Here is a 72,089-nt window from a genome sequence, read left to right as displayed (position 1 = left end):
ATAGAGCGAACGAGAAGGCGCTAGGAGCAAAGGAAAGTGGTTTTTCTAACAAACTCATATAATCAGTTGCCCGACCTACTCCAATTTGATTTTTTTCACATAGTTAGACATAATATAGTACTAAGAGATGTTTCTGACCCAAAATATTACGAAATATGATTGTTTACATTAAAATGCAAAAGTTGTTGAAAAAGTATGATAAGGTGAAAAAAGTGACATTTTATGTCTAGAAAGTGACTTTTCATCAAAAGTGCAATAACAAAACTTGTTCCCATTCATCCAGTGTCTCCATGCACACTTGTCCTCTTTATCCGCTCAAAACGCTATACCGCGAACGAGAAGGCGCTAGGAGCAAAGGAAAGTGGTTTTTCTAACAAACTCATATAATCAGTTGCCCAACCTACTCCAATTTGATTCTTTTCACATATTTAGACATAATATAGTACTATGAAAGGTTTCTGACCCAAAATATTACGAAATATGATTGTTTACATTAAAATGTAAAAGTTGATGAAAAAGTATGATAAGGTGAAAAAAGTGACATTTTATGTCTAGAAAGTCAGTTATCATCAAAAGTGCAATAACAAAACTTGTTCCCATTCATCCAGTGTCCCCATACACACTTGTGCTCTTTATCCGCTCAAAACGCTATACAGCGAACGAGAAGGGGCTAGGAGCAAAGGAAAGTGGTTTTTCTAACAAACTCATATAATCAGTTGCCCGACCTACTCCAATTTGATTCTTTTCACATATTTAGACATAATATAGTACTATGAAATGTTTCTGACACAAAATATTACGAAATATGATTGTTTACCTTAAAATGTAAAAGTTGATGAAAAAGTATGATAAGGTGAAAAAAGTGACATTTTATGTCTAGAAAGTCAGTTTTCATCAAAAGTGCAATAACAAAACTAATTCCCATTCATCCCGTGTCCCCATACACACTTGTGCTCTTTATCCGCTCAAAACGCTATAGAGCGAACGAGAAGGCGCTAGGAGCAAAGGAAAGTGGTTTTTCTAACAAACTCATATAATCAGTTGCCCGACCTACTCCAATTTGATTCTTTTCACATATTTAGACATAATATAGTACTATGAAATGTTTCTGACCCAAAATATTACGAAATATGATTGTTTACCTTAAAATGCAAAAGTTGATGAAAAAGTATGATAAGGTGAAAAAAGTGACATTTTATGTCTAGAAAGTCAGTTTTCATCAAAAGTACAATAACAAAAGTAGTTCGCATTCATCCTGTGTCTCCTTACACACTTGTGCTCTTTATCCGCTCAAAACGCTATAGAGCGAACGAGAAGGCGCTAGGAGCAAAGGAAAGTGGTTTTTCTAACAAACTCATATAATCAGTTGCCCGACCTACTCCAATTTGATTTTTTTCACATATTTAGACATAATATAGTACTATGAAAGGTTTCTGACCCAAAATATTACGAAATATGATTGTTTACATTAAAATGTAAAAGTTGATGAAAAAGTATGATAAGGTGAAAAAAGTGACATTTTATGTCTAGAAAGTCAGTTTTCATCAAAAGTGCAATAACAAAACTAATTCCCATTCATCCCGTGTCCCCATACACACTTGTGCTCTTTATCCGCTCAAAACGCTATAGAGCGAACGAGAAGGCGCTAGGAGCAAAGGAAAGTGGTTTTTCTAACAAACTCATATAATCAGTTGCCCGACCTACTCCAATTTGATTCTTTTCACATAGTTAGACATAATATAGTACTAAGAGATGTTTCTGACCCAAAATATTACGAAATATGATTGTTTACATTAAAATGTAAAAGTTGGTGAAAAAGTTTAAGGTGAAAAAAGTGACATTTTATGTCTAGAAAGTCAGTTTTCATCAAAAGTACAATAACAAAACTAATTCCCATTCATTCCGTGTCCCCATACACACTTGTGCTCTTTATCCGCTCAAAACGCTATACAGCGAACGAGAAGGCGCTAGGAGCAAAGGAAAGTGGTTTTTCTAACAAACTCATATAATCAGTTGCCCGACCTACTCCAATTTGATTCTTTTCACATATTTAGACATAATATAGTACTATGAAATGTTTCTGACCCAAAATATTACGAAATATGATTGTTTACATTAAAATGTAAAAGTTGGTGAAAAAGTATAAGGTGAAAAAAGTGACATTTTATGTCTAGAAAGTCAGTTTTCATCAAAAGTGCAATAACAAAACTAATTCCCATTCATCCCGTGTCCCCATACACACTTGTGCTCTTTATCCGCTCAAAACGCTATACAGCGAACGAGAAGGCGCTAGGAGCAAAGGAAAGTGGTTTTTCTAACAAACTTATATAATCAGTTGCCCGACCTACTCCAATTTGATTCTTTTCACATATTTAGACATAATATAGTACTATGAAATGTTTCTGACCCAAAATATGATTGTTTACCTTAAAATGCAAAAGTTGATGAAAAAGTATGATAAGGTGAAAAAAGTGACATTTTATGTCTAGAAAGTCAGTTTTCATCAAAAGTGCAATAACAAAAGTAGTTCGCATTCATCCTGTGTCCCCAAACACACTTGTGCTCTTTATCCGCTCAAAACGCTATACAGAGAACGAGAAGGCGCTAGGAGCAAAGGAAAGTGGTTTTTCTAACAAACTCATATAATCAGTTGCCCGACCTACTCCAATTTGATTCTTTTCACATATTTAGACATAATATAGTACTAAGAGATGTTTCTGACCCAAAATATTACGAAATATGATTGTTTACCTTAAAATGCAAAAGTTGATGACAAAGTATGATAAGGTGAAAAAAGTGACATTTTATGTCTAGAAAGTCAGTTTTCATCAAAAGTGCAATAACAAAACTTGTTCCCATTCATCCCGTGTCCCCAAACACACTTGTGCTCTTTATCCGCTCAAAACGCTATACAGCGAACGAGAAGGCGCTAGGAGCAAAGGAAATTGGTTTTTCTAACAAACTCATATAATCAGTTGCCCGACCTACTCCAATTTGATTCTTTTCACATATTTAGACATAATATAGTACTAAGAAATGTTTCTGACCCAAAATATTATGAAATATGATTGTTTACCTTAAAATGCAAAAGTTGATGAAAAAGTATGATAAGGTGAAAAAAGTGACATTTTATGTCTAGAAAGTCAGTTTTCGTCAAAAGTGCAATAACAAAACTTGTTCCCATTCATCCTGTGTCTCCATGCACACTTGTGCTCTTTATCCGCTCAAAACGCTATACAGCGAACGAGAAGGCGCTAGGAGCAAAGGAAAATGGTTTTGCTAACAAACTCATATAATCAAGTGCCCGACCTACTCCAATTTGATTTTTTTCACATAGTTAGACATAATATAGTACTATGAAATGTTTCTGACCTAAAATATTACAAAATAATCCAAAAGCCTATGTGAAAATCCTATTGGGTTTTTGTCGTGGGAACCTGTGTGATGATAACTTCCTGGTTCCGGTACAGAATGACGTCGTCCCTGCACCTCTCTATTGGTTCATTTGGCTGCGTCTCTCCTCCTGTAAACACTGTTATTGCCTTTACTGCATACGCCTGAATTGTTTTCATTTAGTTGCTTCTTGTTATATTTGATGCATATTTTCATTTGGTTGATGGCATTTTTACTTATCCTATATTTTGGGTAGAATTGTATTCATATTTTGCTTCTACGAGATGATGCACTTTAAGGATCAGTCTAATTTGATGCAAAGATTTGTACATTAGCAGGAGTGTAGCACAACATGGAGGTGAAAGCAGTGGTCAGTTTATTTAAATGTGAAAGTACAATAAAAATATGTTGTCCCTAAAATCAATTAATAATTGTGATAAATATTCGAGATCTCAATATTGATCAAAATAATCGGGATTATCATTTTGGCCATAATCGTACAGCCCTACCTGCAAGTTCACCTGAACTTTTTTTCTAGCAGTTTACATTTGCATAGACAACCAGTTCAGTCATGTTGCAGTGGATATAGATGTATATAGATTTTCTGATTACTTTGACTTCTTGTTGTTTGCTAGACATCCCGGTTAAGAAAGAGAGGCTGGGGAAGAATCCTGATGTCGACACCAGCTTTCTTCCAAAATGGGAAAGTTAAACGTAAACGTTTTTGACTTTTGACGCACTTCCCTAGGCTAGACTGTATGGATGGGAAGAAACCTGCAACAATGAAAATACCATCACCTGCACCAGTGAACTGTTAAAATAAATAAATAAATAAATAATAAGAATAACCAAATCTGTTTGTTTAGAAGAAAAGTAGAATGTGTTTTTCAAAGTACAACCTCTATGATGTATCATGGGCTGTGTTCAGTTTGTCAGCCAAGTTACCACAGTGACCTGACAGCCTTGTCAGTTGTCCTGCAAAATAGCATTCTAGCCTTCGCTAGCATTCTGCTAAGTGAATAAGCTTGACCAGGACTTTGAGGGAGGCAATTTGATTCACATGGCAAGACAGCGCAGGCCTTTTCCTGTACCACATCCACACTAAGATTTGACAATCTCCACATTTTTATTGCTTTATTCCTTTTTATAGAATGTTATTTTTTTTATTGTATAGTATTTGCTGTGAATTCCCATTATTCAGCATTGGGTTAAAATCAGAAATATGTTAATGTATCAGTATATTAATCTATGGTGCGCTTATAATTCTGAATCTTAGCAAGGATGCTTGGACCCTGCAGATTGCCACTTGCGGCTATATTGTTTGGTGTTTAAACGAGTTGTGTTTTTTTTTGTGTCTTTTTTGTGTCCAGGAGGAGAAAAATCGCCTGAGGGAGGAGCTTAGACAGGAATGGGAGCGGAAGCAGGAGAAAATCAAGAGTAAGTGATATGAAAATAACAATTATTGTATGTATCTGAACATGAATGAGGCTGCTGTAATATGTAGGCTATTACGCTTATTTGTACTTGTAAAGGAATCTTAATTATTGGTATTATTTACTTTTTTGTTTCACAGGAATCTCTATTTTGTGTTTTAATAAATTAAGATAGTTAAGTGTGTTTAAGCTAAGCAGTCGAATGCCATAAAGTCCATTATTACATCACCAGATAGGGAAAAGAATAATGCAAACAATGGTAGGAAAAAAGAAAATAGAATTTTCTTTGAATAACTGTGCCTTAACATTAACCACGTTTCCATCAAAGTTTTTGGGGGTTTTTTTTTTGGTTATGAAAGCTTTAGTGCATTAAAATGTTTGCCAATATAGCTGATGGAAATGCAAATTATCAATAAAATTTCACAAAGGTCGACATAATCTTTTTTTCATTTAACTTTAGCACATAAACTCTACGTCGATACTTTAAAAGGTAGGGGGGGGGATTGTTAGGAAAATAGTTTCTGTTGAGAAAAAATGGCATTCGTTCAAAAAGTGTCACATGACCGAATTTATTCATCAGTCGGGGGAAGAATAGGGATGTTTGTGCCATCCAGCACACTGCAAACCTGTGACACAAGATACTCCACGGAATTACAGTATGCGATTTCATTGGCCTCCACCACATGCAGCAGCCTGATACAACGCCGCATTCATTTTTCTTTAATATCTGTACACACAGCATATACACATTGATGGAAAGTTTCCCCCAGTACACTATACCCAGCGCAGGTCGGTGGTAGTTTAATGCCCAAGACCAGCCCTATTTTTGTGGTGGAAGAACTTTGATAAATGAAGTGGCAGTTCAGTTCTCACTATCCCGTTATATTTATTACAAAAATGCTTCAACTAGAACATGAAGCTACATAACCAATTACATACTGAGTGTTCTTTTCTGCTACTAAAAAGTCCAACTGTAACATTATGAAAAAATTGTTTTTTCCTGTCACAGATATGTAATATTGTATAATTTTCCTTAATAAATAAATGAGCAAGTTATAATATTTTTCTCATTTGTTTAATTGGGTTCTATTTGTCTACTTTTAGGACTTTTAGAATCTGATGATTTTAGGTCATATTTATGCAGATATATAGAAAATTCTAAAGGGTTCACTAAATTTCAAGCACCATTGTAGATTAGGCCCTCCATCAAAACTCAAAACAAGCACAGAAACAAGAGAGAGACTGGAGAGGGAAGCCACAGTGACTCAATAGTCATGCTGAAGAAGTTGGCTGAGTGAAGGTACACAAGACAACCATTTCAGAGCCCTGCATAACAGTGGGTTGTACTGGAGGCTGTATAGAAAGAAATCGTTGTTGAAGAGCCATGTGAAAGACAGGATTTCTGAGTTTAGTACGGCATTTCTTAGGTTTTTTTTTTTGTGATTTTTGTGGCCAAAAATGCTTGATTTTACTGTGCCCCCCGCCTACCCCCCCGCCCCCGGAATTTACGATGCAACCTGAGGCGTTTTTTTGTGGGGGTTTTTTGGCAGACAGTAGCTTGACTTGGTGAAATTGCAATTGCATGACATTTTTTGCAGTGATGTTTGTTAATATATGAGACTTTTTCTCATGTTCTGATGGGTGTAGATCAAAGAGGACTTTGAATGAATGTGTGTTTTGATGACGTCACATGATGTGTTGGCCCAAATCTGTAGAAAATCTTTAGTAATTTTGGAAAATTGCAATCTCCTCTGAATTTTTTTTTGTTGTTGTTGATTTTGCATTAATGTGATTCTGCAATCACAAAATCCTGGAGAGACTGATAAGCTATTTTTTTTTTATTTTTTTGGTGTGATGAGACCAAAATCAAGATATTTTTTGAGACAGGTTTCAGTGCACTGTGTATAAAGCAAACCTAATGCAGGCCGTACCGCAATTATCACCATCTTTTACAGTGAAATGTGGTGGCAACAAGATGCTTTGGGGATTCATTTCATCCTCAGAAACTGGGGTTCTTGTCAAAATTGAAGGGAGAACGAATGGAGTAAAATACAGGAGGATATTACAAGAGAACATGCTTCCATCTTTAAAAAAATTAAAGCTTAGGGAAAAATTTACCTTACAGCAGAATAGTGTTCCCAAACACAAGGTCAAAGCAGAATCCCATTGAGAATCTGACAATGTTTAAACATTGCAGTCAACAAACAACATCCAACCAACCGGAACAATCTGGAGCAAATCTGTCAGGATGAATAGGCAAAAATCTCTCCCAAACAGTGTGGTGGTAGGAACTTACCCCAACAGACTTAATGCAGTTATTGCAGCAAACACTGGGTCTACCAAATGCTATTCTGAAGGCTTTGAATACTTATGCAAGCAACATCTGATCAGTTGACAAATAATGAATTTTGACTATGAAAATCTACATTAAGAACATATTGGTTTGCAGTAAAAATGATGTATGTGTAATGTGTCAGCTCTTTCTCCTTTCTCATAACAAGTGGCAATGCACACAGATGTCATTAATGTTATGTCCATCAACAGTGAAGTATCTTGCCACTGGTAAGGAGATATCCTTCATTTTGTTGCTGTGAAGGTGCTTGAAAAAAATAATCAGCCAGTCTCCTCCAGTTCTTCAATGTATAGCTGAATACATTCCTTACAGAAAAGATGATAAATGTGAACTGTGGTGATGCACAAGGAGTGATGGGTAATAAACAACATCCTTTAGGTTCTGTGATTTTAATGGCTGTATTAATGAATTTGCATGTGGGACATCTTGTATGATTTCATGCAAGAGTATGTCAGGGTTACCCTGTTGCCTTTCCAAGGGAACTTCAACGTTGCATTTAGCATAACAGTATGGGAGGAGCGCCTTGTGCGCGTGACCGGTATCTGAAGCTTGTGTAAAATCATGCCTCTACTTATAGGTCTGCCATGATCAGGTGACGTTGCAATTAAGCGCGTCGCATGATATATATATATGGCACCTGTGAACCACGCCACCAGCCTCTATTATCTGAAGATGCAATTCACAGGCCTGCCCTGGTTTGACAGAGCTATGCAACGTCTCGTTCCCTTCTCAGGGAAAAGGGTTACATGCGTAACTCCGACGTTCCCTTTCAAAGGGAACTACGACGTTGCATTTAGCGTAACAGTATGGGAACGGGAATACCCACTCCGTCATACCGAGGGTACGGCCTGTTCAAAAAGACCCAAGCCCGAGGTTCACTGCAAGACACTCGAGCCCAGGGTGGAATGAATATCCAGACTGTAATAACGAATGAATGTGTGTGGTGTAGACCATCCTGCAGGAATAAACACATCCTTCAAGGATACCCCTTGGACAAAGCCTTCAAGGAGGTGACCGCCCTAGTGGAATGAGCTCTTATGCCCAGAGGTGTGGCGAGACCGCGCGCCTCGTAAGCCATAGAGATTGCTTTGACACAGCATCACCTTTACTGTCGCCGCCAAAGCAGACCAGCAGCTGCTCCGCCTTATGCCACTGGCCGGAGCAGCGGTGGACGCAAGTACAGAGAGCCCTTACTGGACACAGCAGGTTCATCGTCTCTTGTTCCAGTGTGAGGAATGGAGGAGGGCAGAAAGCCTGCAACACCACAGGGTGGTGCAGAAAGCCTGCAACACCACTTGTGGATGGAGCCTCCAACCCCCGGGCCTCAGCACCTGCCTCGATAGAATGTCTGCTCCTACATTCCGGCTGCCCAGAATGTACATTGCACTCACTGACAAGAACTTTCCCTCTGCCCAGAGAAGGATTAGTTGCGACCTGCCTGAACAGGGGGCATGAACGTAACCCTCCCTGGTAGTTGATATGAGACCACTGGTGTGTTGTCTGACACAACTAGCACATGGTGACCTCTCAACAGAGGAAGAAAGAATTTCAGTGCTAGGAATATGGCCCGAATCTCTAGGCAATTTAAATGCCACTCCAGATGAGGGCCGCTCCAAAGACCGTGAGTTGGACAGCCATTTAAGACTGCACCCCAGCCCATGAGGGACGTGTCTGTCATTACAGTCTGCGGTAAGGAGACGCCCCTTGTGTGACCCGAGGCTAGAAACTGCGAGCACCTCCCAATACTCAGGGCACATAGGCATCTTTACGTGACACTGAATACTCTCAGAGGTTTCATCCTTGGATGAAACCCCCGACTTTCCAGCCACCACTGAAACGGTCTCATGTGCAATAGGCCCAACGGTATAACGTTGGCTGCTGCTGCCATAAGGCACAACAGTCTCTGGTAGAGACTGGAGGGGATGCCCAGCCTAGCTTTATCTTGCTCAAAGTTTATAGGATCGATCCCTCGCATGTTGGGGATAGAAACGCCCTCATCATAGTAGAATCCCATATAACCCCTAGAAAAGTTGTCCTCTGCAGTGGAGAAAGTTTACTTTTCTTGAGGTTCAACCTGAGCCTCAAGCTCCTGATGTGGGCAAGAACAACATCTCGATGTTGAACCGCCTGTTCCCTGGATCGTGCTAGTCGTCCGGGTACTTTAGTACACGGATGCCCTGGAGTCACAAGGGAGCCAGAGCAGCATCCATGCACTTTGTGAAGGTGCGAGTGGATAATTCCAGCCAGAAGGGAAGAACCCAAAATTGGATTGTGTTGTCTCCAAATGCAAACCTCACGAAATTCCTGTGGTTGGGCGATATTCCTATGTGGAAATATGCATCTTTCAGATCTATCATCACAAACCAGTCCTCGAACTGAATTTGTGGCACGATAAGTTTGAGCATCACCATCTTGAACCTGTATGTCCGAAGAGTATGGTTCAGATGACGCAGATCTAAAATTGGCCGCATACTCCCATCTTTTTTTGTGGACCAGGAAATAACGGCTGTAAAAACCTTCTTCGGGCTCTGGTCTGTGCTGACTACTGTGGTGAGCACACCTCTGAACCGGGGGGTCGAGCTATAAACTGGACCTGGTAACCCTTTTCTAAGGTAGACAGAGCCCATGGAGACACATTTGGCAGTAGTTTCCACGCTGCCCGATGGTCTTTTAGTGACGTTAAGTATTCCACATTCTATTGGAGGGAAAGTATCAGATTTTCGTTGCCCTGTGACAGCTCGCTGACCAGAGAACACTGAAAACTTGGGACCGCCTTGGCTAGGGGAGGCCCTACAGTAGCACTGGGGGATTACTGCCCTAAGGACCTCATGTCCCCTGATACATCCCTCCACAGCCCCTCAGGACCACTCTTCTTTGCCTGCTTGGCCTTTATGACCATTCTCAGATCAGGCCTAGTAGCAGACCGCGACTCTGGCTGCCCGTTTCCCCTGGCTGTCTGCGGGTCATCACCAACGTCATTGGACAGATGTAGTTAAAGACTACCATTTTATCAGTAGTAAACTTTAAATCCGGTTCCGGTGCAAGAGATAGTTTTCTATATATTGTAACCTTATTTTTGACAGGTCTAGGTCAAAGGTAAAAAAAGATACACATTATAACTCTCAGGTCAAGTTCAAGACCATTATCAATCAATCATATTTTATTTAATTTTTTGGTCATAGAATTTTTATTGGAAATTTGCATTTTACACATTATAACACCACAGCCAACAAAACAACCATAGCCAAAACCAAAAGAAAGGGGGGGGAGACAATAACAAACATTCAAAGAAAAACACACACACAAAAAAAGGTAAGATGATTAGTGTTTACCCTCTACCTCTCCTCAATCTACCTCTCTTAAATTTTTAGAGATGTACATATTATTGGATTATCCGTGTGTTGTGAAAGGGCTATAGGAAGGGAGGAGAACACCATAGCAGGGAGGGAGGTTGAAATACAAGACTTTGTTTCTAAGTGGCACCATGGAAGAGAGGGGGCCTGCACCCAGAGCACCAGTTTATAAATATTAGCCGGCCAATAATAATGCATGAAATTGGGCAATGAGAGGCCAACATTTAGTCGACTCTTTTGAAGTGAAAAGTTGGAGACCCTGGGAGTAACAGAGTGTGTGTGTGTGTGTGTGTGTGTGTGTGTGTGTATATATATATATATTTATATAATGTATACATTATATAAATATAATGTATGTATAGTGTGTATATATATATACACACACACACACACACACACACACACACACACACACATATATAAATATAAATTGTATACTGATAATTGTAGTCCTAAATCATTAATTTAAAAAAACTTTCACTGCACCATTCTCACTGTAAGCAACTTTCACTGTTACTCACTACTCACTTATTTTTTTCTTCCAGCACCACAGCTTCTATGACTTCATTGTAAAGCTAGAGGCAAAAGTGGTAAGCATGCTTCTGATATTTTTAACACCCAAGTATGTCTGACTATTTGAGTCATTCTGCCCATTTAAAACCAGTATTTCAATGGATATAAATTTGTCTTCAGGGCTTATGTGTTTGTATAGAGAGAGAGGGAGTGAGAGTGTGTGTGTGCACAGTGGTGCTTCAAAGTTTGTGAACCCTTTAGAATTTTCTATATATCTGCATAAATATGACCTAAAACAACAGATTTTCACACATTTTGGTCTCATCTGTCCACTAATCATAGGGTTGGCGGTTCGATTCTCGGCCCACATGACTCCACATGCCGAAGTGTCCTTGGGCAAGACACTGAACCGCAAGTTGCTCCCGATGGCAAGTTAGCGCTTGCGTGTGAGTGTGTGTGGGTGAATGAGACACAGTGTAAAGCGCTTTGGAACCGCTAAGGTTTAAAAAAGTGCTACATAAGTGCAGACGACTTACCATTTCTCCAATATCCTTCTGACTTGTCCATGTGATCTTTAGCAAACTGCAGACAGGCAGGCAGCAGTGTTCTTTTTGGAGAGCAGTGGCTTTCTCCTTGCAACCCTGCCATTCACACCATTGCTGTTCAGTGTTCACCTGATGGTGAACTCATGAACATTAACGTTAGCCAATGTGAGAGAGGCCTTTAGTTGCTTACAAGTTACCCTGGGTTCCTTTGTGACCTCACAGACTATTACACCTAGGGCTGCATGATTATGGCCAAAATGATTATCATGATTATTTTGATCAATATTTAGATCACGATTATTCATTAATTTTAGGGCCAACATATTTTGATTGCACTTTCACATTTAAATAAACAGACCACTGCATTCACCTTCATGTCGTGCTACATTCCTGCTAATGTACAAATCTTTGCATTACATTAGACTGGTCCTTAAAGTGCATCATCTTGTAGAAGCAATATATAAATAAAATTGTATCCAACATATAGGATAAGTAAAAATAAAAAGGCCATCAACCAAATGAAAATATGCATCAAATATCACAATATGCAACCAAATGAAAACAATTCAGGCGAATGCAGAAAAGTCAATAACCGTGTTTACAGGAGGAGAGACGCAGCCAAATGAACCAATAGAGAGGTGCAGGGACGACGTCATTTTGTACCGGAACCGGGAAGTTATCATCACACAGGTTCCCACGACAAAAACCCAATAGGATTTTCACATAGGCTTTTGGATTATTTTGTAATATTTTAGGTCAGAAACATTTCATAGTACTATATTATGTCTGACTATGTGAAAAAAATCATATTGGAGTAGGTCGGGCAATTGATTATATGAGTTTGTTAGAAAAACCACTTTCCTTTGCTCCTAGCGCCTTCTGAAGAGCTGTATAGCGTTTTGTGCGTATAAAGAGCACCAGTGTGCATGGACACACAGGATGAATGGGAACAAGTTTTGTTATGGTACTTTTGATGAAAAGTGACTTTCTACACTTCAATTGTCACTTTTTCCATATAATTACAATTTATTCGCAACTCATAGATTTGAAGGAAAACAATCATATTTCAATTCAATTCAATTTTATTTGTATAGCGCTTTTTACAATAAACATTGTCTCAAAGCAGCTTTACAGAAATATCAACATGGTATACAGATATTAAAGGTGTGAATTTATCCCAACTGAGCAAGCCACTGAGTGGCGACGGTGGCAAGGAAAAACTCCCTAAGATGTTTTAAGAGGAAGAAACCTTGAGAGGAACCCGACTCAGAAGGGAACCCGTCCTCATCTGGGTAACAACAGATATTGTGAAAAAGTTCATTATGGACTTATATGAAGTCTGTATGGCGTTAAGAGCAGCCGTAGTCCCAGCAGTCTGGAATTAAAGAAGATTTGAGCTCCATCCAGAGGCAGAGAGGATCTGGATCTCTAGTATCTCCATAAATTCGTGTGGGGCTTGGCGAAAGGAGAGAGGGAGAAAAAAGATAATTATGACTGCGAAGTAGTAGAACAGAATCTAGTCAGGGTAGGCTTGAGTAAACAAATATGTTTTAAGCTTAGACTTAAACACTGAGACTGTGTCTGAGTCCCGAACACTAATAGGAAGACTGTTCCATAACTGTGGGGCTCTATAAGAGAAAGCTCTTCCCCCTGCTGTAGCCTTCACTATTCGAGGTACCGTCAGATAGCCTGCATCTTTTGACCTAAGTAGGCGTGGCGGATCATATAAAACCAAAAGGTCGCTTAGATATTGTGGCGCGAGACCATTTAGTGCTTTATAGGTTAATAAAAGTATTTTATAATTAATGCGAGATTTTACTGGGAGCCAATGCAGTATTGATAATATCGGTGTGATATGGTCATATCTTCTAGTTCTAGTTAGGACTCTAGCAGCTGCATTCTGGACTAATTGGAGCTTATTTATATTCCTACTGGAACATCCAGACAGTATGGCATTACAGTAATCTAATCTAGAGGTGACAAATGCATGAACTAGTATTTCCACATCATGTAGGGGTCAGCCTGTCAGTGCTCAGAACATACGCTGCACACTGCATCAAATTGGTCTGCATGGCTGTCGTCCCAGAAGGGAGCGTCTTCTAAAGACTGCAGTTTGCTGAAGACAAGCAGACTAAGGACATGGATTATGAGCCCAAGATAAACTTTTTTGGTTCAGATGGTGTCAAGCGTGTTTCGCAGCAACCAAGTGAGGAGTACAAAGACAAGTGTGTCTTGCCTACAGTCAAGTATGGTGGTGGGAGTGTCATGGTCGGGGGCTGCATGAGTGCTGCCGGCACTGGGGAGCTACAGTTCATTGAGGGAACCATGTATGTCACATGTACTGTGACATACTGAAGCAAAGCATGATCAGTATTCCTCCTATGTGTCCATAAACTCTGGTGCTCTTCAGATGTTGGAAAGTCCAGCATGATAATGATCCCAAACACACCTCCAAGACGACCACTGCCTTGCTAAAGAAGCTGAGGGTGAAGGTGATGGACTGGCCAAGCATTTCTTCAGACCTAAACCCTATTGAGCATCTGTGGGGCATCCTCAAATGAAAGGTGGAGGAGCACAAGGTCTCTAACATCCACCAGCTCTGTGATGTCGTCATGGAGGAGTGGAAGAGGACTCCAGTGGCAACCTGTGAAGCTCTGGTGAACCCCATGCCCAAGAGGGTTAAGGCAGTGCTGGAAAATAATGGTGGCCACAAAAATATTGACACTTTGGGCCCAATTTGGACATTTTCACTTAGGGGTGTACTCACATTTGTTGCCAGCGGTTTAGACATTAATGGCTGTATGTTGAGTTATTTTGAGGGGACAGCAAATTTACACTGTTACACAAGCTGTACACTCACTACTTTACATTGTCGCAAAGTGTAATTTCTTCAGTGTTGTCACATGAAAAGTTATAATCAAATATTTACAAAAATGTGAGGGGTGCACTCACATTTGTGAGATACTGTATAGTCATAAACATGTAAAACACATCACAGTATCATATTAAGTCATAACAAGTAAGACATGTCATATATAGTCATAAACAAGTCAGACATCTCATATGGAGTCATAAACATGTGAATCACATCATAGTATCATATTAAGTCATAAATCTCATATTGAGACATAAACGTGTGAAACATATCAAGTCATAAACATGTCAAACATCTCATATTGCATCATAAACGTATCATATTAAGTCATATATGTGTATCATATATTAATCTCATATTGAGTCAAAAACATGTGAAACACATCATAGTACCCTATTAAGTCATAAACAAGTCAAACATTATGACAATTTGATTCTATGATGTGTTTCACATTTTTATGACTCAATTTGAGATGTTTGACTTGTTTAAGACTTAATATGACACTATGTTGTGTTGTACATGTTTATGACTCAATTTGAGATGTTTGACTTGTTCATGACTTAATAGGATACTATGATGTGTTTCACATGTTTATGACTCAATATGAGATGTTCAACTTGTTTATGTCTTAATATGATACTATGATGTGTTTCATATTTTTATGACTCAATATGAGATGTTTGACTTGTTTATGATTGTGATTATGATTAAGATTATGACTGATTTGTTTATGAAGTTTTTAATGTAAACAATCACATTTCATATCATTTTAGGTCAGAAACATGTCATGGTATTTTATTATGTTATAAGTATCTGAAAACTATCATATTGGAGGACGTCACACAATTTGATTATATGAGTTTGTTAGAAAAACCACTTTCCTTCCATTCCAGCCGCTTGAAAATAGCTGCATAGCGTTTTCAGCATCTGAAGAGCACCACTGTGTATTGACACATAGTACGAAAGTGAACAAGTTTTGTTAGGGCACATTTGAATGAAAAGTGACTTTCTACACTTCAATTGTCACTTTTATTCACCTTATCATACTTTATTTTCAAGTTATAGATTTTAATGTAAACTGTTTAGTTTATGACTCAATATGAGATGTTTAACAAGTTTTTGACTTAATAGGAATGTTTCACTTGTTTATTTTAGTTGATTTAATATGATGCCTAAACACGTCTGTGACTTAATATGATATGTTTAACATTTTTATGACTTAATATGAAACTTTGATATGTTTATGATTTAATATGATTCCTAGACATGTTTATGACTTGTTTCACTTGTTTATGAATTAATATGATGCTATGATATGTTATGATTCAATTTGAAATGTATCACTTGGTTAAGACTTAATATGATGTGTTTAACAAGTTTATGACTTAACATGATACTTTGATATGTTTCACATGGTTATGACTCAATATGAGATGATTCACTTGTTTATGACTTAATATGATACTATGATGTGTTTCACATGCTTATGACTCAATATGAGATGATTCACTTGTTTATGACTTAACATGATACTTTGATATGTTTCACATGCTTATGACTCAATATGACATGATTCACTTGTTTATGACTTAATATGATACTATGATGTGTTTCACATGTTTATGATTTAATATGATTTCTAGACATGTCTATGAGAATATGAATGTTTCACATGTTTATGACACTATATGATGTGTTTCACATGTTTATGACTCAATATGATATGTTTAACAAGTTTTGACTTATGATTCCTAGACATGTTTAACTTAATATGATGTTTTTAACTTGTTTATGATTTAATGTTTCCTAAATATGTCTCTGCATTAATATTAATATTTGATGAGTCATAAACATGTGACACATATCATAGTATCATATTAAGTCATAAACTTGTTAATCATATCACATTGAGTCATAAACAAGTGAAACATCTCATATTGAGTCATGAACATGTGAAACATATCATAGTATCAAATTAATTCATAAACAAGTGAAACATCTCATGCAGAGTCATAAATGTGAAAAATATCATTATTAAATTAAAAATGTGAAACATTCATATTAAGTCATAATCAAGTTGATTGATCCGATTGGCATCCTTCTGTCTTCGGGAGACGATGGTGTAGCATCCGTTTTGGGTGAATTTATTTGCTCCTTCTCGAGTGGCTGTACAAGCCAACCCGTCAGTGGCAGTCCTGGTTGCAGTTGCCACAGACAAATTGAGTCGCACGCTGTGGCTGAAATTGCCAAGCCTTTCCCTGTCTCTCTTGTCAGCAAGGTGCTTAAACCTGTCCTTCTCCGCTTTCTGAGTGCCCCATCTAACGGCAAAACGCCTGGCTGTACGGTCTTCAGTGCTGGATTCTAATGAACTAGGGTTGATGCCGCATAATCTCATGTCCTTCTTGCAGACATCTTTGAATCGCAGTTGGGGGCGTCCAGTTAGCCGTGAACTCTCAGCCAGCTCACCATACAGAAGATCTTTGGGAATGCGACCTGGATCCATTCTTTTTCCAGTTTCATTTTTATTGAACATTTCTGCTGAACATTTCTGCTGATCATTTCTGTTGAACATTTCTGCTGAACTAAACATTTCTACTGAACATTTCTGCTGAACATTTCTGCTGAACGGGCGCACGGTGGCTTAGTTAGCACATTCGCCTCACACCTCCAGGGTCCGGGGTTCGATTCCCGCTGGGGCCATGTTGTGCAGAATTTGCATGTTCTCCCCGTGCTGCGGGGGTTTCCTACGGGTACTCCGGTTTCCTCCCCCAGTCCAAAGACATGCATGGTAGGCCGATTGGCATGTCTAAAGTGTCCGTAGTGTATGAATGGGTGTGTGAGTGTGTATGTGATTGTGCCCTGCGATGGATTGGCACCCTGTCCAGGGTGTACCCCGCCTTGTGCCCCATGCGCCCTGGGATTGGCTCCAGGTTCCCCGTGACCCTGTAGAAGGAGTAAGCGGTAGAAGATGGATGGATGGATTTCTGCTGAACATTTCTGCTGAACTAAACATTTCTGCTGAACTGAACATTTCTGCTGGACATATCTGCTGGACATTTCCGCTGAACTAAACATGTCTGCTGAACATCACCTTTTCTCTTCTCTCCTCCCCTCCCTTTCCCAAATATTCCATTGAGAAGAAAAAAGAAAACAAATTGAGCAACACACAGCAGTAAACATTCACAGGTTTTTTTATTCTTATACTAACAAAGGAAAACAAAATTAAAAGTACCCCCCCCCCCATTTATAAAAAAAAAAAAAAAACTTGTCCGTACAACCCTTCATCGTATACCTTATTTTCTCGAGTTTTAGAAAAAACATCACGTCCTTTAGCCATTGAGAGATAGATGGGTATTTAGCAGACTTCCAATGCAACAGTAGGGAATGTCTTGCTATAAGGGATTTGAAAGCAATAACATCCTTTTGTATGGAGCTCAATGGATCTGACTCATCAGTGATCCATTCTTCTAACGTGGCCAAGCCAATGGAAATGCTTCTCACAGAGGATGGCAAACATGCTGCTCGTGTTGGCGCGTTCCAGAACTTCTGTATTGGGTACCCTGTCCTGCCACTGTACATGGAGGATGCATCGCAGGCACCTCAGGTGAAAGCTGTTGAGCTTCCTCTCATGCCTAGTGTAGGTTGTCCAAGTCTCACTACCGTAGAGGAGTGGGCTTAAAAATCAGGCCTGTTAAACACGCAGCTTGGTTTTCACAGTAAGGTTGAAGTTTTGCCACACCCTGTGACTTAGATTGGCTATAACTCCTGCAGTCTTGGTAATCCTACGATTTACCTCTGCATCAGTGGAGAATGAACAGGATTTGGTCGACCCGAGGTAGGTGAAGCTCTCCACAACCTCCAGGTTGCATCCATCTATGGCAATGCTGGGAGGATGGTCTGTGCCCTGAGCCATGACATTGGTCTTCTTGAGGCTAATGGTCAGCCCAAACTCCTTGCAGGCGTGGGAGAGGCGACTGACAAGCTACTGCAAACCTTCCTCCGAAAAGCATCTCACATAGGAGTAACTCAACGACTTTGGTCTTGGCACGAAGGCAGAAGATGTTGAAAAGCTTGCTGTCAGACCTGGTGTGGATGTAGACTCCCTCACTGCAGTCTCTGAAGGCATATTGGAGAAGCATGGAAAAGAAGATACCAAAAAGTGTCGGTGCAAGGACACAACATTGTTTCACTCCGCTGCTAACTGGAAAAGCGTCAGATGCTGCACGGTTGAAGCAGACTGTGCTATGCATGTCCTCGTGGAATTTGGTGATGACTGCCTTGAGAGTTCCTTGTCAATGACTGAAGTCTGGCATGCATCGTTGATATGCTGCAGATCAGCAGTGAGACCAGGACACATGGTCCTGACGTTCTAGCTTGCGAAGCGAAGAGCTGGAGTCTTCTTGTTTTTTCCTTGCTTGCCTGGTGCAGAATTTATGGCCTACTTGTCGAGATGATTCTCTAAGCTCCATGCACCCAAGTGAAGCAGGCAAGCCATGGAGGGACAGCACCTTATTGGCTGGGGGCTGCCTAGCTTGAGGCGGGCGGTAGCTGTCCAGTGAGATGCGATAATCTCTCCCATTGACAGAAGCAAGCCCCTGGTGCCCATTTCCTTCGCCAATCGAATGAGCTTAAAACCGGTGACTGCCACTACCTGTGTTGTGTCGGCGCCTTATAGTGTCGCTGGAGTGTGCTCTCCATTGGAGCAACAAAATCCTGGGCAGGGTGATATGGAGGATCAGCTGTTTCCCATGCAGCAGAGCTCTGAGGTCGCCATGTTGACCTCGGGCTGGATCTCTGCACAGGCTTTCCGGTGTAGTCATTTGTGCTCCCGCCAGCTACTCTTGAAGCATTCCTTTGAACAGAAGAACGCTTCCTGGAGACCCAGTTTCTTGCAGGTAGGGCATTGTAGTTGAATCTCTCTTCCGCAGCCCACAGATGTGCATCTCGGTGTCCTCTCCACCAGGAACCTAAGGCGAAGCTGCGGATTCGAGCGTGTTCACCGACTTGGGAGTTGCGGAATCTAGCATGTCCACCCACTTGTAGCAAAGGTGGAAGGGTGGGTCAGGCTGGGGCTTTCCATTGACCCACCACCCCAGTAGCTCCAGACCACAAAGATGTCCTGGCCGGTAGAATTCCTCGACAAAAAGTTCCGCGAACTGGCTGACGTCATGGAGAGCGGGCGAACCCAATACTCAGTAGTTGCTCCGTCCAGTCCCTGGCCGGACCACAAAAACGTGACACCAATAACCCAATCCACTGGCTCTTAGTAGGCTTGGGATACGTCAGGCTGCAGAAATAAACTTGGCAGCTGCAGAGGAATTCCAGCGGGTAGCTCCCCAATCCCGCTGTTGCCGGTGGGAGTTTGGCGGCGAACCTTTTATGGGAACTGCACGGACAGGAAACGAGTGTCTCCCAATAAGGTGCCCTCCTGCTACTTCCATGGTCAGGAGCAGTATTCTGTTACGAAACAGGACTCAAACAGGAAGTAAACGCAGGAGTCTTTATTCACACATAAGTCACTGTACGAGGGGGCAGGAAACAAGGTCTAAACATAAACTTACAGCTGAAACAAGAAACCTGAACTTAAACATTTGTCCTTTAACTAGAAATGAGGCATGCAACTATCATCTAACCATGACATGAAAAGCTCTTGTAACTAGGACATGAAACTCTCATTTAACAAAGACATGAAACTATCATTTAACAAAGACATGAAACTATCGTTTACCAATGACATGAAACACTCGTTTAACTATGGCATAAACACTTGTTTAACTCTAGCATAAAACTCTCGTTTAACTAAGGCATGAAACACTCATTTAACTATGGCAGGAAACACTCGTTTATCTCTAGCATGAAACACTCGTTTAACTATGGCATAAACACTCGTTTAACTCTAGCATGAAACACTCGTTTAACTATGGCATAAACACTCGTTTAACTCTAGCATGAAACACTCATTTAACTCTGGCATGAAACACTCGTTTAACTCTGGCATGACACACTCGTTTATGACTCGTTTATCTCATACTGATAAGGTTGAAAATATTAGACGTGAAATACAGGCCATTAAATTAAAACCGGACAGTACTGTAACAAACCCATTACATGACAATGTAGCAATATCAGATCAATGTTTAGAGTGTTTTGCTCCGCTTAGAGAGACCGAACTAGCTACATTAATCTCTTCAGCCAATTCATCAACTTGCATACTAGATCCCGTACCTACATGTTTGTTTAAACAGATTGGTCCAGTAGTAATTGAGCCACTTCTAAATATAATCAATTCTTCCCTAAGCAGTGGCTATGTACCTAAATCACTTAAATTAGCAGTTATTAAACCCTTGATTAAAAAACCTGATCTTGACCCGTCTCAATTGTCCAACTATAGACCAATATCAAATCTCCCCTTCATCTCTAAGATTTTAGAAAAGGTTGTAGCAAAGCAGTTATGCTCGTACTTAGATAGGAATAACATTCATGAAATATATCAGTCAGGATTTAGACCTCATCATAGCACAGAGACAGCGTTAGTTAAAGTAGTAAATGACCTTCTACTGACTTATGATCAGGGTTGTGTCTCGCTGCTTGTGTTACTCGACCTTAGTGCAGCTTTTGATACTATAGATCACACTATTCTCCTTGATAGATTAGAAAATGTTGTTGGTATTAAGGGAACAGTCCTCTCCTGGCTCAGGTCTTATCTCACCGATCATTATCAGTTCGTTGATGTAAATGGTGAATTCTCCATGCGTACTGAGGTTACTTTTGGAGTTCCACAGGGTTCTGTTTTAGGCCCACTGCTCTTTACTTTATAGACCTTGGAGTGATTATTGACTCCAGCCTATCATTTGATGCTCATGTAGATAATATTACTAGGATAGCCTTCTTTCATCTCAGAAATATTTCTAAAATAAGAAACATATTGTCACTACATGATGCGGAAATACTAGTTCATGCATTTGTCACCTCTAGATTAGATTATTGTAATGCCATACTGTCTGGATGTTCCAGTAGGAATATAAATAAGCTCCAATTAGTCCAGAATGCAGCTGCTAGAGTCCTAACTAGAACTAGAAGATACGACCATATCACACCGATATTATCAATACTGCATTGGCTCCCAGTAAAATCTCGCATTAATTATAAAATACTCTTATTAACCTATAAAGCACTAAATGGTCTCGCGCCACAATATCTAAGCGACCTTTTGGTTTTATATGATCCGCCACGCCTACTTAGATCAAAAGACGCAGGCTATCTGACGGTACCTCGAATAGTGAAGGCTACAGCAGGGGGAAGAGCTTTCTCTTATAGGGCCCCACAGTTATGGAACAGTCTTCCTATTAGTGTTCGGGACTCAGACACAGTCTCAGTGTTTAAGTCTAAGCTTAAAACGTATTTGTTTACTCAAGCCTACCCTGACTAGATTCTGTTCTACTTTCTCCCTCTCTCCTTTCGCCGAGCCCCACACGAATTTATGGAGATACTAGAGATCCAGATCCTTTCTGCCTCTGGATGGAGCTCAAATCTTCTTTAATTCCAGACTGCTGGGACTACGGCTGTTCCTAACGCCATACAGACTTCATATAAATCCATAATGAACTTTTTCACAATATCTGTTGTTACCCAGATGAGGATGGGTTCCCTTCTGAGTCGGGTTCCTCTCAAGGTTTCTTCCTCTTAAAACATCTTAGGGAGTTTTTCCTTGCCACCGTCGCCACTCAGTGGCTTGCTCAGTTGGGATAAATTCACACCTTTAATATCTGTATACCGTGTTGATATTTCTGTAAAGCTGCTTTGAGACAATGTCTATTGTAAAAAGCGCTATACAAATAAAATTGAATTGAATTGAATTGAATAAACATGTGAAGCATACAGTGAGGGAAAAAAGTATTTGATCCCCTGCTGATTTTGTACGTTTGCCCACTGACAAAGAAATGATCATTCTATAATTTTAATGGTAGATTTATTTGAACAGTGAGAGACAGAATAACAAGAAAATCCAGAAAAATGCATGTCAAAATTGTTATAAATTGATTTGCATTTTAATGAGGGAAATAAGTATTTGACCCCTCTGCAAAACATGACTTGGTACTTGGTGGCAAAACCCTTGTTGGCTATCACAGAGGTCAGACGTTTCTTGTAGTTGGCCACCAGGTTTGCACACATCTCAGGAGGGATTTTGTCCCACTCCTCTTTGCAGATCTTCTCCAAGTCATTAAGGTTTCGAGGCTGACGTTTGGCAACTCGAACCTTCAGCTCCCTCCACAGATTTTCTATAGGATTAAGGTCTGGAGACTGGCTAGGCCACTCCAGGACCTTAATGTGCTTCTTCTTGAGCCACTCCTTTGTTGCCTTGGCCGTGTGTTTTGGGTCATTGTCATGCTGGAATACCCATCCACGACCCATTTTCAATGCCCTGGCTGAGGGAAGGAGGTTTTCACCCAAGATTTGAGGGTACATGGCCCCGTCCACCATCCCTTTGATGCGGTGAAGTTGTCCTGTCCCCTTAGCAGAAAAACACCCCCAAAGCATAATGTTTCCACCTCCATGTTTGACGGTGGGGATGATGTTCTTGGGGTCATAGGCAGCATTCCTCCTCCTCCAAACACGGCGAGTTGAGTTGATGGCAAAGAGCTCCATTTTGGTCTCAACTGACCACAACACTTTCACCCAGTTGTCCTCTGAATCATTCAGATGTTCACTGGCAAACTTCAGATGGGCATGTATATGTGCTTTCTTGAGCAGGGGGACCTTGTGGGGGCTGCAGGATTTCTGTCCTTCACGGTGTAGTGTGTTACCAATTGTTTTCTTGGTGACTATGGTCCCAGCTGCCTTGAGATCATTGACAAGATCCTCCCGTGTAGTTCTGGGCTGATTCCTCACTGTTCTCATGATCATTGCAACTCCACGAGGTGAGATCTTGCATGGAGCCCCAGGCCGAGGGAGATTGACAGTTCTTTTGTGTTTCTTCCATTTGCGAATAATCGCAGCAACTGTTGTCACCTTCTCACCAAGCTACTTGGCAATGGTCTTGTAGCCCATTCCAGACTTGTGTAGGTCTACAATCTTGTCCCTGACATCCTTGGAGAGTTCTTTGGTCTTGGCCATGGTGGAGAGTTTGGAATCTGATTGATTGATTGCTTCTGTGGACAGGTGTCTTTTATACAGGTAACAAGCTGAGATTAGGAGAACTCCCTTTAAGAGTGTGCTCCTAATCTCAGCTTGTTACCTGTATAAAAGACACCTGGGAGCCAGAAATCTTTCTGATTGAGAGGGGGTCAAATACATATTTCCCTCATTAAAATGCAAATCAATTTATAACATTTTTGACATGCGTTTCTCTGGATTTTTTTTTGTTGTTATTCTGTCTCTCACTGTTCAAATAAACCTACCATTAAAATTATAGACTGATCATTTCTTTGTCAGTGGGCAAACATACAAAATCAGCAGGGGATCAAATACTTCTTTCCCTCACTGTAGATTATGCTTTTTAACCAATATTGATTATTCGATTATGCTTAAGTAATAATTCAAAATGTTGGTAATTCACCATTAACATATCCAAATGTTAGTTACACATACTGAATACACTTTATTAACATATCCAAATGTTAGTTACACATATTGAATACACTTCATTAACATATCTAAATGTAGTTACACATATTGATTACGCTTCATAAATATTTTCGATAACATATGCTGATTGTCACAGCTGGACACTTTTTTATGATTTTTTTATTATTTTTTTTTGCTCTACAACTAAGACCTTATTCCTTCCCTTTCCTCTTTTACTACTTTTTATTTTACTTTTTGACCCACTGTCTTTTTGTTCCTGAATGTTTGGTTAGAACTTTCTGGAACATGGAGCTAATGCTAATTTAATATGTTCTGTCAGAAAACCCACACAGCTTGCAGCATGCTGTGGTAACGTTATTAGATTATATTGTCCACTTGCCATGAAAACAGACCCGTTGTTCAGCTCAACACACTATTTTTTTGGTCTCATTGAGTGATCCTGAAGGGATTGAATAATGTTTAAATGCACCTGTATTTTACAAACAGCTATAAAGAGGGCAGGAGGAAAGCCAAAGAGGGAAGGACTTGGTCAGACCTCCAGTCAGTGTCTGGGCAAAGACCACCAAGGTGTAAAACATACAGATATTTGTTCAGCACATTACTGTTCCTTGATGCTTTGAGGTTGTATTTAAAGTTGCATTTTTCATGAAACATTGTAGAATTTGGCAATATAGTCAATATTTTATAAGTGTACATTTAGTTTTTATCAATTAATTTGTTATTAGGAGGAGTGTCCATTGTCTTACCTTGCCTTGGAGAACTGCTTTTCAATACCATTTAGAATTTTACTGCGTGTTCAATACTATTTTTTCCCGTGTCATTCCACTTTATTAAACATAACTTTATTTATGGACTGTAATGTTGTGAATTCTTTATATTTCCAGATTTCTTGAGTTAATACTGATGTCTGGGGAAAATTTCATGTGAATAACCTCATTGGAAATATGAAAAAAAAAAAGCGTTCAATACTTATTTCCCCCACTGTATTTATATAGATTCATTACTTCCAAGACCTGCACAATTAATCGAATATCAATCACGATTATGATTTTGACTGTCCATGATTAAATGAACATGACTGACTGCAATATTGACATTTAAAGTTCGTCCTCTGCTCATAGAAAACTCCGCTGCAGATCAAATCAAGTGCTTCCTACACTTACAGCCAATCACCATAGAACGGCGCAGGGATGTCATTTTGTAATGCCAAAACCCGAAAACAGAGTTAGCATTTTAGCCCTCGAGCTGCCAGCTTCGCTTCGAGCTCCAGCACTTTGCGCAAGGGGAAATCATGACACTAACATGATGCTAAATGGCACTACAGAGGTTGTCGGGGACATTAAACGTCATGACGCCGAACGGGAAAAAAAACTTTGCAGATAAACTCAGACCACTCTATAGTGCGACCATTTCACTTGCATTTGTGACTGAAAAGTACTTTGTGCAACTGTGAAAATATATTTATTCGCAATGGTGTGAGTGACCTGTTCAGAGTTGTGTAATACAATCAGAATAAAAACTACAAAATGCGTCTACACCACGCAACAGTTGCTTTCACACTTTTCAGCTCCTCAGTCAACCGAACACGTGTGAAAATAATGCAGAGAAGTCATTATGATGACGAGTATCTCTGCATCATCTGCTTCAACTTCCCGATATCACAAACCGCCATCTTTCATTGATCCCACAAAATGACCTGCACCTGCGACTGTGATCTGCTCGTGTAGACACAACGGCTTTGGGTGGACTAAATTAATAATAATGCTAACGCTACAAGATGGGTTAAATTTAAACTTCTTTATTAAATAATTCCTCACCAATCATAATCAAGTGTAGCAACTGTTGAGTCTGTAAATACACAGGACACTGCTGCTCTTCCTTCACTAACTCTAATTCACTTCAATTAAACTGACAGTTGCCAGACATCACTAGAAAAGTCTACTCCAGTTTCCATGTTTTGATTTAATCCTCCCAAAACACAATATTATCAGCAGACATGGCAACACTGTACTGGGGGATCCGATCTAAAACTGATAAACAAAAATAAAACTACTAAAATGTAAAGACAGAAAATGTGCTTAGTTATAAATAAGTCATTTAATATATATTAAAAAAATATTATAATAACTTCATTAAATACAAATAAAATGAGAAATGAAATAATATTTAATTACTATGGGTTGCATTTAATATCAATTTGACATTAAGCTTAGTTCGCTATTTCCTTAGAAAGCTATTAGCCGTTTTCCTAATATGGATCATTTTTGTGTTAATCTACTTTTAATTAGGACTCTTTATTGTTTAAGATATTTAAAAATAAATATTTTATAATTGTTTATTTAACCAACAGTATTTCTCATTGCTATTATTTTAACTCAATTAACAGTGACCATGAGCAGAGAGCTTACATTTAACTGTTTATGATAGACCTCCTGATTAAAGCTTAAACTAAAAAAAGATTGGTTTCTGGATCGGTATCGGCTGTAAAAATCCTGATCGGAGCATCAGTAATGAACACCATTAAACTAAAGCGCTTTGCATCTGACGGGTAAATGAACTCACCCAATCACATCCTATATGAGATTATTCAGATATATACACAATATACACAGAGCGGGTCGAGAACTGACTCCAGCCCAGAACCATGACCGTGGAAAATGTCTAATAGTGTAGCTTTAAATATATTTAAGAGGAGCAGACGTCAAAGACTGAACATTGAGGCTTATTGTATTTGTTTACAAGGTGGAACAGGTTAATGGTTGTTTTTTTTGCATACAGCCTGTAAAATTAACTGAAAATATTAGATTTAGTTTATCAGAAGGTAAATTAATTTGTCATGGCTCACACTATGTTCCTAAATTCTGTCATAATTGACAAGCTCAAGTTTTCTCATGCCTACTTGTGTGTTATATTGTGGCATGAGAAAACTTAATAAATGTGAAAGTGCAATAAAAATATGTTGTCACTAAAATCAATTAATAATCGTGATAAATAATCGAGATCTCAATATTGATCAAAAATAATCGGCCATAATTGTGAAACCCTATTAGTTCCTAACAAAAACACTTGTAATTTTATATTTAAAAATGTTTGCATGACCATTTAAAATGACTCAACCAAAATTTTAACATGAAAAAAAGGAGATATAGCAGTGAAATATCAGTGAACACTTGGTGTGATATGACATTTTTGACTGAAAATAAAAATCACCTGAAGTTTATTAAGGTGCTCCAATAAGCTGCAAACTTTTCCTGGTACTGCCTTTGAAATCAGGTCCTGAAGAAAACATTCTCTTTGAGACGGACCCCAGCCAAGAAACCAGCTAACCACACAGCGCTGTTCCTGGAGAGTCACGTATGACAAAGGCACTGGACCATCACTCTGATTGATGGAAGAGTTATCCAAATGTTCTCCCACTTTTAGGCATAGCATATCTTGTGAAGCAGTAGGGTAGGATGTAATGGAGGATAGGAGGCATTGAGGCCAACCTTGGCCCTCAGCTACTGGTATAGCTGATCTGGGGGTTGACTCGAGACATACATGATTCTTCATCGAAGGCGACTGTGGTAGGCTTGCTTCTTGCAAGGCATGATGAAACCAGGCCATTTTCTAAGATAAAACAAAAGTACACCATTTAAAAACTGATCCATCAAGTATTTGATCAATTAATGTAAATGTAAATCAGTAGTCAGTCCAATTATTGACCCTATTCAGACCTAGTATTAACATCCTAATTAGGTAATCTGGACAGTGACAGTGGCAAGTAAATATCGCTTCAGGGTTAAATGTGTCTTTGTGATCTGATCACTCTTGCACAGGTGGTCCTGAACATATTATATTTGTAGTGTGAACCTTAAGGCCAAGTAGCATCGTCAAATTTGAACTGCCCTGTTTTTGATTGATTGTTCTGTCCTTAGCCTGATGTTTTGCATTCATTAATATGAATAAGATGTGCACTATCAAATGTGAAATCTCTCATATATACCTCTTACCATTCTCAACATGAACTCCAGAGTTGGATCTACCGGGGTGGCATGGGGGTAAACTTCCACCCTAATAAGCCTTGCCATCCCAGATTTTTGGTATCCGAATTTATAATATGACTAAGTATACGATAGATAATGCTGACATTATGTAAGACTTTATTTAGGTAAAACTATCTCAAAGCCGGAAATGAGAGTGTCATGTAACCCTTGAGTTCAAAATTGCTGGAATGTCTGACAAGTTGACATGATTTTTACTTGAAGCTTCAGAGGCAAAGGCAATGGCAATTAAGGAAGGTATAATTTATTGTTAAAAAAAACTAAATGATACAATTGATAGTTGTTTTTATAACTTTTGAGGTCTGAGGTAGCTAGGAACTAGACTAAGTTTGTGGAAGGTAGGGGTAAATCAACTAGCTAGTGAGTGTAGCAATCCATATTTTGTTGTGAGAAATTTAGCTAACATTCTATGAAGATGTAATACGTTGATTTGTGTGAGTGATGTAATATGCCGATTTGTTTTTGCTTAGGCAGTGAAGCAAGTGGAGAATATGTTTATCAAGCTAACTCAAATATAGTGTGGCAACAGGGACAGTGGCAACAGGAACAGGTTGAGCATCAGCTGTAGATGTAGATACAGATGTTTCTTTGTGCTTTCAGTGACTGCAGTAATGAAAGAGATTTTTGATTTTCAGGGTTCTACAAAGAGCTAGATATAACTTGAAGTGGCCTTTAGAAAGCCATAGCTAGCAAATTCGTAGCAAGATAGGTAGGCAAGTTTGAACAAGCAAAGAAAAAGCAGTTCTCCAAGGCTAGGTAAGGCAAGGAACCAGCTGAAATCCGTAAGTAATTATACCCCCTATCTGTGTAAATTAATATCAGCTGAGTTAGTAAATTGATGGTCTATAAAAAGGCTTTCCATTACTAAGGTGTCACAGAAGAAACATCTCATGATGGGTAAAAGCAAAGAGCTCTCTAAAGACCTTCAGAACCTTATTGTTGCGAAACATATTGATACAGATGTATTTCAAAACTTCTGAATCTTCCAGTAAGCACCATTTACTGTTAGGCCATGTACCAGTAAGGCCATCCGCAACATTACTTTTTATAAATGTCCATTTTATAAAAACATTGCCTCCTTGAACAATAATATTTTAAAGTATTTTATTTGTAATGTCTTCAAAATCACCTGATCTGTATTAGGTGATTTTGAAGACATTACAAATAAAATACTTTAAAAGTCAACAGTTAAATAAATGGATCTTTATTGTGAGCATAGTATATATCATTGTGAACTGATTTCAGTGGGTATGATCATCTACCAAACTGAAATATCCATTTTTAAAGAGAATCAAAATAGCCTCCTAGCACAATGATATTGACAGATCCAATGAATTTAAATTGGAATTACTTTAAAATACTACAGTAAAATGAACTGATCTTTTTGTGAGTAGGTGCCAGTGAAAATATCTGCTTGGGTTTGATCATCTACCAATTTGATATGTCCATTTTATAATGGATTACAACGTGTCTAATTTCTCAATTAATTGGCAGATCTTGTGTCTTTCAATAGCAATTACTTTACAATTCTAAAGTAAAATGTATTGATATTTGTGAGCATAGAACTGCTTTAAGGCAGTCTGTCTACCAATTTGAAACATCAATTTTATAATGGGTTAAAAAGTGCCTCCTGGCACAATTCTACTGACAGATCCACTTATTTTTAAGTTACTTTCAAATTCTACTGTAAAATTAATTGAGATATACCGAGAACTGAGTGACATGACATTGAAAACACTCTCTGGTTTTTCAGCGCTAGTGAATAAGTGTAATGTGCAGACGAACAGTTTGCATCCTTTCCTCAGCCCTACTGAGACATGACTGGACCGCCTGACATACTATCAAAGCCCAATCTTTTCACTGAGTGAGTAAACCGAAACACTGGGGCAGTCGCAAAACACTGCCCTTGTAAAAAAAAAAAAAAAAAAAAAAAAAAAAAAAAATGGGTTGCACTTGCAAAAAGGTTGAGGACCGCTGCTCTAAAACCGCCACTGGCAGTAAACCAATTACTTATGGGAAACACGGACCTGTCAACACTGCTGTGTGAATTATCTACCCCGTTACACAGCAATACACGGTGTTATGTTATCACAAGATATGGCATTGATGTTAATCACATCAGAGAATTAAGAACAAAGGAATGCAGATAAAGCAGGATGGTGCGAAGGCACTTAGGTGATACAGTCTAAAGGTGCTTCACACGCATTTCCGCCCTCAGCAGTCGTTTTTACATGTAATCTTATGGTAAGCGGAATGCAGCTGCTTTAAAAAAAATAATAATAATAAATGAAACACGTACAGCAAAGGATACATAACAATAAACAAGTACCTTTTGTTTCTCTGTCAGGGAGGTGATCTTTTTGTAACTTTCATAACCCCTTCAAAAAAGAGACCATTTTTCACGTCCAAAACATTTAACTGGGTTGTTCACACGATTGGTCACATTATGATGTTAGGTTTCGTTGTTTCTTTAGAATTTGTCTCCAATAAAAGAGCAAAAAAACACAGCCTAGCTCTACGTCATATAAACTTAAAGCAGACGCTTCTTCTTCTACTACTACTACTTCGTTGTTGTCAGACCCGCTTAACATTGCCACCTACTGAACTGGAGTGGAACGACCCTGACCAAGTTTATGGCTACCTAATCCGCGTTCCAACGAATACGCGCTAATGCATGCATTCACACCTTGCATTAACATGGGTTCTTGGTGATCCGATTCAAGTGTACAGGGCTACGTACTGGTGTGAACGAGGTCAGATTCGTTTCGAAGACGCACTGTTGCAAAAACCAACAAACAAAAAAACAACCTTCAAGAATACTGCAGGATTTTCATTTTTCTTCAGGATGTTTGCTGGTATCAAAAGGAGTGATGAAATCCTGCAGGACACATTGACAAACGCTGCAGAATATTCCTATATGGATTTAAATGGAGCCTTCAGTACAATAGTGCAGGAATGTCCAGTACACTTGCTGCACAAGGGAAAAATCCTGAAGGACTGCTGCACACCTCCTGCAGAAATATAATAATGTTCTAATTAGTACTTAATCTATCCTGAAGGACATGTTCTTAATTCCTGTAAATAAAAAATAAATAAAAAAATGCAGGTTATGTAGTCGACAAAATTCATTTAAATATGTTAGCTCTGCTTTAAATGTGAAAAACATGCTGTATAAACATTCTTTCTGAAGTCTTTTAGTGGATATATAGGCATGATCATTTTAGGGTGAAACACATGTTTTCGTCATGAACAACTGAGTGTTTTAATGAATAAATTGAGTAAATTATTCAATTAGTCTTTCAGTGAGTCAATTTACAGAAAGGACCAGTAAATTAATCTTTTTCGAGAAAAGATTGATTAACTGAGATGACTTCACTCTTTGGCACTGTAGTCGCACGGGTATTCGAATGCACAAATTCAACTGTCACCAACCGTCATGTCTGTAGAGGTCTAGTCCAACTTTTATTAAATCATTTCTATAATCTTTATGGTGTGCTAAATTTCTGTCCTCTTAGCTTGCATACTATCAAACATGGTTAATTTTATTATTTACACGCAGCACTTAGTGTAACATTAGCTCACTTGCTACCAAACACAGCTAATTTTAACCTACACACAGTGATTGGCGTAACCTTGTATGCTCGCTTACTAGCAAACACAGCTCATTTAAAAAAATGTTTTTTATTCTTTTTTTTTTTTTAGGTGTGAATTTCAACGGCTTGGACACTTCACAGATTGCATTAGCTGACATAATTTCAATAAATAAAATAATTCATTTGTGAAAATACTTTGCTTTTGTTGTGAAGTTATTTCCCCCGTATGTTCCTGCAGGACACAAAACTGGCCATGCCCTGCAGAATTTCAAATCTAACTTGCACAATAGTCCTGCAGGAAGTAATTCCTGTGTGTGTTTTAAATAAACCTGCAGGATATAGTTCCTGGAGGATATAATTCCTGCATATAATATTTCCTTCATAGAATTTCACACCTAAAAAAAAAAACCCTAACTCTGAATATGAATAAAAGAATCATCTCAGTTCATCTCAATGAAATGAATATGCTTTGAGTGATCAGATCACAATGTCCTTACAAAAAAACCCTACTCGGAGATGGTCTGGGACGCATATGGCTGCATCACATTTGTAATGTGAATGTGTCTCGATGTGTCCCGGACAACATAAAACATGTAAGATATGCAAGAAAGTGTCATCAAAAAGCGCAAATGATTACATAAAATCATTGCGAGACTGTATGTTTTTATAAGTTTCATTAGCAGACTATACAATGAAAATTTTTTAAACATTCCATAAATGCAGATAAAATAGGATTTGTGGTACGCCTCTGCGTCAAAATAAGTGCAGTGGAAGGCTGATGTAATAAATGTGCGTCACGCTCTTTCTCATGTGGAAACAATGTATGAAATTGGAATGCAAGTTGTCATTGGAGACGCATTTCAATGCTATTTGTGAATGGCTATGCATCTCGGTTGTCCAGTGATCCAGTCACTGGAGACGAATATTTATACCATTTGTGAAGCTCATACACCATATATGTAAAAGGATATTAACTCTGTTAGGAACAGCATCAAGTACCACTTCAAATTACCAATTCTGCAGGGCATGGTGAGTGTTTGTGTCCTGCAGGATACATACAGGGGAAATAACCACAATAAAAGCAAAGTATTTTCACAAATTAATTATTTTATTAATTGAACTTATGTTGCATAATGACTGATGCAATCTGTAAACTTTCCTACCCTGAGTAAAATTCATACCTAAAAAAATAAAGTAAAAAAGGTAAGAAATTTTTAGTAAATTACTAAAATAGCCATGTTTGTGAGTAAGTGATCTAATGTTGCTAACTGCTGCATATAAATAATTAAATTATCTGTGTTTGTTAGCAAGCGAGCTAACGTTACACTGACATATTTTTATACCTTAAAACTTTGTTTTACCATGGTCATTTTTATACAATTACTAACAACATTAACACATTGACATTTTTATTGATAATTGACCATGTCTATTTTTCTATTAAAATTCCTGAAATAAATACACATAGGTATACACAACATTCATAAAGACAAGAGAATAAGTGATTTTTTGAAATACAAAACTGGCACCTGAAATCCTATCATAATAATATAGAAGTGATTTTTAAAAAATAACCTGTATGTAAAACAACAAATATATAAATATTTTCATTACATTTAAATCTGCCCTCTCCGAACCTGGTCCATCAGAGCTCCCCAAAACAAATTCATTATCTTTTGTTTACACAAATACCCAGCAATATACTGGAAGAGGCCACTGAAACTGTGAAATTAGCTTCTAACTATGGATGGACAATTCCAGCCCTGAGGGCCTGCAGAGTTTAGCTCTATCCCTAATCAAACACACCTAAACAATCTAACCAGTGTAGTTTTGGTTGGTAATAAATGCAAACTTAATGCAGTTATATTTTCACATATAAATAAGAGAAGCCATTTTGCACTCTGATTTCTTTTAACACTGGTGATGTCATGAATAACAGAAAGGGAACAGACATAAGGCAGTTTTTAGTGGCAAGAAAAGACAAGCAAGATGAGGACTAGTTCAGTAAGTACATACTAGTTTTTTAAGGCATTCAGGGCACATTGGTCACATAAACATGAACAGCATTGTATGAATTATAGCATTTAAAGTGTTGTGTTGATATGCTGTTTAAAGTATATAACAGAGTGGTTCACTGAAGCACACATCTGCATTACACGAACCAGTTAATCTGGGCAAATTGAAAAAAGCTGGCCCCCTGAGAGTCAGTGTATAATTCACACACTGCCTGACTCATCAGTACTTTGTTGACAGGAGACAAACCCGAATGAGGTTGTCAGTAGAGCCAGAACAGCGCCGCAGAAGTGAAGAAAGAGGGATGGGGGAATAGGAAGGGGAGGGCTTTGGGTTAGTTTGTGAAAGTTAAGACACATCGAGCGACCACGTCAACAGCGGAGAGAAAATGGCTGCAGAGACGAGCACCACTGCGCAGGAATGAGAAGACGGTCACAAAGTTTCGGGAAGACTTAAATTAGAACAAAGAAAACTAGTGGTTCACTGACATCGTCTTTCATTTCGCCTCCTAATATTTGAAAGATATTACCTGTAGCCCTGAGCCGCAAATTCATTCAGTGGTTATATTTAAAGTAAGATTTGCGTGTTCTCTAGTTTTGTTTAACTTTCATTTAAATAATATTTCTGATCAGCGCTCTCGTGGGGATTTGTTTTTCGCGAGGTGATGTTTTTTTAACGGTTAGGGGGGGGGAGAGAAAACCAAAGTTTCTGGATTTGTTTTAAAGATATGCTTCGAAGAATGGCGACACTGGACCTGATGATTTTATTTGCGCTCTGGCTGTGCGTTCAAGGTGGGGCGCCACAGGGAGATTTAAGTCCGGAGGTAAGCAGGCCAGTAAGAGTGTGTAGGTAAATACAGCATGCAAATACTGATACAGAGATATCACATCAATTTGTTTGCATGAAAATATTGTATTATTTCGCTGCTCTCAACACACACACACACACACACACACACACACACACACACACACACTCAGCTGCTCTGTAATTCTGTTATCGAAGCTTACAAAATTGCGGAACTGCTGGAAAACGACTCGAGCGTTGTGTCCGAAGAATGGACAAGATACATGCTACTACACAATACTCTGACTGGGACAGACCAGCTCAAATGACTTCTTCTTGCTGTATGTAGGTCTAATTGACATTATGTCAGGTGATCAGGAGCACGAGAAGGGAATTTCAAAAGAGTCAAAATTTCTTATTTGTTTCTTTCTGATTAACACTGCATGAAAAGAATAAGAACAGTGTATGAGTTTATGCTCTTTGGCGAACGATTGGCGCCTGGTGTCGGCCCTCTGGGCCGGCAGGGGGCGCCCGGGGGGCCTCAACAATTTGGTGTGAAAAATAAACTCTCTCTCATACACACACACACACGCGCACACACACACACACGCACACACACGCACACACACACGCGCGCGCGCACACACACACACACACACACACACACAATCAATTCCTAATGTAATGTAAAGACCAACCTTGTTCCTGGAGATCTACCTTCCTGACATCTTTGGCTCCAACCATAATCATGCCCACCTGACCATCTAATAATTTCCATAAGAAGTTCTTGATCAACTAAAACAGATGTGTTAGTTGATCAAGAACTTCTTAAGGAAATTATTAGATGGTCAGGTGGGCATGATTATGGTTGGAGCCAAAGACGTCAGGAAGGTAGATCTCCAGGAACAAGGTTGGTGACCATCTCTCTAGAGCAGTAGTCACCAGCCTTTTTAAGCCCAAGATCCCTGACCTTGACCTTGATGCAAAATCTACCTATCGAAGAATTGATAGAAAAGACTCCAACTTGAGGCATTTTATTTAGTATTTTAATTGTATTTGAATTACATTAAATGTCTTTGTTTTAAAATTGATGCAACCAAGAAAACAATGTAACAACACTGTAACACTTGCAGTGTTGCAGATCATGATGAAGATTCACATGAAGTGTCATTGTAAACAGTAAAAGGCTTATTCGCTGAAGCTTCTGAAGGTACTACCATTAGCATTTTATAAATGAACTATAAAAAAGAACATTCTAACAACATTCTCAATTAAGCTAAGTGCAGTTGTACCGTGGGGGAAATATGTATTGGATCCGTCAACATTTTTTTTTTCAGTTTGATTGATTGGGCCATTCTAATACCGTGATTTATTTTCTCTGAAACCAATTGAGAGTTTCCTTTGCTGTATGCTTTGGATCGTTGTCCTGCTGGAAGCTCCACCAATGTCTCATCTTCATCATCCTGTTGGATGGCAGCAGATTCTTCTCAAGAATCTCCCGGTAAAGGGCCCCATTCATCATTCCTTCAATTATATGAAGTCTACCAGTACCATGTGATGAAAAACAGCCCCACACCATGATGCTTCACCTCCAAACTTCACTGTTGCTGTAGTGTTTTTAGGGTGATGTACAGTGCCATTTCTTCTCCAAACATGGTGTGTAGTACAACAGCCAAAAAGTTAAATTTTGCGCTCATCTGATCAGACTACACTCTCCCAGTATTTCATAGACTTGTCCAAATGAGTTGTAATAAACTTTAAACAAGCTTCGACCACATTGTTCATCATGAAATATGGATGAAAATGAAACCAAACATGCCCTGAGTAATACTGTTCTTAAACACAGTTTAGATGATCAGGTTAAGTTGTATCTCTGAAACACATTCGAGATCATTTTAACCTTAATCAAATTACTGCCCAATTTATAAATCTTCTACACACTTTCTCGCGACTCAACCACCAGACATCAGCATGAAGTAGTAGGTCTCCGTCAAGCTTATCCAATAATGCCTTGAATAAGCGCTTTTGCTCGTATTGAGTTTATCATTTTGACCACCAGTGTCATTAAGTGAGAAAAGTCCATGAGTTTCCCAGCCACGAAGTCAGGAAAATCAGGATCATTACGGCACAGTACTATAAAACCAGAGCACAGATTCCTGTAGCAGTACACCACGGAGTGTGGTTTTTATGTCGGCTTTGTTTTTGAAATCTGTGAAAATAGTCTCGGCAGTATTGGCCATTGCTTCCTTGAATAAGTCACCATCTGTAAAAGGCTTTTTGTTTTTAGCCAAAAAGTAACTTACATGAAATGATGCTTTGATGCAGCTTTAATTTGAGCGGCAGATTTTGTAAAAAGTGATTGCTCCGATTTCAGCTCGTCAACTTTCCTAGCATGGATTGTACTCTTTGGTGGATAGCTGTCTTTAAATTTCAGGTGGTTGGTGTTGTGGTGCTGCTCCAGATTTCCACTTTTACATAGTGCTTGTTCTTGGTGGCACAACATACATACACACTTATCTTTCACCAAGCTAAAAAGAAACTTCCCATTCTTGATGGAAATTGTATGTGTTCACGCCTTCTTTCGTGGAGCCTTCACCATTCTATCTTAACCGTTACATCGTGGGCTATCATCACCATGGAGAGCCGTATAGTGACGTTTGTGACAGTTAACTAACCGGTGCCCTTTTCTTAACTCATTGGTTATTTTAATGAAAATAAATACATCAGTTGGATCAAGAAAAACAGAGAGAGAAGCTTACAAAATTGAACTTTAATCAGGCATGATAGTCAGTATGTTTACATGGACAACAATAATCGAATATTAATCTGATTAAGACAATACTCTAATTAATAAACTACCACATAAAAAGCAATTTTTGATTACCTTAATCCAACTAAAGTCATACTCGAAGTAAACACAAATCGAATTAAGAAGTGGAGTATTCCTGTTTTAGTCGCATTATCGACGTGCATTATAGACATGTAAACACCTTAATCACACTATTGTCCCACACACTAACGTCGTGTTGGAGTTTTCACCGCATTCTGTGACAGGACACACACACACACGGCAGTGCTCAACCGTTTGACGGCAAACAGAGCATGGCTGCGTCCCAAACCGCGTACTTACCTACTAGGAGAAATACATGTTTCTCAGCTACTATATAGTAGGTAATATATATAGTAGTACATGGTTGCGGCTACCGACGCAGCCTACGGCTTCAAGCAGTCATCTGTTCGCACGTACAGCATGACAAATAATTAACCGCACTTGAAGCTTTCATAAAATTAAAATTGAAACACCCAAAACTGTGTACGGTACCATAACGAAGATGAACTGTATGTTGATACGTGAAATTCTGGAGGGAACGTCGGACGGCGTGGCGTGGTGATGTAATGACGTGTGCCGTTACTTGAACTATGTTATAACGTAAAACGGGAACATGAAAGGAATATTTTAAAAGTGACTCATGTAAACACCTTAATCACAATATTGTCTAATTCAGAATAAGGTCAATCATTAGATTACTGCTGTCCATGTAAACGCAGTCAATGATAAAGACCTACCAGTCGATCAGAATCAATGAGTTGGTGATGTCTGTTCTAGAGTTTACACAGAATGGTACACAAAACAGCATCAGTGAGTGAGCATCCGTTCTGTTGGAGGAAATGCCTTGTTGATAAGAGAAGTCAGAGGAAAATGGCCCGATTGGTTTGAGCTGGCAGGAAGGGTATAGTAATTAATATAACACTATTTACAAATGTGTTGAGCAGAAAAGCATCTCAGCATGCACAAAACATCGAACCTTGAGATGGGTGGGCTACAACAGCAAAAGACCACATTGTGTTCCTCAGAAAAGGAATCTAAGGGTACACTGGGCACAGGCTCAGAAACTGGACAGTTTTGGTCTTTTTCCGGACTGCAACTGACCAGTTTCAATGATTCTGTGCCCACAAAAGGTTCAGAATCTTAGGACTCTAGCATGGCTCAACTGGACCCACCATCCCTCAAGGTACATGGAAGAAATGCATCAAAATTATTTTCTGTCCTGGCATCTAGGTGGTGGAATGAACTGACTTCTTGTGTTTTCTTTTTATGCTATTGAACTAGAGGCTAGCCCTTCTGTAAACTATAAATGACTGGGGTAGCGCTCAACATGGCAGCTACAGACCCCCTCTGAAAGTACTTGAAGAGCAAGGACAATTCTATTGTTTTTGGTATACACTAAAGACATTTGGGTTTGAGGTCAAAACATAACAGTGAGACGATAGATCAGAGTTTCAGTTTTCAATTCCTATGGTTTACATCTATACAGTATGTGTTAAAATATTTAGAACATGGCACCTTTTGCTTGAACCCACCCATTTTTCAACAGATAAAAATTTTTGGAACTGTGATTGACTGGTGTTTCTTTTTGCCCAGGTGTGCCCTGTTAGATTGATTGTTTAAACAATGAATAGTGGTGAAAGTATAGTTCCAATACTTTTGAAGGGGTGTCTAAATCTTCCTTTTTCACTTTGTCTAATGTCATTCCCCAGGGATTGGTTCTTGGCCCCATTCTCTTCATTATTTACCTGTTGCCCCTTGGTCAGATCATTCACTGCCATTGTCTTCATTTTTACTGTTACACCGATGATAACTCAGATTTATGCACCCACCTCCACACTGACACCTCTACCCTACTATCCTGTATTCTTGATATCAAACATTGGATGCATCCTAACTTTCTAAATCCCAGTAATATAAAACTAAAACTATAGCTATAACTATATTTCTTAGTGAATTTGCAGACTTTGTCTCAAACCTGGTTGTGTCTGTAGATAAAGCATTAATCTTCGGAGACTTTAATATTCATTTTGATAACCTGGAAGACCCTCTAAGATTAGCGGTTGTGTCTATTTTAGATGCAGTAGGGATTAATCAGAACGTAATCGGGCCTACTCATAATGGTGGTCACACTCTTGACCTCATACTAACATACGGACTAAGTATAGAAAATATTATAATTTTTCCGCAGTCTGAAGTTGTCTCAGACCATTATCTTATCTCGTTCATAATACGTATTGATCATAATATTTCCACCTCGCCTCGCTACCCCGTAAAACGTACCTACACATCAGCTACTGCACCGAGCTTCATAAATAACCTCGCAGAAACATATATTAGATTTGGATCACCGTCAGATCCCATAGAACTCGATCAGGCGACTGAAAGCTCGGAGTCAACACTCCACTACACGCTAGATAGAGTGGCTCCACTCAAAAGGAAAATAATTAGACAATAAAAATTAGCACCCTGGTATAACGATCAAACGCGAACCTTAAAACAGACAACTCGACAATTAGAACGTAAATGGCGTCAAACCAAACTGGTGATTTTTCAAACAGCATGGAAGGAGAGCCTACTGAAATATAGGAAATCTCTTGGCGATGCTAGAAAAATCTATTTCTCCACCTTAATAGGAGACAACAAAAACAATTCTAGATTCCTTTTCAACACAGTAGCAAAATTAACTAGGAATAAAACCACTACAGAGAGAAACACTCAATCATTACATACCAGTGAAGATTTCATGAAATTTTTAATTGATAAGGTTGAAAATATTAGACGTGAAATACGGGCCATTAAATTAAAACCGGACAGTACTGTAACAAACCCATTACATGACAATGTAGCAATATCAGATCAATGTTTAGAGTGTTTTGCTCTGCTTAGAGAGACCGAACTAGCTACATTAATCTCTTCAGCCAATTCATCAACTTGCATACTAGATCCCGTACCTACGTGTTTGTTTAAACAGATTTGTCCAGGAGTACTTGAACCACTTTTAAATATAATCAATTCTTCCATAAGCACTGGCTATGTACCTAAATCACTTAAATTAGCAGTTATTAAACCCTTGATTAAAAAACCTGATCTTGACCCGTCTCAACTGTCCAGATATAGACCAATATCAAATCTCCCCTTCATCTCTAAGATGTTAGAAAAGGTTGTAGCAAAGCAGTTATGCTCGTACTTAGATAGGAATAACATTCATGAAATGTATCAGTCAGGATTTAGACCTCATCATAGCACAGAGACAGCGTTAGTTAAAGTAGTAAATGACCTTCTACTGACCTACGATCAGGGTTGTGTCTCACTGCTTGTGTTACTCGACTTTAGTGCAGCTTTTGATACTATAGATCACACTGTTCTTCTTGATAGATTAGAAAATGTTGTTGGCATTAAGGGAACAGTCCTCTCCTGGCTCAGGTCTTATCTGACCGATCGTTATCAGTTCGTAGATGTAAATGGTGATTTCTCCATGCGTACTGAAGTTACTTTTGGAGTTCCACAGGGTTCTGTTTTAGGCCCACTGCTCTTTACTTTATATATGCTACCCCTAGGTCAAATTATTCGTAAACATGTAATTAGCTTCCACTGTTATGCTGATGATACACAGTTGTATGTTTCAGCGAAGCCAGAGGACAGACAGAAGCTTAGTAAAGTTGAGGATTGTGTAAAGGACATTAGACATTGGATGTTAATTAATTTCCTCTTACTTAATTCTGATAAGACAGAAGAACTTGTACTAGGACCACGTGTAGCTAGAAGAAATCTTTCTGATCACATGGTTACTCTGGATGGTCTTTCTGTTTCATCATGTACAGCAGTTAAAAACCTTGGAGTGATTATTGACTCCAGCCTATCATTTGATGCTCATGTAGATAATATTACTAGGATAGCCTTCTTTCATTTCAGAAATATTTCTAAAATAAGAAACATATTGTCACTACATGATGCAGAAATTCAAGTTCATGCATTCGTCACCTCTAGATTAGATTACTGTAATGCCTTACTGTCTGGATGTTCCAGTAGGAATATAAATAAGCTCAAGTTAGTCCAGAATGCAGCTGCTAGAGTCCTAACTAGAACTAGAAGATACGACCATATCACACCGATATTATCAATACTGCATTGGCTCCCAGTAAAATCTCGCATTAATTATAAAATACTCTTATTAACCTATAAAGCACTAAACGGTCTCGCACCACAATATCTAAGCGACCTTTTGGTTTTATATGATCCGCCACGCCTACTTAGGTCAAAAGATGCAGGCTATCTGACGGTACCTCGAATAGTGAAGGCTACAGCAGGGGGAAGAGCTTTCTCTTATAGAGCCCCACAGTTATGGAACAGTCTTCCTATTAGTGTTCGGGACTCAGACACAGTCTCAGTGTTTAAGTCTAGGCTTAAAACGTATTTGTTTACTCAAGCCTACCCTGACTAGATTCTGTTCTACTACTTCGCAGTCATAATAATCTTTTTTCTCCCTCTCTCCTTTCGCCGAGCGCCACACGAATTTATGGAGATACTAGAGATCCAGATCCTTTCTGCCTCTGGATGGAGCACAAATCTTCTTTAATTCCAGACTGCTGGGACTACGGCTGCTCCTAACGCCATACAGACTTCATATAAATCCATAATGAACTTTTTCACACTATCTGTTGTTACCCAGATGAGGACGGGTTCCCTTCTGAGTCGGGTTCCTCTCTAGGTTTCTTCCTCTTAAAACATCTTAGGGAGTTTTTCCTTGCCACCGTCGCCACTCAGTGACTTGCTCAGTTGGGATAAATTCACACCTTTAATATCTGTATACCGTGTTGATATTTCTGTAAAGCTGCTTTGAGACAATGTCTATTGTAAAAAGCGCTATACAAATAAAATTGAATTGAATTGAATAGCCCCAAAATCCCCCCAAATAAAACAAAATCCGAGTAATGCTGAAGTTCTTCACAATTTGCTGTGTTTTTTATGCGTTTTTCGCAGAAAAGTACTTGAATTTGGCAAAATTGCAATTGCACGAAATTATTTTGCGCAGTCTTTCACCATGATGTTTGTTAGTAAATGAGACCTCTTAGCTGTACACATGTGCGATGCACATGAATCGATGACTGCTTTGGCTGAATGCCTGTTGTGATGATGCCCAAATGGCCCAAACCTGCGGTAATTTTTAAAAATTGTAAGCTCCTCCGAATATTGTGGAGTTTCCTTGATTTTGCATTAATTTCTGCGAACGCAAATTCCTGGAGGTACTACCTACCAAACTACCTGTTTCACTGCACATGCAGTTTAAAATCCTTCTACTTGCATATAAATCCCTTCATGACTTAGCTCTGTCCTTTTTAGCTGAGCTTCTTTACCTGTACTCCCCTGCCTGCACTCTCAGGTTTCCTGGTACTGGATTTTATCATCCAAAATTCAGACCAGTCACTGTTTGGGGCAGATGTTTTAGTGTCATGGCCCCAAACTCTGGAACACTACCTCAGTTTCTTCAGCTTTGTTCTCCACCTTCAAGGCCTAGCTTCAAACCTTTCTCTTTTCTCAACACTATCCATCTTTTTACTCCAGTTGATGTGGGTGTATTTCCACCTTCTCTCATTGCACTGTGTATTTTGTCTGTATTCTGGTTGTACAGAGACACTGAGTATGAGAAAGGTGCTATATCAATTAAAATGCTTATTATTTATTATTATTATTTTACTTAGTTTGAGTGCTCAAGAAAATTAAATACTAGTCCTAATTTACACTGTTTAAAAAGAGTGACTACATTCAACCAATTAATCAGTAATATACTTAAATTTGATAGGGGCGAATATTTTCTGGAGGCTGTGTAATTATTGATTACTAGTAGCAAGCTCAACAGTGGACAATGTCACTGTCTTGATGGAAGCCATTGGTAGGTGTGCTTAGCCACAGGCCTGATAGTCAGTGCTATGGGCTGAACTGATTACAAATACAATTGACCAGATGATGTACACTAAATTAACACAAATCCAAAAAACAGGCAGAGTATTTCTTTTTTTATAATTTTTTTTTTTTAGAAAACTTCTCAGCTTTAGGGACTGGGATCCCATTGGGTGAAACAAAAGTTGTGTGTGTGTGAGGTTTTTACTTTAATGTTGCGCTTTAAAAAAAACAGCTCACGGAAGCTCATGGGGAGGGTTCCAACCTAACTAGGTAACCTGTGGATGGTCTCGCTTGGATAGCCTAATGATTAAATACAGTTTACATTCAAGACTTTTTCATTATTCAGTAAACAACATCACTTGGATACTATAAACTATAGACTATACCAGTGCTTGAAGTGAAAAAAAAAAGTGCCAGTACTCCCCTTATTCACATGTTGCTGTGTGTTTTGGCCAGTATTTGCTAATGTAAAGTATTACATTCTGAATTTCCACAGTGAATAAAAGATACTAGGAGATATGGCTGATGTTCACAACATAAATTTATTTACATAAAGGGAAAACCATTTGCCAAACTATTAATTTTATAATATAGAAAAATAATATATAATAATTTAATAATGTAATATCTGTATTTTACAGTAATAATGCAATATGTGCATATTATATTATGTATGTGTGTGTGTTTATCAGAAATTTGTTGCATGTAAACACCTTATTCAGAAAATCCACTGAAAGGAGGAGATATATGCGCATGCTCAGTTCACAAGGAATTGTGGGTGCTAACAGGTGCTTAGGTGTAGGCTAGGTATTTAGGAATTGGAACTCAGGCATACTTACAACAACCATCTTTATTTGGGGTTAATCAGAATAATTTAATTGATGACAGCTGTATGAAAATTACTTTTGAACATGAGATTGAATGTGATGGGTTAATTCTGAACACAGCCACATCCCCAATTATAAAAGGATGTGCACACTTATGCAACCAGGTTATTGTAACAACCCCATTTTTCCTTCAAATGTTTGATTGTTTTTCACTTAATTTTATACATTGTAAGTTTAATTAATAGTTCAACTCCCTTTAGTTTTCATGGAATGAATCCCTGCACAGGGTTGCTAGATTCCGCCTATAATGTTTGTGCATTGCAGATTATCACTGCAATTCAGAAATTCATACCACTTTAACTAGTTTTAATTAAATTGCATGCACTTTTATTCATGTAGTGCTTTTAACAATGGACACTGTCACAAACCAGCTTTGCAAAAAATCTGGATATGGATTCAGGTCCCTAATCTAAGCCAGAGGCTTGGAAAAATTACCTGAGATGACATTAGGAGGAAACCTTTAGAGGAACGAGACTCAAAGGGTCATGCAGTGCAGTGTTGAAAAGATCTTCAGAACTAGTTCAGAGTAAAATAGTAAAATCATAGTACTTTATTATTTCATTAGTTTGATAGTATCATATAGTCCAGTACTCGAAGTGGGCTGTTACTCACCGGTATGCAATACTGGCACTTCTACATTTTACTGGCGTTCCATGACTTCTTCTTGCCTACCGGCACTTCTCACAAGCTTTTCTGCCTTCTCCATATCAGGTTCTAGGCGATTCATAAAATTACCCTACATAAACTACATTATCTCCCGTTCTCTCGACAAGTCTCAAGATAAATAACGTTAATGCTAGTCATTATGTAATGTAATGTTAACGCTAAGTAATGTCAATGCCAATAATGTTGGCCTGGCTCCAATAGGGCACAAATAGAATGTGCAAATCACACAATGATTGAGTTTACATGCACATCAAATTCCATTTAAGGTCTATATTCCAATAGCTGGTGTGTGATGGGTGTTCTGGGGCACTATGGCTGCTGTCGCATCAACCAGGTGGATGCTAACACTGGTGGTGGTTTGAAGAAACCCCCCCACCATGTAAAGCGCTTTGAGTGTCAAGAAAATTATATTCAGGTTGTAGCCATATTCCGAATACAATGTTTATATGCATGCAGACATCTTTGGTCTCTTTGTTGCCTCTCTGAGTAATGCCGTCCTTGCCTGGCCCGTGAGTTTTGGTGGGCGGCCCTCTCTTGGCAGGTTTGTTATGCTCTGTGGAATGTTCAAAGTTTCTGATATTTTTTTTATAACCCAACCCTGATCTGTACTTCTCCACAACTTTGTCCCTGACCTGTTTGGAGAGCTCCTTGGTCTTCGTGGTGCCCCTTGCTCAGTGGTGTTGCAGACTCTGGGGCCTTTCAGAACAGGTGTATATATGTACTGAGATCATGTGATGCTTAGATTGCACACAGGTGAACTTTATTGACCTAATGATGTGACTTCTGAAGGTAATTGGTTGCACCAGATCTTATTTAGGGGCTTCATAGCGAAGGGGGTGAATACATATGCATGCACCTCTTTTCCGTTTTTCATTTTTTAGAGCAAGTTATATTTTTCATTTCACTTCACCAATTTGGACAATTTTGTGCATGTCAATTACATGAAATCCAAAAAAATCCATTTAATTTACAGGTTGTAATGCAAAAAAATAGGAAAAATGCCAAGGGGGTGAATACTTTTGCAAGGCACTGTAGTTTAATTCATTAATTAATTAATTCATTCATTCTAATTAATTTAGAAGACAAATTTACATACAGTACGTTTAGGGAGCCCTCCATGTTGTCATTTTAAATGTTATGAGTACAGCCAGGGCAAACAACAACAGCAACACTTTTCCAAGCTACGAGTCATAAAAGGCATGTTCAAAATGTTCTAAATAGATATTGTCATGATGTAGTTAGTATTGTACTAACAGATATTTAGGCAATTTAGAAAATTATGTCTGCCCATATGTGAGGTTGAAAAATATCATTTGTCTCCTATTTTTCACGATAAGGTGGAGAGAGTCAACCTGGCACTAGCTTTGGTACAGGACATGGGTCTGTAAGTGCTTCTTTCAGAAATAGTTCAACACAACGAATGCATCAATGGTTTCCCCAAATTCAACTGAAAATGATTTTGCCAGTTTCAAAATTATTCAACCCCTTGATGTCAAGCATCTTTAGTACTTAGTAGAGCACCACTCTGCAATGGGGTTGAATAATTTTGATTGCATTTTCAGTTGAATTTGGTATTCGTTGTGTTTAACTGTTTAATTTGCTTTTGTTTGATTTGTTCATTGTAAACAGCTGAAAGTCTGTAAATTTTGACAATAAACCTGATTTGCAGTGGGGATTAAGATCTGACAGCGGGAACACAACTCGCTAACTAGCCAAACGCGGGTAATACACCTACAGATAGAACCGTGAGGTAAGTGGCATGCCGTGCAGAGATAAACCATAAGGAACATAATTCAAGCACCATGGCAAGCAGCTCGTAGCTCAGCAGCGCGAAGCCGTGATGCTAAGGAAATAGCCTATACTTACCATTGGCGAGCAATCTGGAAAACAAACAAGTTGTTACCAGTCAGACAGCGCAGTGCCAAACGTATTGTCACAGCTTGAGAGGATGAATTGTGGCTGCTCCAAGAAAGCTGCACTTGACAATGTGATGAAAAAATCTATGACCTAATCCGAAGGCGAGAAAGCGAAAGAGGTGGAATGCTGAGCTGCAGTGGCTTGTATCACCTCCTCTCAGCTCATGTCACCATGTGACTTCATTGGTATTCATTTTCTCGACCTATCTTGCTGACGCTGTGATCATCCACTGCTATAATACCATCTCTGGTTGTCAGGGGGAATGAAACAGAACTGCCCCATGCGCCAGGCGTTGTGTGCAGAGGCCTTCAGCTTGCAGTTGATCTAGTTTCTCTTTTTCTCGTTTGTGTATTTTGTATTATCCCTGCTTTTGCTGTTTACTGATCGCCTGTCATGTGCCTGTGTTCTGTGTACTGACTATGATTCATGATTTGGATTTGTCTGCCTGCCTCTCAAATAAAATGCTTAAACTGCATTTGCATCCATCTACTCGCTGAACATGACATGGTGACATTCATTCTTATGTGAACAAACACGCATGTAAACACGATGGCCATTATTGAGGTCATGTACATATATGGTGTGATAAGCGATAGAGTAATTAGCACATTCGCCTCACACTTCCAGGGTCTGGGGTTCGATTCCCGCCAGGGCCCTGTGTATGTGGAGTTTGCATGTTCTCCCCGTGCTGTGGGGGTTTCCTCCGGGTACTCCGGTTTCCTCCCCAGTCCATGCATGGTAGGCTGATTGGCGTGTCTAAAGTGTCCGTAGTGTATGAATGTGAGTGTGTATGTGATTGTGCCCTGCGATGGACTGGCACCCTGTCCAGGGTGTACCCCACCCTGTGCCCGATGTTCCCTGGGATAGGCTCCGGGTTCCCCCGCGACCCTGAAGAAGGAATAAGCAGTAGAAGATGGATGGATGGATTTTTATACTGGGTGATTTTATACTGGGTGATACCTCAGATTCTGAACAAAGCTGGTCACAGTGATTGGAGGCTACTAAATTGATTTGCATCATAACATAGAAGAATCAGTGATGGCCTACAGTGGTGCTTGAAAGTTTGTGAACCCTTTAGAATATATCTGAATAAATATTACCAATATTACATATTTGTGAGTGGCAAAAGTAGGTGAACCTCTAGGATTACCAGTTAATTTGAAGGTGAAATTAGAGTCAGATGTTTTCAATAAATGGCATGACAATCAGGTGTGAGTGAGCTCCCTGTTTTATTTAATGAACATGGATCTATAAGATTCTGATCTGCACGACACATGTTTGTGGAAGTGTTTCATGGCATGAACAAAGGAGATTTCTGCTGACCTCAGAAAAAGAGTTGTTGATGCTCATCAGGCTGGACAAGGTTCAAACTCATCTCTAAAGAGTTTGGACTAAACCAATCCACAGTCAGACAGATTGTGTACAAATAGAGGAAATTCAAGACCATTGTTACCCTCCCCAGGAGTGTGGACCAGCAAAGATCACTCCAAGAGCAAGACGTGTAATAGTCCCTGAACCCAGGGTAACTTCAAAGCAAATAAAGGCCTCTTTCACATTGGCTAATGCTAATGTTCATGAGTCCACCATCAGGAGAACATTGAACAACAATGGTGTGCATGGAAGGATTAAAAGGAGAAAGCCACTGCTTTCCAAAAAGAACATTGCTGCCAATCTGCAGTCTGTTGGAAAAATGTTTTATGGATGGATGATACAAAATAGAAATTTTTGGTATAAATGAGAAGTGTTCTGTTTGGAGAAAGGAAAACACTGCATTAAAGCATAAGAGTATAAGAGCCTTATCCCATCTGTGAAACACGGTGGTGGTAGTATCATTGGTTGGCCATGTTGTGCTGCATATGGGCTATGACGACTTGCCATCATTGATGGAAGAATGAATTCTGAATTATACCAGCGAATTCTAAAGGAAAATGTCTGGACGGTTCCTTTATCTGTCCATGAACTAAATCTCAAGAGAAAGTGGGTCATGCAGCAAGATAATGACCCTAAGCACATAAATCATTTTACCAACGAATCTTTAAAAAAGAATGAAGTTAATGTTTTGGAATGGCCAAGTCAAAGTCCTGATCTTAATGCAGTAGAAATATTGGGGAATGACCTGAAGCAAGCATTTCATGTGAGGAAACCCACCAACGTCCTAGATTAAAACTGTTCTGTACTGAGGAACGGGCTAAAATTCCTCCAAGCCAATGTGCAGGACTGATCAACTGTTACTAGAAATGTTTAGTTTCAGTTATTGCTGCACAAAGAGGTCACACCAGATACTGAAAGCAAAGGTTCACATACTTTTGCCACTCACAGCCCAGCATACGCTCAACCTGAAACCATGTCGAATATGTTAAACAAGGTACACCTGTGTCAATTTTGCATCCATATGTGTCCAGTTGTATAGTTGCACAGTAAATATCACTGACTTTGGGAGGTCTAACAGCTAAAATGACAGGCAGATTAGACCAAGATGAGGAAGGGTTCCCTTCTGAGTCTGGTTCCTCTCAAGGTTTCTTCCTCTTAACATCTTGGGGAGTTTTTTTCTCACCACCGTCACCACCAGCTTGCTCACTTGGGATATATTCATACATCTGTATCCTGTGTTTATATGTTTCTGTAAGACAATGTCCATTGTAAAAAGCACTATACAAATAAAATTGAATTGAATTGAATTGAATTGAACCAAGGAACTGCCTGTGAAACTTCAAGATTAGCACAGACCAAACACAGCCCAACACCCAGGTAACATCAGGGGGTTGCCTTTCAGCAGGAGGAACTGGAAATATTTTTGCAATCAAGGACCAAATACAAACAAATTCTTGAGGAGAAAATGTTCCAGTCATTCAAATATCTGTGTCAGGGGTGAAAATGTATGTCCTAAAAGGACAATGACAAAAGCACAGGGCAAAAAATACAAAGGAATGTCTTGGGGAAAGAAGATGACAAGTCAACACCCAGACTTAAATCCAATTGCAAATCTGAAAAACCTGAAAATTGATGTCTCCCAAATTTGGGAAAGTTGGAGAAAGTTTGCATTGTTGAATGAAATAAAATGCAGAGGCACCCTATTTTGGTATTGGGTATTGGTCCAATACCATGGAAACATGAAACAATAACGTGAAAATATCAAAAGGAGGTACTACAGCATCTTCATACAATACAAGTAACTTATAAAACATCTTACGGCATTATAACAGCATCTTTAATAGAGAGTGTGATGTAGGCCAACCAGAGCATGCACAGCAGTAAACGGCCACATGTGAGAGAAAGCACTTTTGCAAGCATTGAGACACGCATACTTATTTTTTCCAAAGTCTACACATTGCTTGTGAGGTTAGGTGCATCACCCTGTGCTATTTTTTAATGACTATGTATGCGGATACTGCTCTGCGCACTCAAATTGGCCACACTCATACTCTTTATTAATGATAATGTTTAAATGCTATAACATCTTAAACATAAATTTCAACAAATGGAATTCATTGCATTTAACTTTAATTTGTAGAATACTGATCTGCCTTTGTTGCCTTTGCCATGTGTCTATGTCCTCTAGGCATGGCTCCAACAGTATGGGTACCTTCCTCCAGGTGATCTCCATAAACAAGTATCCCGTTCACCTCAGTCCATTTCTTCTGCTATTACTGCAATGCAAAGATTCTATGGCCTAACTGTCACTGGAAACCTGGACTCTAACACACTGGAGTGAGTCAGCTTCACATGTAAAACTGACTAAATAGTCATTCAGTTTAAAGTAGATTATAGTTAAGTAAATTAAAGCATAATTTCAGACACTGCAGTCTTAGCAAGTGGAAATACTTTGAATACAGTCTAATTTATCTAGTATTTCTTATAAGATTACAATAAACCAAATTTAAGACTGTTAAACCTATTTCAAGCTACAATATTTGTACTCATTTAAAGCTTGAAATAGTTTCTATTGGCAGATAATTTTGCTCATTTTAAGCATTTATTTCTAGAAGGAAGGAATGGGCTAATTGAATAACAAAACTACAAGCCTGAAAGGAGTAACAATGTCCAGAAATAGGTTTATTGATCTTATATTTAATTTATTGTAATCTTATAATAAGAAATACTAGATAAAATGTACTAAATTTAAGATATTTTCTCTTGCTAAGTGATTGATTTGTGGTCCCTCAGATTTGTGGTTGCTGTACTAGTTGGAAATCCACCATTATATAAATGCTTTTCTGTTGCCCAGCAGCTCATACAGAAACTGTTGCAAGAATTAGTATGTAATAATTTGCCCAGAATAACTGAATTTAGTCTGTAGTGTGGTGGTGATGATGATACATATATATATATATATATATATATATATATATATATATATATATATATATATATATATATATATATATATATATTTTTTTTTTAATGTTTGCCAGGGCAATGAGGAGGCCTCGCTGTGGTGTTCCAGATAAATTTGGAGCAGAGCTTAAGAGCAACTTGAGAAAGAAAAGATATGCTATCCAGAGACTGACATGGAAAAAGAAGGAGATCACATTCTGGTAGGAATCATACTGCAGATTTCCACAAGTAACAATGAAAATGAAGATCCTGGTTTGTTAGGGGGTATGACAAACTTTTTCCACACTTATGGAAGCACTCTGTGGCATACAGTGTAATCCATTTCACTTTGGGTTAGGTTTGGCTCAGATTCTCATGTGATTTGTCTGTTTGAAGAATTTCTCTTCTCTTTGTACTTTTGCACCTACTTCTTACCATATCTCTACATTTTCTTTTTCCCAATGTGGCCTAATTTACCTGATTGTCTTTCCAAATCTGCTCTTTCATCTCCTCTGTTTTCTTTTCTTTTTCAGCATACAGAACTACACGCCTAAGATTGGGGAGTATGAGACCTATGAGGCGATCAGAAAAGCTTTCAAAGTGTGGGAGAGTGTCACCCCTTTACGATTTGAAGAGATCCCTTACAGTTACATTAGGCACAAGACTACTGACTTTGCGGACATTATGATCCTCTTTGCTGAGGGTTTTCATGATGATGCCAGTCCATTTGATGGTGAGGGTGGGTTCTTAGCACATGCCTACTTTCCTGGAAATGGCATAGGAGGAGACACACACTTTGATGCTGCAGAGCCCTGGACAATTGGAAACCGAGACTTGTGGGGTAAGAGAGGTGAAGGGTTGAAAGGAGATGTTGAGAAATAAACATGGGTCCTTGCTTTTCCCTAGGGCTGTGTAAACACTATATAAAGGGTCATCAATTATATTTGAGATGGGGCCAAATTCTTATGGAGCAAATACTGTTTGGACAAAAACATTCAGTGGGAGAAAAAATATAGCTGAAAAATAGAACTGAATATAACACAATGTTTACTTTTATCCAAGTAAATGATAAAACTAATCACCATTAAAACCACTATACAGTATAGAAGGTATGCATTGACGTCACATTCCCACTGGAGCATGCCCCCGTCAGCCGGACTGAGTGGCAAAACATCCAGCAAAGTGGCTGGATTTAATGGGGGGAGCTGCGAAAACGCTAGTATAACTAACCATCAGCTTAAATGAAAGGCATTTGAACTCAACAGTGACCCTTACAACTTGCCCAAAAACCTGTGGTCTGTGAACATTGGTATGTGGCCAGAAATAAGTTTTCCCGACATTAATATGTACCTGAAGCCTGAAGGCATACAAAAGCCTTGACGCTTGGTCCTACTTCAAGCTGGGATTTGTTGGAGAAATTAAAGTGACAAGAACACCGATAAACATTCTGGTTGTATGTACAAATATTTTTATTTTATTATATAATTTTATCTGGTTAACCATAAGCTAGCTAGTCCTAGTTTGTTTGTAGCTAACACTGCTTGCACTTACTAACGTTATATATTTGTGTAGGTAAAACAGTCAGAGAATGAATGAGCCTCCATTATTCATCAGGTGAAATATGCAACGTTTAAAAAGAAATATGTAGCAAATTATACATTATTGTACAACATGAATACCACACACCAAAATAACTTACACTTACGCTGCTTGACTTAGTAAAAAAGGAGTGAATTTTTTGGGGGCCTCTGGCTAATTTGGCTAATTTGTACTCCAGGCCCCAAGCTCCCACCTCCAAATTATCTCTTTTTATTGCCACGTGTAAAAACAATCATTATCAATAAGCATAACAATTATTGCATATTAAATAAGAGACTATAAAGAAGAAAAGTTGAACAGTTTATTAAATTAACTGATGCATTTAGAACTATATACAAATAAGTATACAGTACAAGGTATTAACACCATTGTACTCTCTCTCATACACAGACACTATAGAAACTCTGTCTGGATGTCTTTATAAGCTGTTGATTTGTAATTTATTATTCCCCAAGTACCAAGAACAATGAACTTTATTATTATTATTATTATTATTATTATTATTATTATTATTAATTGAGTGAATAATAAGTTTTACACACCAGCAGCTCCAGAAAGAAATGTGGAAATTAGCTAAAACAGTGACAGGATCATTGAATCAGTGAGTTGAACTTGAGAATCAAATCGGTTCTATTCATGAATGAATTATTCAGACTGGTTTTATCAATGGGATTCTCCAATTCATTTAAATGAAATGACTTAAACAAATGATTCACTCATGAATCGGCGATCATTACAACACTTCTCATATAAACTCACTCGGGACAATTAAAGCAGATTTATATGATGACATTAAATTTTGAGCGATTCCTCACAGAAAGCTGTTGCAAGGCTTCGGAAAGCTTGAATTTATCCAATATATTTCTATTTTATGTTAATTATAACAGCTTCATATGGGCTAGCTTCAGAATCATAGCACAAAACAGGGAACATAAATAACCTTATTTTTTTCAAAACTGGGTGACTAGCTGTCTTCTCCTTCTTGCTCTCTCCTCTTTTTCATGTTTTTCTTTCCTTTTTTGGTATCCCGATTTTGTCTGTGCCATCTCTTGCCTAATGCATGTAACGACTCACAACTGTGAAGTGCCATGTTTCTGAATAATCTGCGAACGTCTTAAGGGGACACATACATGCTCTTGGCACAGTCTGAGGGTGTTCATTATAGTGTGCTTCTTAATAGATTATTGTGCAAAGAGTTCATTTAAATACCAAAATCATACAGGAAATTATGGGGTTCTGCTGGGCCCCCCTGTCTGACCAGGGTCCTTAGAATCGTCCTAAACTCCCCCCATTATGGCGCCCCTGTGTGCATACCCTCTATATTAACACAATATATAAAGCTATCTCTGCTTGGCACATTTCAAACAAAATGTGCCAAGAAGAACAGAACAGCAGGCTCCAGCTAGGAAAGACAAAATCAAGTGGCCAAAGACCAGTGAGGCAATTGCATGGCAAAGACTGGATATGGACCTGAGTGGAATACTGGAAAGATCACTGCGAGGGAGTGTGGAGGCTAGGCTCAACCTATTTGGAGAAATTTTCTACCAGGACTGTAAATTCATGTTTGGCATAATTACCACAAAGAAAACCACTGCTCCAAGACAAAAAGGGAGGCAAGAGAAAGCGATTGAGCAACTGGTGCATCAGTGACGGTAACTCTGAAGGAACTGGAGGAAGGCAACACCGGGCAAGAAAGAAGGTCTCAAAGCGCTGTGGAAGGACATCAAGCAGAGGCTTTCCAGCCTGCGGAGGGCTGAGCACATCCGAAATCGCAGGAAGAGGAAGGAGAAGGAACGAGCTGACTTCTACAAGAATCCCTTCAAGCATGCCAGGCAGTTGTTGGAGGAAACAAAGAGTGGGAAGCTAGAAATAACTAGGAAGGAGCTGGAAGAATAGATCAGAAGGTAGTACAGCAACCCAGCAAGATATGAGCCATTAGGTTAGCCAGAGTACGTGCCTCATCCAGCCTTACCCATGTCCCAGTTTAACATCTTGCCCCCAAGCTCAGAGAAGTGTGAGCGGTCGTAGGAAAGGCCAGATCATCAGCAGCTCCAGGCCCCAATGGGATACCCTATAAGCTATATAAGAACTGCCCTGCAGTGCTAAAGTTGCTGTGGACTCTCATGCAAGCCGCCTGAAAAATGCATTGTATCTCATCGGAGTGGCAAAGAGCAGTGTCAACCATAACCTCACAGGGAATGGCTATGTGGACACCAGCTGCCAGAAGGCGGCGGTCCCAGGCTTCCCAGGGTTTGTGGAACACTCATCTGTGATTTGGAAGCAGATCCATCTGGCCAAGCGCAAATAGAAAAATCTGCACATTGTTTGGCTTGACCTTGCTAACATGTACGGATCAGTGCCACATCAGCTCATCAACTACACCACTGAGTTCTTCCACATGCCTGACAACATCAGGAGCCTGGTCTCCAATTACTTCAAGGACCTGCAGATGGGCTTTGCCCTCCAAGACTTCACTACCAGATGGCAGCAGTTGTAGGTAGGAATTGCCAGGGATAACAATAAAATAAATAAATAAATAAATAATATATCCTTAGATTTATATAGCACTTTTCTAGGCACTCAAAGCACGTTACATTATATGGGGGGGTGATCTCCACAACCACTACCAGTGTGTAGCAGCCACCTCTACACCATGTACAGCCAGGCTGCTAAAAAGGATGGATGAACTGATGTCCTGGGCAAAGATGAAGGTAAAGTCTGCTATGTCCCGAAGTCTCTCACTCAGGAAAGGGGTTAGAAACGACAGCACCATCTTTGTCATGTGCGGTAAGAAAATCCCATAGCTGGCTGAAAGTCCATCAAAAGCCTTGGGAGACAATACATAGCTGAGCTCTCTGATAAGCACATGGGAAAGAGCATGCTGAAACAGCTCTCTGATGGTCTGGAAGGACTGCCCAAAGCCAGCTTCCAAGAAAGTAGAAGGTGTGGTGCTACCACATCACACTATCAGAGAATAATGTGGCCATTGAAGTTGTGTGAAATCCCCTTATCCACAGTAAGCAAGATGGATGGGAAAACCAAATCTATCATCTGAAAGTGGCTGGGCTTGCCATGATGCCTATCTGAAACTAGTCTTTTTGGGCAGGACATCTTACAGCTGCTGCAGCAATCCATCAGCATGGGCTACAAGTAGGAGACGACCAGGCTAGTGTTGGAGCTGAGAAAGTCTAATAACCAGGCAGTAAGGAGTACAAATGTCCAGGTCCAGACGGGGCACAAGTGGAAAGCCCATGCTGAAGTCGATCTGGCAAAGCAGGCAGCAACACAAAGGTATCATCGGTAGAGTCCAGACAGGAAAGACAGGTCTTGGGTGGGGAGAAGCTCCGTGGGTCTGGTCCAAGGCCAGCAGGAAAGAGAGGAAAGAACTGATATTGTCTGAGGTGACAACAATGTGAAAGTTCCTTTCACCCAGGACTGGAAAATGAGAGTCGATCATGGCAGGAAGCTCCAGTTCTCTGGGGAAATTACCAACACAAGTTTCTGTTCTGATATTGTGATGTGGACCAGTGGCACCAAGACCATGCTCCTCATTGAGCTAACTTTCCCTTGGGAGCCAAGAATAGAAGCTGTGTTTGAGAGGAAGAGGCTGAAGTACTATTGCTGTACAGGCTTGTTGGAGAACCATCATCTACCCAGTAGAAGTAAGATGCTGTGGCGTTGTTGGACCATCAACAGTTCGCCTCATGAGGGATATGGGAGTAACTGGTGCAAACCAGAGGAAGGCCCTGAAAGACCTGGCTGAAGAGACAGAGACAAGCATCTTTTGGCTCTGGGTGAGGAGAAAGGAGACGTCTAGGGGTAATAACACCTTACCCAAGATCTAGTTGCAGTGGGTGACAGGGAGATGGCAATGCCACTGTTCCACCACCAGGAGATCTTCTGGGGTCAAAGCAGTGAGACGTTGCTGAATGGTGGTACCCAGCTGACAACCCTACAGCTGACCTATACCTATATGGAATCAGTGGTACTGAGCATGCTTTGTGCCAGTGGGGCTCATTACAGCCTTAGTCACAGCCACAGTCCCAGTTCACCACAACAATCTATACCTGTGAATCCTCTAGATCTGCTACTTTACCCAAGAAAAACTATTCACAAAAGGCTTTACTAAACAAATATGTTTTCAGCCTAGTTTTAAACACTGAGACTGTGTCTGAGTACCAAACACTAATTGGAAGGCTGTGCCATAACTGCCGGGCTTTGTAAGATTAAGCTCTACCACTGCTGTAGCCTTCACTATTCGAGGTACCAATAAATAGCCTGCACCTTTTGATCTAAGTAGGCGTGGCGGATCATAAAAGACCAAAAGTTCGCTCAGGTACTGTAGCACAAGACTATTCAGTGCTTTATAGGTCAATAGTAGTAATTTATTTATAATAAATGCAAAATTTGATTGGGTGCCAATGAAGTGTGGATAAGATCGGGGTGATGTGGTCATATCTTCTGGTTCTAGCAAGGACTTTTGCAGCTGTATTCTGGACTAACTGGAGCTTGTTTATGCTCTTACTGGAACATCCAGACAGTAAGACATTACAATAATCAAACTAGCGGTAACAAATGTTTGAACTAATTTTACTGCATTGTGTAGTGACATTATATTTCTTATCTTAGCAATATTTCTGAGATGAAATAAGGCTATCTTGGTAATATCATCTACATAAGCTGGAGTCAATAATCACACCAGTCTTTTACTGCTGCACATGATGAAACAGAAAGTCCATCCAGAGTTACTATGTGCTCAGGAAGCTTACTTCTGGCTGCATGTGGTCCTAGTACAAATACTTCTGTCTTGTCAGAATTACGTAAAAGGAAGTTAATAAGCATCCAGTGTCTAATGTCCTGTACACATTCCTCAACTTTATTAATTGGTTGTGTCTCATCAGGCTTTGCATTTCTGCAACAGTGGAGGCTAATGCCATGTTCATGAATCATTTTACCTAGAGGTAGAATATGGATGGAATTTAACAGTACAAGATAAGAAAAAGTTGTATCTCAGGCCTAGTGAATTTCCTCTTTTCTAGGTAATGATGTTTTCCTTGTGGCTGTACATGAGCTGGGTCATGCACTGGGTATGGAGCACTCAAATGACCCCTCTGCCATTATGGCACCTTTCTACCAATGGATGGACACAGAAAACTTTGAGCTTCCAGAGGATGATCGTCGTGGCATTCATCAGCTTTATGGTAAGTTATTGCCTTGTATGTATGTATGTATGTATGTATGTATGTATGTCTTGCCATAAAACCCTATTTGTCTTTCCCTTTGGGGACAAATAAAGTGGAAGTGAAGTGAAGTTATTGAAACAGTTGAATTTGCTTTGTCAAGACATGGGCAACAAAAGACAACTCAGTGAATATCTTTCCTAAGAACAGTCAGCTATTAGCAATTTTACTACTTCTCTACCCTGTAGGACCCAACCCTAGTGGCAATCCACAACCTTCTGTTAGCCCCCACACCCCTTACAATGTCCCTCATCCCACTGACACTCCACGCAAGCCAGGAGTACCTCGCTTTGGCCCTGATATCTGTGAAGGTCACTTTGACACCATTGCTATTCTGAGAGGAGAAATGTTTATCTTCAAGGTATTTAAAATAATCTGTGTGCTTATATACAATGAATAAGAAACTGTTTTAATGCTGATATCTAAAGCTGTTTGATCCTGGGTGGTAGAATAAATGGTTGTGGCGTGTTCATAATCACCGGGTTATGGAAAATTATCCACTGCCAATTGGACATGTCTGGAGAGGTCTACCTACATCAATTGATGCTGCCTATGAAAGAGAGGATGGCAAATTTGTCTTTTTCAAAGGTAAGAGCTGGTTTTATTTTGTACCTTTAAAATTAGTTGCAGAAGATTAACAGACTTAAAACATTTCAGTTAATTTTTAAAAATAAGTACAAGATATCTTGTTTCACAGGTGACCGACATTGGGTATTCAGTGAAGCAAATTTGGAGCCAGGATACCCAAAGACACTGAGAGCTATGGGCCGCGGCCTCCCTCGGGACAAAATTGATGCTGCCCTTTTTTATACACCTACAGGAAACACCTACTTCTTTAGAGGAAATAAGTAGGTGATTGTTTATTGGTTTGATAGAATAGCATTTCTTGATTATCACAAAGGACAATGCTAGTGTCATTATTTTCCCTCAGATATTATCGATATAATGAACAGTTACAATCAGTGGACCTGGACTACCCTAAACCCAGTAGCAGGTGGCAGGGTGTCCCTGATGACATCAAAGCAGCTTTCATGAGCCGAGACCAAAGTAAGTAAATTCAGCACCTCAATAAGTGCATAGTTTTGCAAAAGCAACACAGTTTGTTTTAAAAGCGGGATTGTTGCTCTTATAGAGCTAATTTAACTAGTTATTGTTATTTTTTTATAAATAAATGAACTAGTCATTATTGATTACATATTTGCAATTAAATGTAATGGTAAGTCACCCAGCAAAGACTTAGATTTATGTAGTATATTATAATTAGTTATAAATAATACAGCCCCATAAAAATATCAATTCCGTTTCAAGCAGCATCAACACAATGTTCATGGCTCTGCCTTGGAAAGCATATACTGAATAAACATCTTTACAGAATACTAAAGACATCATCTCTGACTTTCAGGTTTCACATATTTCTACAAAGCGAATAAATACTGGAAGTTCAACAACCAGCTGATGAAAGTGGAGCCTGGTTATCCCAAGTTTGCCTTAAGTGATTGGATCGACTGTCCAGATGAGGAAACTACGACAGGCGGAGGTCGAGCAGGTGGTGGTAGTGATGGCAGTAACCATGACAAAGAGAATAATGAAGATGAGGAAGAACTGGAGAAGACAGAAGTGATTGTTATTGAGGTGGATAACACTTCAGGTGATGGAAGTGGTGTGGCAGCAGTAGTGGTGCCGCTTATGCTGCTGGTGTGTTTAATTTGCACTCTGGGAGCCTTGCTCTTTTTCCGCAAGTATGGCACTCCACGTCATGTACTCTACTGTCAGCGTTCCCTACTAGACAAGGTGTAGAGAGGTGAAGAGGAGAGGAGGATGAAGATAAAGGTACAGGAAGTACCATAAATATTATATTATTTCCATGCTTTTAAGTTGTTGACCTTAGTTTTGCAAAATATGATTAAAAGGGATTGGAATATTTTATGCATACAAGCACCTTCCCTCTTAAAACCTTATGTAGACCTGTTGTAGAGTGTAAGTATGGCCAACTGGAGAACACAGAGCAGTACATGGTCATTAAAACATAGTCCAAGTTGCCCTGAATTACAGCACAGAAAGTTATTATTAAGAGTGAAGCAGTGATGCGAATGTACAGGATGCTTCCGCACATGAGTTCACTTCAGTTTGGCAACCACAGAGCACATGTAAAAAAGAAAAGTGATTAATTGAGACTGACCATTTCTATAAGAGGACACATCCCAATTGTCCCGGCGTCAGTGCATGCGGTAACATAATAGCAAAATAGAAATAATAATAATAATAATAAAGGGTTGTGCTCAGAGGTGTGCATTAAGACTGGGATTATGCGCAACCCAACGAAAAAGTTACAGTAGCAGTCAGGTATTGATACTGCAGGACGAAATGACGTAAAAATGTTATGCGAACGCAAGGTTTTTACTTTGTTGAAGAATTCTAAAGATATCCGTCTTACAAACTCAAGGGGATTGTTGCCAGGTTTCAGCAAATACACCCAGCCTCATAAACCTTTTTGGACTCTCTGACATTTTCTGCTAATCAAAATCAAAAATTTAAAAACTTTTCAAAATTTTCGATCCATGACCACATTGTTTGCTATTCTGTTAATTTTGCATTTATTACAAATATATTTTTTACATGTGTTTTTAAATGTTCTTTTAATGCTTATTATTTTTTGATCTGTGACCGGAATTCTTTTGATGGAAAATTAATCTCATACACTGTGCCATTTTAGGCCAATTTATACACAGCCTTACTGAGTGGCAAATTAAAATAGTTTTTTTTTTTCTGTACAAACAAAAGAAATATGTTTTTCTGAGCTGCTGCTCAATAAATCCCATGCAGCTCATGCTGTGCACAGGGCAGAATATATCTGCTGGCCCTTTAAAAAATAATGATTTAATTTATTTAAAATAAAGAAATAAAATAACTAAATAACCAACTAAAAATTGTACATTCATTGTATGTGTTTTTAAATGATAGTTCTCATCATTAGGAAAAAGACAATCTATCTAATTTTGACTGGCAGCATCATTCCAGTGTGTGTCCCAACTTTATAGATGATAGATATCCATTGACAATATATGAGTGGACAACATGGCACTATTCTCTCCCATTGTGCATTTTGAAGCCATTTTTGGGTCAAAACAGGAGTCATCCTCTTACAAAAATTGGTGCCAGAGTCTGCACAGTAGAAACCTAGGACCCAGAGCATGCGCAGAAGATATGGTCAGACAGGCATACACATATGTGCCCGTCCATAATAAGTTACCCAAAGTACAAATTAAAAAGGCGCATTAGCTAACCCAAAGTGTCAAGTACCGCATTAATGAATATGTCAAATGCTAAACTGTAGTTGTATAATTTTCACAGGTATATATCGATTCTACCATGGAAAATATTTTAGAGCTTTGATTCATGACTGACTGCATTTGCTGGCTAGCTAACACATTATCCATCATCCATCACCATCAAAGTAATATAAGTAGTGACTGTAAGGTAGCAACTGAAAATAATGTGGAAATAACCAGAAATCAACATTTACACTCAACACAATATATTTTTTAAGAAAAAATCGATACACTCCATGATTTTCATCTAGCTCTAGCATTGGATTGCAATCAAATTTACTGTACCAGGACAGCTAGAAGGACCTTGTGATATGAAAATTTCATAAGAAATTTGTTGTTTATAAGTCTAGCTAGCTACCTGCCTTCTTTAGCTAGCAGCTTAGCTGCATTTTGGCATGAAATGGCAGACACTGATGTTGAGCTGACTTTAGAAAAAGTCTTTTGATGACGAGGAGACACGGAAAATGTAACAAAAGACAGACCAATGTCCAAAATTTTTATTCAAAAGTCAGGGAGCAAAAAGGTGATTATTTTTTTTGTCTTGGTACAGCATTGTGCAAGCAGAAACTACTACTACTACTACACACACACACACACACACACACACACACACACACACACACACACACACACACACACACGCAGACTTGCACCCAACTAAAAACTGCACATTGCATAATACTTTAGTATTGCGGTTTCTGTGTGGAAATTTGTTTACAAGTATTTTCAAACCAATATTATTTCCTAACATAGAAAAATAAGACAAAGACATAAGACAAAAATTGTGATTGTTATGATTAACATTTTATGATTGCTGATAATGAGTTTCATCATAGATGTATTTTCATGAGACATGTTAATTGTGATGTAATGTTTTTATCAGATACAAAAGATTGTTTACTGCATAAATAAAACCACTAAAATTTAAGAAGTTACTGTATGTTCTAATAAATGGGCTGCAATTTGTTTATTTGATAATCTTTTTTTTTCATTTGTTTTACTTTTCTACCCTTGTAAAAACAAAAGGGGGGGGGGGTCTCTGACTTTTTTTTTTTCCAGTTTTCTCCTGGTGAATTCATTGATGCCAACTACTCCTCTTTTACTTTTTTATGCCTTAATGCAGTTGTGGTTATTTGTCTTGCTATAAATTCTAACTGTTATGTCTAACTGTAAATGTGGAATGTTGAGATGATTACTGTTTATCAGATGGCCTTTTACATCACCTGATAATTGATTTCATTTTCTCATATGTCATGATTTTAAAATTGGTAAAAATTGCTGACAAATAGAGCTTATTCTCTCACACATACTATTTAGGGTTAAAGTGACTTAAATGAGTATTCTGTGTGATTATACTATGTCTTTTCGCTAATATTCCTTAATATTTTACTGTATATTAATTATGATATCATGATTATTATTACTTATACTAACATTCTTCTCCATGAAATTAATGTGTTTTACTAACATTGTCAATAGGATGTCCTGCTGGACAGGCAAAACCCATCATGCAGTGGCCTTAATTTTTTACATTTCTGAATTTATGAAAATAAATAAATCAAAGACCAAAAGAAAAAACTAATGCTTATTGTGCTTAGAATTGTAAACACAATTATGTTGTGGTTCTGTTTGACTTTGTCATATTTTCAAACTCAAGTCCAGGCTATTTATTTATTTGTCCATCTGTCTATCATATATCTCTCTATCTATCTATCTCTCTAGCTCTCTATCTATCTAAAACAAACAAACAACAAACTATGCCACATCTATCAGTAAGCCATCTATCTTTCTAAACACAATATAGTCAGTTACTTAACACAATAAATTGTAAGTACATTGTCTTTTTCCATAATTACCTGAGATATTTACCAGATAGGGGGTGGGGGGGTTGTAACATTTGTAACATTTCTTTGCAAAAATCATTCTAAAGCTTTAGTTTGAAACATGATGATGCATTTGTCTTAACTATTCATAATGCAAAATACCATTTTTATGTGAATATAAGAGGATATATAAAATTACATCATAGGACCAACTGGTTCCATGGGTGGGGTTGGTTGTAGCATCTCAATACAATCACCTTCAAAAGTATTGAAACTGCAAGGCCATTTAAAAAAAAAAAAAGTTTGTCATGCACTAAAGATCTTTGAGTTTGAGATCAAAAGATGAATATGAGATGATGGGTCAGGATTTCAGCTTTTAATTCCCTGATATTTATGTCTATATGTGTTGCGATCTAAATGGCAACTTTTGTTTGAACTGACCAATTTTTGAACTACAGTCAATCTAGCCTTAACATGAGGCCTTTTAAGAAGAGATGAACGTGTTACTCAATCTTTATGGTCTTTATCTCTTCTGGCACAAATTGTGTGTCTCACACATTAACACATTAGACTTGTCTTTTCTTTCTCTGATCTATTATCTGCAATAACAGAAAGATACACACCCATGACTTGGTCAAGGTTTACAATTCAGATTAAACTACCTGCATTCTCCACCAAAATATGTAGAGAAAACTAGCAGATCAGCTCAGAGGAGGGCATTTTGCAAACATAAAATTTTAATAGCTGATTGACTGTTTGTCCAGCGATAAGTTAAAATTAGTGTATTTATTAATTCTGAATAAAATCCTCCATGGCCCCCAGCAATAATACTGCATATAATGAAAACACTATATTACCAGCTAGCAAAAATATGTTCTAAGAACATTTTGCTATATAGCATACCCATTGTTTTATGGAAAAATGATTTCTGAATGTTTTCTGAATGTTCATAATGTCCAGTTTAAAAAAAAAAAAAAACATTTATGAAAAATTTGTATTGGATATGTGAACATTAGAGAAAATATTAACGGAACATTAAATTTGATCTTTTTTCAAACGTTAAAAGAAAGATATTTCTGAATGTTGTCTGAACATTCAAAATGTCCAGTTTTCTCAATGGTTTAAGAATGGGTTTTTTTCTTGGTTATGCAAACATTGAAGAAAATGTTCCCCCAGGAACGTTGCTTATATTCATGTTTATATTAATTAAAATCATAAAAATAGGTTAATCCCCATCCCCCTGACAAATTGCACCCTGATTATAATATACATTTGAATTACAAAAATAACTTTTACATTTTACTGTAGTAGTACACTAAACAAACTGTAAGAATCTCAGAGAAGTACACAATTCAACACATGGAATCAAAGAGAGCTTACATTTTCTAAACCAAAAACACAACCCCAAGTTAAAGATGGGAAACAAAACATGAACTCAAACATACAACTTGACAACACAAGTCAAATCTAACAAGACATGTTGAAAACAACACAACCCAAAACAGAAACCATCACAAAATTAAGTGTTTTCTGTATGTATGAACTGTTTTATATGGAGTTTCAAACACTGTTGTTTTTCAAAATGTGTTGTGATGCTTCAGGCTGAAGTGAGACCTTTGAGTGTCTGGATAGCATCTATACAAACAAAAGACAGTGTTGTTTAATGTGGATGAAAGAGATAGATAGAGCTTTTTACACATTATTCAGAAAGGTAGATCTCCAGGAATATGGCTGGTGACCATTGATCTAAAACATGGTGTGGGTGCAGGTTTTAATAACACTGGAAAGGAAAAGGAATATAGAAATAAGGGCAGATTTGCTACAAAACTAGAGTTTGTATGGCTAACGGTTTTTGGTTTTGTAATCATTCAAACAATGTTTACCTAATGATTACTGCACAACAGTGCAATCGGTTATGTCCCTTGTGCTTGATGTTACTGTTAGCCTGGGCGACACTCGATTACCATCAGGACAAATAAAGTGGCAGCATGGTTCATACATATCTTGGTTACTGGTTTACTTTACTTTCATTTTCAAGTAATTATACATAAATTCACTGCCTGTTACTATGCAAAGCTAAAAACGTGCAGCGATGTGGGCAGTTTGTGGACAGAGATTTTCCTCCTGCTGTCACTAAGTGCAGCTGCATGTTAACCCATTTAATCAGATGGAATTTATGTGATGAGGGGCCATCACACATTTACATCCAAATGATTAATAATCATCATCCAAATGATTAAATGATCCACCTAGAACGAAACCCAAATACCAAAGTGAAGACTATTACATGCAGTCATTTAAAGAATATAAAGCGGTAAAGACCACCTGTTTCTGCTCACAATTTAGGAGATTTTGTCCGATTTCACATACAATTTAAAAATGAATCCAATGTTGAAGCAAATCTAACTGGCTCCTGCAGGAATTCCCTGGGACTGCAAACCTCTAAAGTAAACTATTTATCTAGTCATGAAAATTTCTCCAAGATAGCCAGATATGTAATCAATTCACTTCAGAATGGCTGAGGTTTGATTAAAGATATCAGCCCGTCGTAACAGTCATATGCAGACTATGGATGCCATTGGTTTTTAAATGGTGCCTTACGGAGTGCATGCGCAGAGTTGTGAGTAATACAAGGACAAGGAGAGAAATGAATTCATATGAAATGCTGTTACAGAAGGGGAATTTCAAAGTTCTGATTGCTTATAGTAATGAATTAGGTTCAGTGAAGTCAATAGAGTGTTTTATACCTGGTTGCCTTTATATTTCATAACTTACATTCATTGTTGGTTCCTTATACATGTGTCTTGTGACTTCATGTTGTAAATTCTTTTATCACTGTAATGACCAAACAATCAAATAGTAGCATTTAAAAAATGTTAGATGAAAGTCCAACTAAAACATTCCAAAAAAGTTGTTCCATGAATGATGTATAAATAAAGTTTTTGTGCTAACATTCTGGAGAATATTTTTAAAAACAAGATAACTTTTAATGAAAGTTCTGGAATGTTACTGGAAGAACATTCGTTTCTAACTTTGATAGAACCTTGCTACTACATCAGCCAAAGTTCTGAGAACATTCCCTGTCAGCAGGGTTAAGAGCACAGTAATAAGATAAGCAATTTAATACATTAACTTGTAAACAGATTGACACTTGCCTTTAAAATCTGACAAGACTTTGTTAAACTGTTTAATACACAGAAACTAATCTAACACACACACACACACACACACACACACACACACAAATGTCAACTAAGAAGAGTTTTGAACAAGGAAAGAATGAAATCACAAGTGAAGTTATCACTGTGACATGTAATTCATGTAATGGAGGTTAGGACAGATGCAAGTGCAGATAAGAGCTTTTATTAAAGAGAGGCAGGCAGACAAATCCGAATCATGAGACAGTAGCATGGTCAAAAAACAGGCAATGGGTCAGGCGATTGGCAAACAGGCACAAACTAGGCAAAACTGCAATCGAGAATGAGGGTGAGAACAAGATCAAAATAATAACACGAACTGAGAAACAAATGCTTGGTATACGGAAACTCACGTAATACTTCGCGAAGTACAAAGAAACATGAAGGGTTTAAATGACAAACGTAATCAAGGGTGATCACAAAACAGCTGAGACTAATGATGACACCTACGGGAAACAACCAATGACAATACAGGAGTGGAGACAGGACATAAACCATAACAAATGCATGTGTCGAAAGTAAACAAAGTCGAGGTCTCCGAAAATCAAGCTCGTGCTTCGGGTTACCGAAAACGCTGCATGCTAGCTAGCGCTAGCTCGAGAGGAAATCGTGACAGAACCACCAGAACACACTCCCCTCCCCTGGCCATCCTGGCCTTCTGGGCAAAATATCTTCAGCTGAACAGGAAGGCAGAGCGACGTCCTCAGCGGGACAGGAAGGCAGAGCAACGTCCTCATCGGAGCAGGAAGGCAAAGCAACATCCTCATCGGAGCAGGAAGGCAGAGCGACGTCCTCATCAGAGCAGGAAGGCAGAGCGAAGTCCTCAGTGGAGCAGGGAGACTGAGCAGCGTCCTCAGCTGTATAAAGATGCTGAGTGGCGTCCTCAATCATGCAGAGAGGCTGAGCGTCCTTCTCTATCGACTCTGCAGGCTGAACTTGGTTGGCCGTGCCACCAGACTCAGGTGTACCCATTGCTTGGTTGGCTGTGTTGTCAGTCTCAAGCATAAGCAGAACTTGGCTGGCGGTGCCAGCGGACTCGGGCGTGAGCAGAACTTGGTTGACCGTGTTAGCAACTCGGGAGTAAGTAGAACTTGGTTGACTGTGTTAGCAACTCTGGCATAAGCAGAACTTGGTTGACCGTGTCAGCAACTCGAGAGTGAGCAGAACTCGGTTTTCCATGTCAGCAACTCGAGAGTGAGCAGAACTCGGTTTTCCATGTCAGCAACTCGGGAGTGAGCAGAACTTGGTTTTTCGTGTCAGCAGACTCTAGGTTTCTGTTGTTTTTTTTGCTGCCTGTTCACTAGAATCCTTACAAGGCACAAAGAGACATACAGTGGGGGAAATAAGTATTGGATGCGTGAACATTTTTTTCAGTAAATATATTTCTAATGAGGCTATTCACATGAAATTTTCACCAGACATCAGTATTAACTCAAGAAATCCGGAAATATAAAGAATCCACAACATTAAAGCCCATAAATAAAGTTGTGTAATAAAGTGGAATGACACAGGAAAAAAGTATTGAACATTGATCTTTTGGTCAAGCCATTCCTTTGTTGATTTGTGTTACACCACGGCCAGCAGAGGGCGCTGTGGCACGGCTCCGGACTGGTCACATGACTGTTTTGTTTTCATTCGCTTTCTGCCTGAGTTCTAGTTTCTGTTTTGAGGTTGTGCTTGATTTAACCCAGGTGTATTTGGTTTAGATTGATTATGTTGGGTATTTAAACCCCTCGGGTTTATGCGCACGTTGCGATATTAGTTGTAGTTAGAATACCTGTGTGAGAGGGAGCAGGCTGAACGGTGTAGCGGCTACGTGGTCTTTGTTTTCATGTCCTGTTTTCTCGTCAACTCTGGATAGACCGCGTTCCCGTGTTTGTTTGTGTCATTGATTTAGTAATAAAGACAGTGCTCCTGCACTTACTTCCTTTCTCTCCCTCTGTTTCGTAACAATTTGGATGTATGCTGTATGCTTTGGGTCGTTGTCATTGCGGAAAGGTGAAATGCCCCTTCTGCCCCAAAATTTAGACGAGTTAAAAAGTAGAAAAAGGCTATAAACTTGTCTCCTTTATATATATATATATATATAAATATGGCTTTATTAGTCATCAGATGAAAGCTGTTACACCACGGCGAACTCACGGCTGCAGTTCTCAGCGTGTTGTGCCGTCCATGGACATGGCAGACAAGGACTACACTTCCCAGCCGTGCTCGAGTTCGCCGGAGTACTGATTACGAACACCTGCGCTACATCAGAAGTTATAAAAGGGCCTCGTTAACGTTAGCTTCTTGCGAAGTAAACGCTCAGCAGACTCGTCTCTTTCGTGCACCAAGCCTTAGTTTTGTATCCGTTTATCTGGTTTCGATATTCGCTTGTCTTTTGACTACGTTTCTGCCTACGCCCTGTATAACTCGTTATCTACCTTGATTTCGTTCCGTGGTCCGTCTGTCGTCTGCCCCACGTACTCCAGTTTGCCAGTCCTTGTTTGTCTCCGCCAAGGAATCGTAACAGCTATATAGAGCAGAAAGAAATGTTATTATAGAAAGTAGGTTAAAATTTATGAAATGTATTAAATATTACCTTTTTGAGTGTTTTTGTGGTTCATTTTGACTTGGCTCTAAGATCTTTGGATTCAGAAGGATTACACCTGATAAACTGTGAAGCCTGCCTATTTTTAGCCTATGTACAATGTTAGGAAACTGATGGAGGACTAAAAGTAAAGACTTATCTTTCAAATGCTATGAAATGGGTCTAATAGGATCAAGTTTAATTCATGATGAAATAAAACTTTTCATATATATATATATATATATATATATATATATATATATATATATATATATATATATATATATATATATATATATAAATAATCATGGTCACCCAATTCGCCTGACTTGAACCCCATAAAAAACCTGTCCAATAGCATGGACCGCAATATTTGAAAGATCTGGAGAGATTCTTTATGGAGGAATGATTTCAGATCCCTTGCCATGAATTCTCCAACCTCATCAGGCTTTATAGGAGAAGACTCAGAACTGTTATCTTGACAAAGTGAGATAGCACAAAGTATTGACTAAAAGGATGCCAATAATTGTTGCACACCTATATTTAACAATTTTTTTTGGGGATAAATCTGTGTTGTGTTTGCAATTGTTTAATATCCATCAGAGCAGAATATTTTTATGAACTTTTATGGATTTTTTTGACAAAAGATCAAAAAGTTAAACAATAAAGACAGTTTTTCTCAGCCTTCTTTGCTCATATTTACCAAAGATGCCAATATTACATTACATTTACATTTATTCACTTAGCAGACGCCTTTATCCAAAGCGACTTACAAATGAGAAAATACAAGCAAAGCGATATATCACGCAGAGAACAATACAAGTAGTGCTATGATACAAGATCTTTTAATTGAGTTCCAGAAGGAGCAAAGTGTATAAAGTAGAGGTGTAAGTGCCAGAGTAAGGTTTTTTGTTTTTGTTTTTTGTTTTTATGGGCTGTGCTGGCTCAAATTTTGCCTATTACCTGAAGACACTTGACATAGAAACAGATACTCACATATTCAATTGGAGAAAGAAAAATAAGACACCAGCCATGAGTGAGAAGAAGCAAGGGTCCAGGTTTATTCGTTCCGTTCAACCACACGAGATCCACACAGTTTGAGACGTGCCAAAATGTGATCTAAAAAACCAGAGCTGAAGCACTTCTATTTATACAGTTTTCTTAGGGTCAGGATGACCCAGACACCAATGTGTTTTAGAAAGAGCTTATCAAAATTACCATTCTGGTTTAGAAAGGGCTGATCAAAATTACCAGTATGTTTTGAAAAGAGCCTTTTCCGAACACCATTAGGTTTGAAAGAGGTACGAGACACAACATTTCGGAGAGACCTTGATCTCACAGTTATCTTGCGGGTGCAACGTGACTCAACTACCCTTATAAATGGCCCCTCTTGGTCCTCTCTTAAAAATAAAGGCCTTCGTCTGTATTACTCCTGACTTTTTCTCGTGAGACAAGACTCTTCCCCACCTCCAAGTATATTATGAGTAAGTTTCTTTCTCATTTTTCTGTATTTCTGGTTTATAATTTCCTTTCATATTTGCTCTACATTTCTGTTATATATATATATATATATATATATATATATATATATATATGGTTATACTGCTTGCAAGTGGTTTACTGTATTCCCTACTTCATAATATCATTATATTATCCTTATAATATCTTAATACTAATTTTATTATTCTTATAATATTCTGTTGTCCTTCTGTATGTGTGTGCGTGGTGGCATAGGCCTGTGTGTGTGTGTCTGTGTGTGTGTGTGTGTGTGTGTGTCTCTTAGTTGACCGTCCACCTACGCTCGGGCCTGCCGCACTAATCAAATACATGTATTGTATTGCGCCTTGCTTATCTGTGTGTTGTGTCTTAGGTGAACATCCGTTCATACAGTCCACCAGCCCAGTGAATTCTCAATAAGATTACATATTAATCATACTAGGTCTCCCTCGTGTTTATTTCATGTGTATTTTATATACAACAGCGGGTTAGGTGTTCATGGAAGAAGTGAGTCTTTAGCTGTTTCTTGACAATGGTGACAGATTCTGCGGTCCGGATTGAGGTTGGAAGTTCATTCCACCACTGAGGAACAGATAGTGTGAAGGTTCTGGAAAGAGACCTTGAGCCACACTGAGTAGGCACTACTAAGTGTCGGTTGTAACTACAGCAATATTAGTGGAGGGCAATGTATATTTAAAAAAATTATAATGGTCCAAAAAGAACACCCACATGGTTCTGATGTTGCTGTGTAAGAGTTTGTTTAGAAAATGATGTTGACCCGTCTGTGAGTTCCCCAAAAGTTGCAACATTTGAATGTCATTATGAATAGGGGAGAATGGAGCTTGTTGTTAATTTGTTTTACTCCAGCTAATACTTATCAATGTAAGTGTAAACCAGGGGTAAAACTTGGATATAAATAGATTAAATAAATAAATAAGTCCCGAGTGACTGTTAGTATCATCCAATACGAGGTCAGGGTGCTGTTAGGATATCGGCCTGTAGGAGTGTGTGTTGCAGCCAATGGAATGGCTGAGCCCGCCTCTCAGCTAGCGAGGGAGATCGGAAGAAATTCAGTAGTAACTGAGGCATCGTAGCGTTATGTTGATGCTGCTGTTACGGGTGTAAATTACCAACAGTGTAGAGTGCCACAAAAGAGTCTAAGTTGGAAGGCATGCTAGTGTAATGTGCTGTTTTCTTGCACTGGTGAGTTTATATCCGTCAACTTATATGCGACATCCGCCATTTTAGATTATTGACCTCGGTATAAACAGCGCTAGCCACCACGCCTCATGTATAAACGGCGCTTGCCGCCATGCCACTTGTTGCTGTATGCTAGCTGTGAGCTGTAAGCTAACGGCTAAGGTGTCTTATCTTTGTTAATAAATTGTGTATATATTAACTGATCAAAACATGATATTTCATGGTATTCTGTATTTAGGACTGCTACCACTGGTAAGTGGAGTAGCTCCGTTGACATGTATGTTTTAATTATACTTTATGTCGAATGTTAAATTGAGTGTACTGTTACGCATTGAGGCCTAGTAACTGCTGAAACACTGATGTTAGTGAATATTAGCGGATAGCTAGTTTTCATGCCCTACATTCACGCAATTAAATTATTAAGTGTATTATGAATGTGGTTACTGAGTTACTGATATTAACTCCAGTTATGCTGACCATGATAATAGTTAGCTGTTAAGTGATTTTATGTGACCTATCTCATATAGGTCAGGTTTTAATGTTGAGTTCAGATGTTGATTGACCGCGGATATGGTGGAGTCCGTCCCGTCAGCGAAGATTCTGGATAACCTCGGAGAAACTGTTCCAGTAATGGA

At 38.7% G+C, this 72,089-nt stretch overlaps 2 protein-coding genes and 1 long non-coding RNA gene across 5 annotated transcripts; 1 reads left to right on the top strand and 2 right to left on the bottom strand.

Annotated features, from left to right (window-relative positions):
* Nucleotides 1–27,194: 27,194 nt before the first annotated feature.
* c7h14orf119 (chromosome 7 C14orf119 homolog) lies at nucleotides 27,195–30,673 on the bottom strand. Its single transcript, XM_053681316.1, has 2 exons — nucleotides 30,423–30,673; nucleotides 27,195–27,659 (listed from the first exon to the last, which is right to left on the bottom strand). The coding sequence occupies exon 2, from the start codon at nucleotides 27,654–27,656 to the stop codon at nucleotides 27,210–27,212; it is 447 nt and encodes a 148-aa protein (XP_053537291.1). The 5' UTR covers nucleotides 27,657–27,659; nucleotides 30,423–30,673; the 3' UTR covers nucleotides 27,195–27,209.
* A 3,368-nt stretch (nucleotides 30,674–34,041) lies between these two features.
* On the top strand, nucleotides 34,042–62,475 carry mmp14b (matrix metallopeptidase 14b (membrane-inserted)). 2 transcript variants are annotated; one of them, XM_017472282.3, is made up of 11 exons: nucleotides 34,042–34,271; nucleotides 34,425–34,522; nucleotides 50,246–50,394; nucleotides 51,099–51,221; nucleotides 51,534–51,841; nucleotides 57,639–57,800; nucleotides 58,028–58,200; nucleotides 58,289–58,427; nucleotides 58,537–58,687; nucleotides 58,771–58,886; nucleotides 59,242–62,475. In XM_017472282.3, the coding sequence occupies exons 2-11, from the start codon at nucleotides 34,427–34,429 to the stop codon at nucleotides 59,634–59,636; spliced, it is 1,812 nt and encodes a 603-aa protein (XP_017327771.1). In that variant the 5' UTR covers nucleotides 34,042–34,271; nucleotides 34,425–34,426; the 3' UTR covers nucleotides 59,637–62,475. The 2 variants fall into 2 exon arrangements, with proteins under 2 accessions (XP_017327771.1, XP_017327770.1); XM_017472281.3 differs by having other exon boundaries at nucleotides 34,043–34,522.
* Nucleotides 62,476–66,338: 3,863 nt separating this feature from the next.
* LOC124628318 (uncharacterized) lies at nucleotides 66,339–70,304 on the bottom strand. 2 transcript variants are annotated; one of them, XR_006982779.2, is made up of 3 exons: nucleotides 69,754–70,304; nucleotides 68,612–68,700; nucleotides 66,339–67,496 (listed from the first exon to the last, which is right to left on the bottom strand). It is a non-coding gene; the product is annotated as an uncharacterized LOC124628318 (long non-coding RNA). The 2 variants fall into 2 exon arrangements; XR_008396671.1 differs by lacking the exons at nucleotides 68,612–68,700; nucleotides 69,754–70,304 and adding an exon at nucleotides 67,966–68,574.
* Nucleotides 70,305–72,089: the final 1,785 nt, after the last annotated feature.

This window comes from Ictalurus punctatus, chromosome 7 (assembly GCF_001660625.3).
Source record: "Ictalurus punctatus breed USDA103 chromosome 7, Coco_2.0, whole genome shotgun sequence".
Lineage (NCBI taxonomy): Eukaryota > Metazoa > Chordata > Actinopteri > Siluriformes > Ictaluridae > Ictalurus > Ictalurus punctatus.
Note: the sequence above shows the minus strand (reverse complement) of the source record. Positions and strands in the feature narration are given on the sequence as shown.

Excerpts from the sequence above, each read along its gene's own strand:
- c7h14orf119 (XM_053681316.1), bottom strand. The coding sequence starts at position 27,656 with ATGGCCTGGTTTCATCATGCCTTGCAAGAAGCAAGCCTACCACAGTCG.
- mmp14b (XM_017472282.3), top strand. The coding sequence starts at position 34,427 with ATGCTTCGAAGAATGGCGACACTGGACCTGATGATTTTATTTGCGCTC. Across the intron at positions 50,395-51,098 it reads CTGGACTCTAACACACTGGA|GGCAATGAGGAGGCCTCGCT; the intron begins GTGAGTCAGCTT and ends AATGTTTGCCAG. Across the intron at positions 57,801-58,027 it reads TGGCATTCATCAGCTTTATG|GACCCAACCCTAGTGGCAAT; the intron begins GTAAGTTATTGC and ends TCTACCCTGTAG.